The 72089-nt window shown below is 45.9% G+C and overlaps 1 protein-coding gene and 3 pseudogenes across 2 annotated transcripts; 3 read left to right on the plus strand and 1 right to left on the minus strand.

Annotated features, from left to right (window-relative positions):
- The first annotated feature begins 24649 nt into the window (after positions 1 to 24649).
- Positions 24650 to 27067, plus strand: LOC147964986 (uncharacterized; annotated as a pseudogene).
- A 2478-nt stretch (positions 27068 to 29545) lies between these two features.
- LOC125513058 (chaperone protein ClpC1, chloroplastic) lies at positions 29546 to 49768 on the minus strand. 2 transcript variants are annotated; one of them, XM_048678105.2, is made up of 10 exons: positions 49615 to 49768; positions 48427 to 49018; positions 47936 to 48051; positions 47687 to 47809; positions 47431 to 47616; positions 46988 to 47203; positions 43554 to 43771; positions 42741 to 42816; positions 42574 to 42663; positions 29546 to 31112 (listed from the first exon to the last, which is right to left on the minus strand). In XM_048678105.2, exons 2-10 carry the CDS (start codon positions 48971 to 48973, stop codon positions 29934 to 29936), a joined length of 2751 nt encoding a protein of 916 aa, XP_048534062.1. In that variant the 5' UTR covers positions 48974 to 49018; positions 49615 to 49768; the 3' UTR covers positions 29546 to 29933. The 2 variants fall into 2 exon arrangements, with proteins under 2 accessions (XP_048534062.1, XP_048534063.1); XM_048678106.2 differs by having other exon boundaries at positions 48427 to 49029; positions 49615 to 49749.
- LOC147964987 (uncharacterized) lies at positions 37666 to 38808 on the plus strand (annotated as a pseudogene).
- Positions 43778 to 46977, plus strand: LOC147964988 (uncharacterized; annotated as a pseudogene).
- Positions 49769 to 72089: the final 22321 nt, after the last annotated feature.

Here is a 72089-nt window from a genome sequence, read left to right on the forward strand (position 1 = left end):
GTAATTTTACTTCAATACCATCTTGATCCTATTGATCAAGCCATTGTTCCTCATGAGCACATGATGAATCAAGAACTCTAGTTTGCTTCTCTTTTGATTACTCAATGTTGTGGGAAAGTCTATCAGCATCGGATTGCTCTTCCCAAAACAAAACACATACATTGCAAGGAATAGAAAGAGTTATGTTAGTTTTAGAATCCTCACATTTTGTATCAGCTAATTCTCATAGTTCCTTTGGTGTATCCCTTGAACTCCCATTTGTGGTGGGACTCTCAATGTCACTTCTAGCGGAATCACACCGTTCGATCTCAGATCCAAGGGCTGCCAGCAGCCCGTATCATGGTCACGCCTACCACAACCGTCGCCTCGGTCGCACGGTCGTGCCCTTGGAGAACACGGTGCATTAGGCTATCCGATGTTGGCATGTCAAACATAGTCATCACTTAGTCACTCATACAATAAGGTTGGCTATAAGAGTATTTTTTTTTACTTCTCTGTATCTCTTTATTCGTAGTATTTATTGCATTTGCCAAGGAGTGACCTCTTCCAATGAAATAGTAGTCTAAAGTCATTAAAAGCATGCACACCCCACATCTCTTATTGGTTGATATGTCAAGAAATAAGAAACGATGTATGCACCTCGCCTAAGTGTTTTGGGGTTATTTGGTCTTCGTAAGATGACTTGCACACCTAGACGGAGGGAGTAATTAACTTGCCACATCAGACTTTATGCCTATGTGGCAGGCTTAGCACCTATACGAGCAAGTACAATAGTGGGCTATAAGCCCGCTTATATTGCATATGTGGAGGAAAGAGGCAAGGAAAAAGTGGAGGAGTGGGCTCTCATGCAAGAGCTAGCCTCTACGTGGTGGAGCATTGGGAGAGGCATCTGTATACCATGGAGGTGGTCAGGAATCGGGAGAATCACGCCGGCCGTAGCGCCGCAGTTAAAATGATAAAATGGCAAGTCAAATCACGGGGCCCCACATGTCCAGCAGTAACTCGCTGTCAAATCACACAGCCCTATGTTTGCAGCATCCTAGTCCCTCATCTTCTCGCGTCTCTGTCGAACCGACTAGGCGGAACTGCCCCGCCCTCGACTTTTAAATAGTACAGTATACTAATTTTGTATCCATGGATTGCACCATGGAGCAAAGCCTCAAGAAAACGGCGGTACACATGTACGGAGTATATAGCACACCTTCGCATTCGTGTCCACCCCAGACGGTCGGTCGGTCTGGCACGCCGCTCTCCGAATGGAACGCGCATCATATTGCGTTTGCACACACATGTGGGACCGCAATCGAGAACCGACCATAGGCACACTCGCCGGCCCCGCAAGTCTGGTGAGTTAATAGAAGAGAGAGACAAGCGATAGTACTAGAGAAGTGTTGTATAGACGTTGGTGCCTGGACGATCCCTGCATGAGATGGAAGATCAGTTCGTCCATGCATGTGACCAGACTCCAGCAGACACGCCTGGATTGGCTATCGTCTACATATCATGCAGGTTGTGTTGTACAGGGCTGTAACTCCGATGAGAAATCTAAAAAAGGTTTCTTGTCATCTCGCAATATTAGGTGTCATGTGCTTCGGATCACTGCGAGGGTTAAACAACGACAAATGAGTTCCTCCAAGGCGTTGGTCATTGGGGGACACATGCACGAAGACTACTCGGCTGCCATCTAGGTCAAGCCGTCTATGTTAATTAGGACATCTATCGATGGGCCCCTTTTCTACGAGTTTATCTTTAATTTGAGCTTTGAACCTCATCTAGTTTGTACGCTGAGATTCATGTTGTCTCCTTTGGGCGGTGAGGTTATGGTTTCTTGTCACGTGGCATTTTTTCGTGTTATATGTTATAATCTGGTGCTTCAGATCAAAATGACGACAAATACACCTCTGGGGCACGTGCATGAAGACTTCTCGATAGTCATTGACGAGGTCAAGCCAGCTCCGGTAGACAAAAGAAAACTAGTACTCCACTATATAGGCAGGAGCCACCGCGCTTGCTTGCTAGTGTTTCTCTCTTCACACTATCTCGTCCTCTCCAGATCTAAACACGACAGCAGTGGCCACACACTCACTCTCTCTATGCTCACTGCTGGTCACAGATCCAGCCGGATCCTCTCCGCCGGGGAAGGTGAGAAGGTGCAACTTTCACGCGGTCGTCCTCGGCGACGGCTCTTACCCACTGTCGGCGCGTCCCTGTCACGTGCCTTGCCGTTCTCTCCCAAGCACCGCTGGCTAGGGAGGTCCTCCGAGCCCTTCTTCCTCGCTGCTGTAGTGTGGGCAGATCCGGCCTCCCGCCGCCAACCTAGCGACATCCCAGCGACCCTCAGGTATAACTTCCTTCTAAACCGGCCTTGCTCTACATCCCGAGCTCCTAACGTTGCTGCATTTGTATCTTTTACTATTTCCCAGGCCCCCTTGTAGATAGGATCGATCGGTTGTTCAAAAGCCACCTAAATTTTGACTGTTAAGAGGGAAAAGTAGTTCATGCACTCAAATTTAGTACTACTTGGTTCAAACAAGGAAGAAAGGGGGTGGGGGTGGGGGAAGATCTGTTACCTGAATCTAGGACTTGGTCGAAAGAGGAAATAATGGGGGCGAAAAGTAGCAGAGACTGGCTATCCAAATGGTCTCTTGGTCTAATAGGGAAATAAAGGGAAACGCAGTACAAACTCAATATAAACCCGATCTATTGGTTGAAAAAGGAAAGAAAGTGGGGACTGGGGGACAAGTCAACAGAGTAAGTCCAGCACTAGATTTGCTAGCCTCACGCGGTATAAGGTGGCTATACCGAACAAAAATGGGACCAAACCAGATATCATGGTCTGATGTTTGTTGCCACGAGCCACTCTTATGTAATGCCACTGGTAAAATGTAGCAGTCGCACTGTTAAAAATAAGGACACGTTAAACCAATGTTGTTTTCAATGTAATGCCTCCAGTAATATGAATCAATGGCACTTTTTTTCATATCCTGCTAGATTTCCCATTAAGATAAGTTGCTTCTTTTCATTCAAAATGCAACTGTCCTGGTCCACCTACTCTCCCGTGCCCAAATACCGACTTTGTAACAGCTGTTAATGTAATGTTGCTGGTAAAATGAAGCAATGGCACCATTAAAGTAATGTCGTATTTAACAGTTGTCATAGTTAATCCTAATGTCCACACTAATATCTAGCAATGTTGCTGCTTTAGAAATTGCTACTGTCCTTGTAGGATTGCCATTCAGATAAGGAACATGCTTCTTTTCATTTGATGTATGTTTCACACTTGTTTGTCACCCTCCTTTCCACCTTTTTTGCGTAAACAGAGACATACATTTCACGCTTGATCTTAGTTGGACTGCACAAATGATATCCAAATTATAGTTGAACATTCCATGAGCTTCACAACCAACCTTGATGTTGCTCAATTTTATTGCAACTAATGAAGAAGAAGCTCTGTGGGTCTCGTTTTCTGATGGAAATGGAACCGGGGGCTGAAGCCATTTTCTTAAAAAAAATGAAGAAGAAACTGCTAGCTCATGGGACATTGCTTCATTTTAGGTGAACTACACCAAAAGGTTCCATGAATTGAATCATCCATGTTGGTGACTGGTGTCATCCCTTCTACGATGGCGTTGACTGCAGATAAGGTTCCCATCACGAGGTATGTGGATTTTTGGTCTGGCCGTTTGCCAAAGATCCTGCATGTTGAGTCTGCTCTTGTGCTACTGTTTTGGCACTGCCATGATAAAGCAGTAATGTTATTATTTTGCACCTTAATCTAGTGGCACTATTAATTTGAGGCAATGTTTTGGCACCGCTAGTGCCACTGATTTTTTTTATATATTGAAAGAGGGGGTTTCCTCCGATTTCATTAAACAGACCCTACCATAGAGAACCATTATCCGAAAACATCTCAGTGTGAACAGGCAGTTATGCAACTACTACTAGACCGGACTGAGTACTAGCAGGAGACAAGTTCGCCACATAAGCTAGGTAGGTAGGGGGACGCACCAGCTCGACCATGTTTGGATTACAACCCAAATGCTACCACAGAAACATCAGGGGGGGAGATAGAGTCATCTTCAGCATCCTAGTCTAAGCACCCCCAGCCTCTGTCCTTGCAACGCACGGTAAACCTCATTTGCCACCTGCTCGACCCTAGTGCCACTAATAAAATGAAGTAATAATACAGTTAAAATAGAGCGAGTGTCCTCTCTATCATTTCATTTCCAATGTATATAAAGAAAGTGCTTCTCTTTGTTAGTATATGTTTCATCAACTAGTCCCATTGTTAATGTTTAAGCGTTTTTGCAAACTGGGGTGCTTAATTTTAGTTGATCTGCACAAAAATAGAGATTGGAATGTCTCAAGGCGCCTCCTTGTACTACCATTGTACACTGATGTTCATCACTGGCAGAAGGTGTATCGGGGAGACTTGGGTCGATTTCCAGTATGAGGTGTACCGTATGAGGCATCGCAGGGCCCATCTCGCCCTCGCAGCATGGCATACTATGATACTATCACAATATTTTCTTCTATTTATTAGTGTATGTTTCATCAACTAGTGCCACTATAATGTAATCACGCTTTTTCATTATCTATGCAAACAGGGTTATTCAGCTGCTTTTTGGTGGAACTGCACAAATTTACGGATGGAACCGGCATATATGCAGAGTGCGAGGTGCCAAGTAAGAATTACCGACACCAACCCTGCTCCATCTAAGCATTGGCATCCACCACCACCAGTTGGATGTGTGGCGCTCACTGTGGATGGATCTTTCTCGACAGCAAATCCTCTAACCAAATACTAGTAGCTTATATTGGCAGTTTTCTAGGGAGTACTCTTTTCTGAAAGAAGCACCAATCTAGTTTTCTTTATTTGTAAACAGTGTCACAACTTCGACCCAAAGGTCCAGAGCTATTTTAAGGTGATTGGCGTAATACTCGGAGACTGATTTTAAGCATGATTTTTATTAGCTGTCACACTGATTGTAAGCATGATTTTTATTAGCTGTCACACTGATTGTAAGCATGAGCAGATGGAAGATTAGGTTAGTGTGAAGCTTACCTTAAACCCTACTGACGCCGTTGAAACGAGGCGAGCGTCGAGGGAACCGTGGAGAACGGTGGGGAAGGGGCATCGTGCCATCCGGCCTCCTCTTGCGGTGGTAGAACGAATACTCATGTGGCTCCAGCTGGCTCTGCACCCTCACGAACGGCACACCGTACTCCACTACAAAAAAAGACACATCCGTGGCATTTTGGGCCGAACGAAAAAAAATTATGTTATACATATGACACTTCTATGAAGATAATTGTGACAAAACCCGGTATCATCATAGATGTGGTGGGCTCCTACTTCTATGACAAAAAATCATGACAGAAAATGGGATTTTCGTCCTGGGCGGGCCGGAGACGCAGCTGCATGACATTCTTTGAGCCGTCCATGACGGAAAAAACCATGGTAGAAGCGAGGGGGAGGAAAATTTTGGGGAGTTCCCGGATACGGTGGGAGGTCGGGGGCCGAGCGATGCGCGTTTCTCTCATACACGTACGCGCGTGTGTGCGAGGCGTTGGCTCTAACTGAACCCGAGCGAGGCGTTGGGCTCTAACTGAACCCGAGCGATTGCACTGCAGGCTACGTGTTACTGAACCCGAGCGATCGATCGATGGCTGTTAACTGAACCCGATCGAGTGATTCCTTCGCTACTGTTGCTAACTGAAGCCGATCGATTGGATGAACAGTGAGCGTTGCGGGGGGGTTGGATGAACAGTGAGCGGTGGTGTTGCCTCTAGATGAACAGGACCCCGTGGTGTGGAGGGCTGGATGAATAGTAGACTGTGGAGGGGCGCCCGTGGAGGGGTGGTTGAACAGGAGCCCGTGGAGGCTGGAGGAGGCAACGTTAGCCCGTGGAGGCTGGAGGAGGTCGACGGTGGAGATGAACAGTATCCCGTGGAGTCCTGTTTTGCGGTACGCCACACCCCTCCCGATGAACAGGACCCCCGTTTCGACCGTAGGAGGTCCGTTTTGCGGTACGCCACACCCCTCCCGATGAACAGGACCCCCGTTTCGACCATAGGAGGTCCGTTTCGTCAGTTTTGCGGTACGCCACACCCCTCCTGATCAACAGGACCCCCGTTTCGACCGTAGGAGGTCCGTTTCCTCTGTTTTGCGGTACGCCACACCCCTCCAGATCAACAGGACCCCGTTCCGAACGTAGGAGGTCTGTTTCCTCCGTTGTGCGGTATGCCAAGCCCCGTTTCCATCGCATGTTCCGTCCAAGCCCTCCCGATGAACACGACCACGCATTCTGTTCCGACCCAGCCGGTTGGCTCCCACGCGTTCCGTTGCCTCCCGATGAACACGACGCATTACGTTGCCTCCCCATGAACACGACACATTTTGTTGCCTCCCCATGAACACGACACATTCCGTTGCCTCCCCATGAACACGACAACGACATTGTTTCTCCGTTCCGACCCAGCCATGTACACAAGCCCTGGTTGTACGTATGCGCGAGTAGGCGTTCGACGCCCCGCCCGTATGTACACATATGTGGTCGTATTTTCTTTCTTGCACCCTGGCCGCTGTACGTACGTGTACATGCTACATGCGCGCCTCTACTATGACACGTACGCGCCTCTACTACGACACGTGTGCGCCTCTACATCCACCAGTATATGTGTACATACACGTTCGCGACCAGAATGACAACGCTACGTACGCTTCGACGAGGTGGGTCCCGACTGTCAGGCACTTCCTTGCTTGCGAAGATGTAGCTGGTGGGTCCCAGCAGTCAGGGGGCGAATCGTTTTTTTTTTGCCCGGACGCACTTCCTTGCGTGCGAAGATGTAGCTGGTGGGTCCCAGCAGTCAGGGGGAAACATTTTTTCGCAAAATACAGTGGCCCGTCCGGTGGGTCCCAGCTGTCAGGTGGAGGAATCATTATTTTCCGTGTAATAAGGAGGCACTTCCTTGCTGTGGCCATGGACCCAGCTGTCATCCTCTCCACGTACTGTCCACGTCCGATGGAAGTCGTTCCTTGACCACGTTGACCACGCCGTGCCGAGAGCACCAGGGCGGTGGACGACGGCGAGGCCTAGGAAGGGGACGACGGGGAGCCGGGGAAGACGCGGCAGTGGAAGCCCGCGCGGAGAGGAGTACGAGGGTTCACTGGTTCGGCTGCGGTGTGAGGCTGCCGTCGCCGCAGGGCCTGGCCAGCGGTGGGAATAGTAGGGGGCGGTGAGGCCTCCGCGGCAGCACAGCCAGCCACGGGAGGCAGGAGCATGCGGCACGACGGGCACTGCTTTGGGCGGCTGGAGCAAGAAGACCAGAGGTTGAAGAAGCACTACGACTGTTGGATGGACATCGTACGGTCACTGGAGCTAGAATCATTCATATTGACTAAAGTTGACAAAGGCCCCCGTCCCAGTCAACTTAGTAGGCCCACAAGTCAGCCTCCCACCATGGTGGGTCCCAGCTAGCAGGGGGAGTATTCATTTTTTGTGCGTAATAAGGAGGCACTTCCGGTGGGTCTGAGCTCACAGCGGGGGGAACGTTTTTTCGCGAAATACGCTGGCCCGTCCGGTGGGTCCCAGCAGTCACGGGGAAACTTTTTTTTTTGCAAAATAAGGTGGCCCGTCCGATGGGTCCCTACTGTCAGGTGGAGGAATAATTATTTTGCGCGTAATAAGGAGGCACTTCCTTGCGGCTGCCTGGACCCAGCTGTCAGCCTCTCCACGTACAGTACTCTTCCGATGGAAGTCGGTCGTTGACCACGTTGACCACGCCGCATCGAGAGCACTAGGGCGGTGGTCTGGACGACGGCGAGGCCTAGGAAGGGGACGACGCGGAGCCGGGGAAGACGCAACAGTGGAAGCCCGCACGGAGAGGAGTACAAGGGTTCACTGGTTCGGCTGCGGTGTGAGGTTGCCGTCGCTGCAGAATAACAGGGGGTGTGGGTGAGTAGAGGGATGGCCTGGCCAGCGGTGGGAGTAGTACGGGGCGGTGAGGCCTCCGCGGCATCACAGCCGGCCACGGGAGGCAGGAGCACGCGACACGACCGGCGCTGCTTTGGGCAGCTGGAGCAAGAAGACCAGAGGTTGAAGAAGCACTACGGTCGTTGGATGGACATCGTACGATCACTGCAACTAGAATCGTTTATATTGACTAAGTTGACAAAGCCCTTGGTACACGTCAACTTAGTAGGCCCATAGCTCGGATTTGGCAGAGAACATATAGCCCATTTGCGATTGGTAAGAATGTACAACCTATTTTTTAATTCTAATGGAATTTACTACAGCCCATTTATAGTTTGTTAAAAGTACAACCCAACTTCTAGCTAGGACAACGATTAATAATTTCAAACAACCGCTCAAAACAGAATTCAAAAAAAATTCCCACATTTTGATGGGATCCGAAATATTTTTATCCAAAATTTCTAGTCAGGTTAAATATAATTTCAAAATAAAGTTGTATTACGTTAAAATCCAACAAAATATTGCGCGCGCAACAAGTAATGAAATTAAAATTTTCAAATTCCAAAAATAATATATTTTTCAAACTAATTACGTGTTTGGTGCATAGTAACTATCTAGTTATTATAATTACATCCCATTTATTATTTCTTAAAGTCCATTTTCTTGTTAAGCCTAATGCATACCTCCTAGGAAAGTTTGCATCCCAGCGGGGCGGAGAATAACAAGTTGACCCGGATATTGTGTACAACTGTCGGCCCAGTTGCGTTGTTGATGTAGAAAAAAAAGGCCTGTGTAGTACAGTACAACCTAACATGGTTACTCAGCCCACATTCAGCGATACCGGAAAGGCCCAAACAAGGCTTCTGTACAACTTTTTGAAGTCACTGAGCTCAATTAATAACTTAAGAAAAAAGTTAGATTATAGTGGAACCTAATTAAAAGTTGTCATGAGCAAATAAATAATTCAACGGGTCCCACTTGTGCGTGTGCGCGTGCGTGTGCGTGTGTGTGTGAGAGAGAGAGAGAGACCCATCGGTCGATGCTCGTAAATACATCTTTCAGCCATATGCATTGCTGATGCTCAGTAAAAACTTATATAGTTGACATAATCATATAGAACATCATAGCACACTGAACTTGCATACAAAAATTTCACGCAGGCAGCACAATCAGGATGGAAGCAGTGGATCGCTACGGGAAGGGCTATGTTGAAACCAACGAAGTCGTACATAACGGTTCATCGTCTTTATCAATGACAAGGAAATATCTTGAATGTTGTGCAAAGAAAACAGACAGACAACACAATAAGTTCTGCTAGCACATTAAGTTGACGTACAGCCCTTTCTAAAAAAGGTTCAGGTACAAAATTAGAACAGGTCACAATCAAATGTACTGGCATATCAGTGCTTCACGCCCATAGCTCGGATTTAACTAGTATCTGACAAGATTCAGTTGTTACCTCAAATTAGAGCACATCCAGGCAGCCAGCCCTGCCTCTTCTCCCAAACAAGCAGTGGCCTCCGCCGCGTGATGGAGTAGGCCATGTGCCATCCATCGTTCCAAGCAACACAGGGAAAGTCTGACGTTGACTCCTGTAATGGACGTCATCGATGGACCCTGGCACCAGCGGCGGCGGCAGGACTTCGATTGATGGATTGACCACTTCTTCGACATGCACGAACACTCGATACAGGTACATCCCCAACATGGTCCGCGGAGGCCTTGGTGGCGACGAATAGTACAACCCCGGTTCCTGCACCGGTATCTCAACACCAATCACCTTCGGTATGGTGGACGGCTTCTTCATCCATGCCATAACCATCAGAGCCCAGCTGTCTGGAGGAACAAACATACTTAAGAGCTCACCTCCAAGGTCGTTGATAAGCTTGTTCATGCACTCGTTGTTCCAAGCACGTCGAGGCATGCCGTGGAAGGTAAGCTTTGTTAAAAACTCAAGCTCAGAGGGCACCGAGCCCCATCCTGGGTGCCACCGATCAAAGCTCACCAGCGCGCCATCGCAGAACAAACGCCGGGAAGATGAAGAAATCAGCCGGTGGCAGACAGACTTCGATGAGCAAGTCACTTATTTGGATGCCGTGTGCAATGCCAAGAGCTTTGACAAGGTCGTCCGGTGAGACGGGAGGCCGGTCGCTGTTGATGGTTACCATCAGCACTTTGTCAGGAAACTGGTCGTCAAGCGCCGCCATGCCACTGTTGAGCGACAGCACGCAGCAACCGAAGGCCGGACGGACCTCAGGATCTCCGGCTCGGAGATCCGCATTGACCGGCGACATGATAGTGCGCTTGAATACAGGGAGTACAGGAGGGGGATTTGGGGGAACTGGAGTAGGAATCAAGATTCCAGAGGTGGGGGAGGGCGGGAGACTGGGGATGAAAAGGTACCATGAATTTTGAGCACGCGCCAATACGCTCTCGGCGCGCAAGCGCACGAAAATACCGGTGGCGCCCACATGTCGGCCTAAGAGTCCTTATTCTTTCTTTTTTGGAGAGCCCGGCCTTTTTTCAGGATCTTTTGAGAGCCCGGCCTGAGAATCATAATTAACCTGTTTGGCATTGCATTACTACTCGGCCCATATTCAACGACACCTCACTGGCCCAAACAAGTGTACATCGTCGAAAAGACACTGAGCTCAAATTATATAACTTGAAAAAAGGAGATATACTCTGAACACTGGAGAATGGTGATGCCCTCATTTAGCCCACCAGTAGTTCGAGACAATAAACAGTTCAAAACAACGATATATACAACATTCAAACACTGACTAGTGACTACTACTGACATAAACAGCAAGACATGATAGTTCATAAGAAGTCTTGCTACACCACCAAAACGCACCCATGTGCAGCGCTCAGACTCTCATGATCCAGACGAGAATGACATTCTAAACAGAAGCAACTATTACATAGTAAGAGTGACATAGACGAGGATGACCAAATGACAAGGAATATGCATAACAAAAGAAAGAACTACCCATCCAGAACCAGCAGCAAAGACAAGAAAGTCATTCGAAGAGATGATCCAACACCATCATAATTTGCAGCCCCGCTTCAGGGACCAGTGATCCAGAGACACCAGTACTCCACCCTTTCGATGCAACAGCCCAATTACCTATCAACCTGAAGGCTTGAACCACATCACTGCATGTCGTAATTGAGACATCCAAGGATCAAAGTTAATCCGTATGCCTTTGTCATTCTCACCTTCTTTTGGCTGCAGGCTGTATCGTTGACAATCAGGGGAGTTTGCTCCCGAACTCCTAGGGCTCGTCGTGTAGACACAGTTTTCCATAGCAAACAGAGACTCTCTGCCATCAAGGTCCTTGCCAACGGTGATCTCGTGGTTAATCGGATAATTGAGTCCGAGTAACAGAGAGTGTGAACCAAGGCTGTTTACCCGCCTCCAACTAAAAAATCCTAAAGGCCCCAACAAGCTGGTATCCTGCTCATAGACGTAACAGCCACTGTCCGGATACTCATGTATTACACGGTGCTTGTATACAGTGGGGTTTTTGCAATATAACTTTTCCGGCTCATGTGTCCGAATGATCATCAGTCTTTTGCCGTCGTCTGATCGAGCGAGGAACTAGTTGTGCTTCCCTGTTTTCGGCAAAGGTGGTGTGATTACAAAGGGCAGTAACTGTAGGGACACTACATCATATCAAAAATGACAGGCATTGTTAATGTAAGATCAGCATTGTTCAGAATATGAGTAGGATAATGCAAGAAACAGCATTGATATGTCCCTGTTGGAACCGGGAGGAAAATACAGGGAAATGTATACTGGGTTCGAAAATATAGAAGTGACATGCATGGTTATACTCATGTTATCTCGCAATCGATTCTTCACAGGAAACTACCATGTCATGCATGTTATGTAATCATGTTCTGTCCTCACAAACAAATTCTTCAAGGTAACTAACAGACCATGCATTGTTATATACTCGTGTTCTGTGGGCAAAAATTTTGTGAGGATATTATTCTAGCCATTGATTGCTGAAGGGCGTATATAGGTATGTACAGATGGTAAGCATTGCAGGATTTCACTACTTCCAAATATAGAGTTCTCCATATGCACATTTACTTCCCTAATGTATGGTTAGATGAAACCAACAGTGCGGTGCATGTTTCTACATCATGAAAATGAGGAAACTAACATGGCCATTGATACACACTCATATTTAGTAGTAGTATATAGATTACTGTAAAATAAGGATAATAGCCATATATTCCTAACCGTTTGATTATTCAGGGTACAAGTTGGTTGTAATGACATGGTCACAATCGCATGAATTAACTCATTCCAAATATAGCTGATTTACGGCGTCTCTAATACATTGCCATAGTTCTAATCAAATTCTGCTCAAACAGGGATATGCCAATCATCACAAAAAGTTCAAACAGTGTCATGGCGTCATCATTAACATGAGAAGAAAAAAACTTACACGCGCCGTCCCAGCAATACGTGGTGCCATCTGCTTTGTCGATCGCGTAGATGATGCCATTGTGTTCAAGAGCATCACAGAAGTGTGTATCAGCTTTGACGATGATCCACTGCGAGCTGAGTTGTCTCCAGCTAAAGAAGGCACTGGCGTAAAGATAGGCGAGTCCGCGGTCGAACAAGGCAATTAGCTTGAAGTCTGCGTAATTCGCATGTCGTGTGGGCACTTGGCAGATTACAATCTTCTCCGTCCAACTGACGTAGTAATCTAGATGACTAGGACCGCGATGGTAATACTCTATATAATCCAACGGAGGAAGGATAATCTCATGGGAGGTCTGGAAGTTCACCAGCACCAACTTTTTACCGTCTTCTCTGAAGGCAGCCATCCAGTGGGAGTTCATGCCGACCCATTACATACCTGCCAAGAAGTTTTGGGCGATGGTGATCGGATCGATGTCGAGGGAAATGATGTACGGCGACCCACTACATACCTGCAAAGAAGTTTCGGCTAATGGAGATCGGATTGAAGTCGAGGGGCATCATGCATGCCTTCGTATCATGGTGAGCCAATCTCGCAAGACCAGATAGCAGCAAGCAGGGTGTCTTGAAAAGCTTAGGCCTCACTTCGACGATGGCAGTGTGCATGTCCCTCGAGCATGCAGCCAGTCGCAGGGCACTCAAAATATCCATACACGAACAACAGAGGTCGAGGATGTCACTAGGGAGATTGCTCCAATCGCAGCTCATATGGATTCTGCGCGGTTCGCGTTCGGCCGTGGTGGAGTTTGGAAGGGGGCTTGATATACGGGGGAGAAGGATGTCGGTGCTGGAGCAGCTAGCGAGGGAATAGTGGTACTGGGGGAGGCGAGTGAGGCGACGGTACACGGGGGCACAGTGAGATGGAGACGGAGACGGCGACGGAGAAGGAGATGGAGATGGAGTGGTGCTATGGGAGCAGAGAGGGAGATGAGGCGAGGCACCAATGTGATGTACAGCGGCGGTGACAGACTGCACTGTGCACAGGGTGAGGCTGACTTTGGTAACCCGAACACGCCGCCTGGACTAGTGTCAGGCGCAGGGTGTTGTCACTTCACTGTGAGGACCGGATGAATAGTATTTTGGCCATCAAGTGTACCACAGTTGTACTACTACTACTACTCCAGTATTGTATAGCGGAAATAGGTCTCCCGTGCTAGCATGCCTGTTCAGGTATCATCCATATTGCGAGCAGAACCAAATTCTCGTGCATGCCCAATCAACGCCCTACCGCGATGCATGCAGTGGTCGTTCTGGTGCATCAAGGACGGCATGCAGATCGTTCCACACTGGAGAAGAGGAAAAATGGAAAGGTAGAACATGGCAGCAGAGGAAGAGAATGCTGGCTAACGAGGCTGGGAGGGGATCGAGCAGGAAGTTAATGCTCCACGCCTAAAGGTTTTGGGAAAACCTGATTTTCATAAGGTGACTTATACTCACCTAAACGGAGGGAGTATTCCTTAACCAGAGAATGTTGTGTCTCCCACTCACACGCTCAAAAAAAACTACGACACATTTTTTTATCTGTTTGCATAGGTCCCACCTATCAGGAAGGATGGGCACGTACACGAACAGGTACGACTCATCAGTCTACCCGCATAGCCTTTTCATTTAGTCTACCTAGCCGTCGAATCAACTGCCTGCACGCCACTTCTCCCATTTACTTCTCCATCGAGAACCGATTCTCCTCGGCTTCTTCACCTCCCCTTCGTCTTCATTTGCATCCAAACCCCACTGCGTTCACATTGTTTTAACCTCTTTAAATAATCATCTACTACTTCAGTTAGACTAGCCATCTAATCCTAATTCTCCAAACCATAGCCCTCCATTCCAGTGGTTCCAAATCGCGAAATGCACATAGTTGCCACCGTCACCGTCCACCCAAGGGTTGTTCGGCAGTGGATCAACAATGTATCCAACTCCCTCGAAAAGGTAGAGATGAGGGTCATCGGACTCGACGCAAAGTACACGGAGCGTGCCCCTGGGAAGATCCAGCGCGTCGCCGTCCTTCAGCTATGCCTCGAAGATGATGTTTTGGTGTACCACATCATACACTCGCCCTCCATACTAGGTGAGATTCACGGTTTCTTGTCTCGGGAGGACGTATACTTCTGTGGGGCAGCCATCGAAGGGGACAAACAGAAGCTGGAGCCGTACAACCTTGATTTGAAAAGCATCGCTGACCTACAAACCAGAATCAAAATTCCTGTAGAAGATTGTGATAAATAGACACCATCCCTATTCGACGTAGCTAATTTTGTGCTCGGTACAAATCTTCAGAAGGGTGACGAGACGGTGGCATTAAGGTCGTCTGGATGGGAGAATTATCCCTTGACGTACGAGAAGATAAAATATGCTGCCCTCGATGCCCATGTGAGTTTCGAGATAGCTGGAAGGTCCAAAGAGCTTGTTGCGAAGCCGTCTCCCACGGAGAATGAGAACAAGAAGAAGAAGGCTGCACCAGCAGGAGGGCATTATGGATGGATGAACTATTTCCTCTCTTGTAAAAAAAATTATTCCCTCTCAGTGTATATTGATATAGATGGACTATTTCGATGGTGTGCATGTCTTTGGAACAGAGTAGTAGCGTGGTATTAGTCTTGTTGCACCGAAGAGGTTAGCTTTGGGGATCCCTTGGGAACCCACGTGCTGGCTTTGTCCTTCTAGCACCAAAGAGGAAACTGCCCTCGCCTGCGCCCGCTGGCGGCCTCCTGGCTTTGGTCGTCATGGCTCACGTCATAGCGCCTTGTGAGGTGGGTGCGAGCCTAGAGATGTCCGCTCCTCGGGAGGCAGCCTCGAGAGGTCGCTCCTTAGGAGGTCTTGATGTAGTTTGCCTCATGAGGTGGGGGCCCTCACAAGGGTCTTGCTCGTGAAGTCTCGATGTTGGGCCGCGCTGGGCCATTGGTGAAGCCACGCGTTGGGCCGTAGGCAGACGGGTCTGGGTACCCTGGTCCCAGAACCCCGACAGTAGCCCCCGGGCACACGGCGCACTCGGCCTTGCTTAGGAGCGAAGGCGAAGAAGGAAGGGCAAAGCGACGTGGACCCCAACCGCCTGCGGGCCAGGCTTAACACGTGGCGCATGATGGGGCATGGATGCCCCCACTTCCCCACGACGCCTCGGCAACCGCTCCGGCTGAACAAAAGCCTAGTGCATGTCGTGGGGCCATCATTGATCTCCTTGTTCCCCCGTCTCCCGGCTCCTTCTTGAGCAAGATTTCCACTTTCCTCACTGCGGACGAATCGGTCTCTCCTCCTGTAGCTCCATGGCCCCTTCAAGAAAGAAGAGCGTGGCGGCGACGGAGTCTCGAGCGGGGCCCGAGCCAGCCCTGGGCCGATCAAGATTGCTCAATCACAAGGGGCTCGAGAAGATTCTCCTGATGATTGCATCGAGCTCTAACGAATGGAAAGGGGCAAGGGTCTGGCCTGCTTATCGTCCCTGAGCAGAACTGGAGGCCACCACAGTCGCCTTCCACTTGCCTGCGATCTTCTCCGGCTTGCTCCCCCCATTCTCCGACTTCTTCAACGCCGTGCTCATGCACTACCAGGTGCACGCACTGCATCTAGACCCAAATTCCATCCTCCTTATCTCGGCCTTCGCCTTCCTATGCGGGGCCTTTGTGGTGTAAGTTGATAACCCACAAGTATAGGGGATCGCAACAGTTTTCGAGGATAGAGTATTCAACCCAAATTTATTGATTCGACACAAGGGAAGCCAAAGAATATTCTCAAGTATTAGCAGTTGAGTTGTTAATTCAACCACACCTGAAAGACTTAATATCTGCAGCAAAGTATTTAGTAGCAAAGTAGTATGGAAGTAACGATAACGGTGGCAAAACTAACAGTAGTAGTTTTGTAGCAATCGTAACAGTGGCAACGGAAGAGTAACTAAGCAAAGATCAATATGTGAAAAGCTCATAGGCAATGGATCAATGATGGATAATTATGTCGGATGTGATTCCTCATGCAACAGTTATAACATAGGGTGACACAGAACTAGCTTCAGTTCATCAATGTAATGTAGGCATGTATTCCGAATATAGTCATACGTGCGTATGGAAAAGAATTTGCATGACATCTTTTGTCCTACCCTCCCGTGGCAGCGGGGTCCTATTGGAAACTAAGGGATATTAAGGCCTCCTTTTAATAGAGTACCAGACCAAAGCATTAACACTTAGTGAATACATGAACTCTTCAAATTACGGTCATCACCGGGAGTGGTCTCGATTATTGTCACTTCGGGGTTACCGGATCATAACACATAGTAGGTGACTATTGACTTGCAAGATATGATCAAGAACTCACATATATTCATGAAAACATAATAGATTCAGATCTGAAATCATGGCACTCGGGCCCTAGTGACTAGAATTAAGCATAGCAAAGTCATAGCAACATCAGTCTTAGAACATAATGGATACTAGGGATCAAACCCTAACAAAAATAACTCGATTACATGGTAAATCTCATCCAACCCGTCACTGTCCAGCAAGCCTGCGATGGGATTACTCATGCACGGCGGTGAGCATCATGAATTTGGTGATGAAGGAAGGTTGATGATGACGATGGCGGCGGATTCCCCTCTGCGGAGCCCCAAACGAACTCCAGATCAGCCCTCCCGATGAAGATTAGGGCTTGGCGGCGGCTCCGTATCATAAAACGCGATGAATCCTTCTCTCTGATTTTTTTCTCCCCGAACATGAATAAGTTGGAGTTGACGTCGGTGGAGTCTCAAGGGGCCCACGAGGCAGGGGGCGCGCCCTGCACCCTCGTGGACAGGGTGTGGACCCCTGATGTTGATTCTTTCGCCAGTATTTTTTATTAATTCGAAAACGTGGCTTTGTGAATTTTCAAGTCATTCCGAGAACTTTTATTTCTGCACAAAAATAACACCATGGTAATTCTGCTGAAAACAGTGTCAGTCCGGGTTAGTTCCATTCAAATCATGCAAGTTAGAGTCCAAAAAAGGTCAAAAGTGTTTGGAAAAGTAGATACATTGGAGACGTATCAGCTCCCCCAAGATTAAACCTTTGCTTGTCCTCAAGCAATTCAGTTGACAAACTGAAAGTGATAAAGAAAAAAAATTACAAACTCTATTTGATCTTGTTGTTGGAAATATGTAAAGCCAGCATTCAAGTTTTCAGCAAAGATTATGAACTAACCATATTCACAATAACATTTAGGTCTCATGTTTACTCATATCAATGGCATAATCAACTAGCGAGCAATAATAATTAATCTCGGATGACAACACTTTCTCAAAACAATTATAACATGATATAACAAGATGGTATCTCGTTAGCCCTTTCTGAGACCGCAAAACATAAATGCAGAGCACCCCTGAAGATCAAGGACTGACTAGACATTGTAATTCATGGTAAAAGAGATCCAGTCACAGTCATACTCAATGTGAATTAATAGCAATGCATGCGAATGACAGTGGTGCTCTCCAACTGGTGCTTTTTAATAAAAGGATGATGACTCAACATAAAAGTAAATAGATAAGCCCTTCGCAGAGGGAAGCAGGGATTTGCAGAGGTGCCAGAGCTCTAGTTTTGAACCATGTTCAAGAATTCATCTGATTAACCAGTTAACTTGCCGATTAATCCCTACTCATAGGGTCCCCGAGTAGCCGATTACCCGATAAATCATCTGATTAATTGATTAACTTGCCGATTAGCCTATTAATCCCCTACTCACCAGCCGACCGAGCAGCTACCAGTTAACGATTTCCTCAACAATGGTTTTGAAACAGAGATAAATAATATTTTGAGTGGTATACTTTCATTGTCAACAAAACAACCAAGAGATCTCGATATCTTCCATGCTACACACATTATAGGCGGTTCCCAAACAGAATGGTAAAGTTTATACTCCCCCGCCACCAACAAACATCAATCCATGAATTGTCCAAAACAACGGGTGCCTCCAACTAACAACAATCCTGGGGAGTTTTGTTTGCAGTTATTTTGATTTGAGCATGGGACTGGGCATCCCGGTTACCAGCCATTTTCTCGTGAGTGATGAGCGGAGTCCACTCATCGTGAGAATAACCCACCAAGCATGGAAGATATAGATAGCCCTAGTTGATACATGAGCTATTCGAGCATACAAAACAGAATTTCATTTGAAAGTTTAGAGTTTGGCACATACAAATTTACTTGGAACGGCAGGTAGATACCGCTTATAGGAAGGTATGGTGGACTCATGAGGAATAACTTTGGAGTTTATGGAAGTGGATGCACAAGCAGTATTCCCGCTTAGTACAAATGAAGGCTAGAAAGACTGGGAAGCGACCAACTAGAGAGCGACAACAGACATGAACATGCATTAAGATTGATCAACAATGAGTGCAAGCATGAGTAGGATATAAATCACCATGAACATAAATATCGTGAAGGCTATGTTGATTTTGTTTCAACTACATGCATGAACATGTGCCAAGTCAAGCCACTCAAATTTCGTTCAAAGAAGGATACCACCCTATCATACCACATGATAACCATTTTAATAGAATGTGGGGACGCAAGGTAAACCATTATAAACTCCTAGCTAATTAAGCATGGCATGGGCAACTGTAATCTATAATTGTCATTGCAAACATGTTTCATTCATAATAGGCTGAATCAGGAACGATGAACTAATCATATTTATAAGAACAAGATAGGTCGAGTTCATACCAGCTTTTCTCATCTCAATCAGTCCATCATATATCGTCACTATTGCCTTTCACTCGCACGACCGAACGGTGTGGATAATAATAGTGCACGTGCATTGGACTAAGCTGGAATCTACAAGTATTTAATACAAGGGAGAATACAAGGTAATATGGGCTCTTGGTTAAATCAACAATAATGCATATGAGAGCCACTCAACATTTTCATCATGGTCTTCTCCTCTCGACCCCCAAAGGATAAGAAAAGAAATAAAACTATTTACACGGGAAAGCTCCCAACAAGCAAAAGAAGAATGAGAAATATTTTTGGATTTTCTTTTAATTACTACTACTACAGGCATGGAAAGTAAACTAGCTAAAAGCTACAACTAATTTTTTTGGTTTTTCTTAAGGTTTTTCAAAGACACAAGAAGAAGGCTTAGAAAATAAAATAAACTAGCATGGGTAGTATAATGAAAAAATATGAGCATCGACAACTGGCATGAGTGTGTGAACATGAATGTAATGTCGGTGTGAACATGAATGTAATGTATGAGCACCGACAACTGGCAGGGGGCGCGCCCCAGGGGGGTGAGCGCTCCCTGCACCCTCGTGGCCCAATGGTGGGGCCCTTGGTGTGTTCTGAGTGCCAATAATTCTTAAATATTCTACAAAAAATCATATTTCAATTTCAGGACATTTGGAGAACTTTTATTTTTGAAGTATTTTTATTGCAAGGATAATTCAAAAAACAGACAGAAAATATTGTTTTTGCTTTATTTAATCTAAATAACAGAATGTGAAAGGATGGTACAGAGAGTTGTGCTTTCTAACTTCATCCATCTCATGCTCATCAAAAGGAATCCACTAACAAGGTTGATCAAGTCTTGTTAACAAACTCTTTCCGAATCGCATGAAACCGGAAATTTTTCGAATAACACTAGGTTACCTCAACGGGGATATGCATGTCCCCACAATAAGAATATCATATTTTCTTCTTGACAGTAGGAAGAGGGAATTCAAAACCTCTAATAGTAATCGTTGAAATTTTTCCAATAGAATTAATATTATGGATTTGAGGTTGTTTCCTCGGAAAGTGTACCATGTGCTCATTACCATTAACATGAAAAGTGGCATTGTCTTCGTTGCAATCAATAACATCCCCTGCAGTATTCAAAAAGGGTCTACCAAGGATAATCGACATATTATCGTCCTTGAGAATATTAAGAATAACAAAGCCCGTTAAAATAGTAATGTTTGCAACCACAACAGGCACATTCTCATAGATACAAACAGGTATAGCAGTTGATTTATCAGTCATTTGCAAAGATATTTCAGTAGGTGTCAACTTATTCAAATCAAGTCTACGATATAAAGAGAGAGGATACCACTAACGCCGGCTCCAAGATCACATAAAGCAGTTTTAACATAGTTTCTTTCAATGGAGCATGGTATAGTTGGTACTCCTGGATCTCTTAGTTTCTTAGGTATTCCACCTTTAAAAGTATAATTGGGAAGCATGGTGAAAATTTCAGCTTCCAGTATCTTTCTTTTATTTGTAGCAATATCTTTCATATACTTAGCACAAGGATTCATTTTAAGCGTATCAGTCAAACGCATACGCAAAAGATAGGTCTAATCATTTCAGCAAAGTGCTCAAAATCCTCATCATCCTTTTTCTTGGATGGTTTGGGAGGAAAGGCATGGGTTTTTGAACCCATGGTTCTCTTTCTTTACCGTGCTTCCTAGCAACAAAGTCTTTCTTATCATAACGTTGATTCTTTGATTGTGGGTTATCAATATCAACAGCAGGTTCAATATCTACATCATTGTTATTGCTAGGTTGAGCATCAACATGAACATCATCATTAACATTATCACTAAGTTCATGTTCATTACCAGATTGTGTTTCAGCATCAGAAATAGAAATATTATTGGGATTCTCAGATGTGTCAACAACAGGTTCACTAGAAGCATGCAAAGTCCTATCATTTTTCTTTTTCTTCTTAGAAGGAGTAGGTGCGTCAACATTAGTTCTCTGAGAATCTTGCACGACTCTCTTAGGGTGTCCCTCGGGATACAAAGGTTCCTGAGTCATTTTACCCTCTCTAGTCACAACTCTAACAGCATTATCATTTTAATTATTATTTAATTCATTAAGCAAATCATCTTGTGCTTTAAGCACTTGTTCTACCTGAGTGGTAACCATAGAAGCATGTTTACTAATAAGTTTAAGGTCATTTTTAACTATAGACATATAATCACTCAAGTGTTCAATCATATAAGCATTACGTTTCAATTTTGTACCAACATAAGCATTGAAGTTTTCTTATTTAACAATAAAATTATCAAACTCATCCAAGCATTGGCTAGCAGACTTATTACGAGGAATATCACTTTCATCAAATATATAGAGAGAGAATTTATCTTTACTACCTGTGTCAGATTATTAAGACCATGTATTTCTTCAACAGGTAGTAAATTCTTAACATCTTCAGCTTTAGTGCCCTTTTCTTTCATAGATTTCTTTGCCTCTTGCATATCTTCAGGATTGAGAAATAGAATACCCCTTTTCTTCGGAGTTGGCTTAGGAGTTGGTTCAGCAAGTGTCCAATCATTATCATTACTCAATATATTATACAATAACAATTCAGCTTACTCAACAGTCCTTTCCCTGAAAACACAATCATCACAACTATCCAGGTGGTCTCCAAAAGCATCGGTTAGTCCATTATAAAAGATAAAGTATTTCATTTTTCTTGAGAAGATGATCAGGCAAAGCATTAAGTAATCGGAGAAGCCTCCCCTAAGCTTGTGGGAGACTCTCTTCTTCAATTTGCACAAAATTATATATTTTCCTTAATGCAGCTTGTTTCTTATGAGCAGGGAAATATTTAGCAGAGAAGTAATAAATCATATCCTGGAGACCATGCACACAACTAGGAGCAAGAGAATTAAACCATGTTTTAGCATCACCCTTTAATGAGAACGGAAATAACTTAAGGATATAATAGTAACGTTTTTTTCCTCATGCATGAATAGGGTGGCTATATCATTCAATTTAGTAAGATGTGCCACAACAGTTTCAGATTCATAGCCATAAAAAGGATCAGATTTAACCAAAGTAATTAACTCAGGATCGACGGAGAAATCATAATCCTTATCAGAAATACAGGTAGGTGAAGTAGCAAAAGCAGGGTCATATTTCATTCTAGCATTCAAAGACTTTTCTTTCAGCTTAGCTAACAGTTTCTTAAGATCATATCTATCTTTGCAAGCAAAAAGGTCTCTAGCAGTTTTCTTCATCCATAACATAAACCTCAGGCACATCAGGCAATTCATATCTAGAGGAAGAATCTTCATCATCACTTTCATCAAAATTATCTGTTTCAATAATTTCATTCTCCCTAACCCTAGCAAGTTGTTCATTCAGAAATTCACCTAATGGCACAGTATTATCAAGCATAGAAGTAGTTTCATCATAAGCATCATGCATAGCAGAAGTGGCATCATCAATGAGACATATCAGAATCAATAGCAGTAGTAGGTGTCACAAGTTTACTCAAAATAGAAGGAGAATCAAGTGCAGAGCTAGATGACAGTTTCTTACCTCCCCTCGTAGTTGAGGGAAAAATCTTGGTTCTTTCATCTTTCAAGTTCCTCATAGTGATCAACAGATATAAATTCCAAGTGACTCAAAGAATAGAGTTATGCTCCCCGACAACGGCGCCAGAGAGTAGTCTTGATAACCTACAAGTATAGGGGATCGCAACAGTTTTCGAGGGTAGAGTATTCAACCCAAATTTTTTGATTCGACACAAGGGGAGCCAAAGAATACTCTTAATTATTAGCAGTTGAGTTGTCAATTCAACCACACTTGAAAGACTTAATATCTGTAGCAAAAAATTTAGTAGCAAAGTAGTATGAAAGTAACGGTAACGGTGGCAAAAGTAACAGTAGTAGTTTTTGTTGCAATCGTAACAGTGGCAACGGAAAAGTAACTAAGCAAAGATCAATATGTGAAAAACTCGTAGGGAATGGATCAATGATGGATAATTATGTCGGATGTGATTCCTCCTGCAACAGTTATAACATAGGATGACACAGAACTAGCTCCAGTTCATCAAGTAATGTAGGCATGTATTCCGAATATAGTCATACGTGCTTATGGAAAAGAATTGGCATGACATCTTTTGTCCTACCCTCCCGTGGCAGCGGGGTCCTATTGGAAACTAAGGGATATTAAGGCCTCCTTTTAATAGAATACCGGACCAAAGCATTAACACTTAGTGAATACATGAACTCCTCAAATTACGGTCATCACCGGGAATGGTCCCGATTATTGTCACTTCGGGGTTACCGTATCATAACACATAGTAGGTGACTATTGACTTGCAAGATAGGATCAAGAACTCACATATATTCATGAAAACATAATAGGTTCAGATCTGAAATCATGGCGCTCGGGCCCTAGTGACTAGCATTAAGCATAGCAAAGTCATAGCAACATCAATCTTAGAACATAATGGATATTAGGGATCAAACCCTAACAAAATTAACTCGATTACATGGTAAATCTCATCCAACCCATCACCGTCTAGCAAGCCTATGATGGGATTACTCACGCATGGCGGTGAGCATCATGAAATTGGTGATGGAGAAAGGTTGATGATGACGATGGCGACGGATTGCCCTCTGCAGAGCCCCGAACGGACTCCGGATCAGCCCTCCCGATGAAGATTAGGGCCTGGCGGCGGCTCCGTATCGTAAAACGCGATGAATTCTTCTCTCTGATTTGTTTTCTCTCCGAACGTGAATATATAGAGTTGAAGTTGACGTCGGTGGAGTCTCAAGGGGCCCACGAGGCAGGGGCGCGCCCTAGGGGGGCGCCCTGCACCCTCGTGGACAGGGTGTGGGCCCCCTGATGCTGATTCTTTCGCTAGTATTTTTTTATTAATTCCAAAACGTGTCTCCGTGGATTTTTAGGTCATTCCGAGAATTTTTATTTCTGCACAAAAATAACACCATGGTAATTCTGCTGAAAACAGCGTCAGTCCGGGTTAGTTTCATTCAAATCATGCAAGTTAGAGTCCAAAACAAGGTCAAAAATGTTTGGAAAAGTAGATACGTTGGAGACGTATCATAACTCCCTTAGTGGATCTGCTCCACCACTTCTTCTTCTTGTGGTCGACCGCCGCTGACCAATGCTCCGGATGTGTGTCGCTCCAAGCCGTGGCCTCGAAGGCGGGTGATGGCATCGACATGGGGATCAATCATGAAGCCGAGGGCTTCTAGTGGCAGTGGGTGTATGTGGACGCGGCTCAATCCAGCCCTCTTCTGTAGATCCCCACATCTCTGGCGGTGGTAAGCTCCAAATGGGCACACGAGAGGCTCACTGACCCGAGGCTGAAGCAGGTCATGGAGAGGATGGCAGGCTTGAGGGAGGCAGGAGTGACGAGGACGATGGTGGTGAAGGAATTTCTCCGTCGGCGCATCACTCCTCTTCTATGCCATTCTCGCCCCATGTGGGCCTTGACCGGTTCAGAAGATATGATGCGCCTCCGGTCAGGCCACCTGTCCCCCGATATGTTGGACGAGATATCCCGAGTTCTGACTGGTCGAGTGCCAGGCAAGCTCCACGAGAAAGGGCATCCCCTGTACAACTACACCAACAGGGTGGCCCTCGCGGAGAGGATGTCGCGCTTTGACCAGTGGGGGTTGGTCCCCGAGGACCAGGTGGGGCCTCGAAACAACCCCTTCTTGGCAATTCCAGGCCCTAAGGGCTCCGCGGTTAGAGCGCCATTGGTGACGGCGGAGGGGCGTGCCGAACCACCCACTACGTAGCGGCCCGCCCATGTGCTTACGAACGACGGTGGCGTCGTCCCGCCCAAGGGCGCGGCCACCGCCTCAAACATGGGGAGCCACGCGTCGAACTCAAGGGTGCCAACTCCGGGCCTCGTCCCTCTCGGAGCAGGGAGCGGCCGGAAGACTGTGTCGGCTCGCCATCGCAGGCCCTAAAGAGGAGGAAGTGGGTCGCCACGGACGAGTAAGTGCCCTGCTCTCCCTGATTCTTGCCTGGCAAGCTTCTCCAAGTTCTTTCTTCTCAGGTCTTCTTCAGGCGGAGAAGCGAGGGTGCCCCCGCCGCCTCCTCCCAGGGATGCGGGGCAAGCGGCGACAGCGCGTTCCTTAGGCCTTGCAGCCGAGTCCATGCGTGCGGTGACGGTTGCAACTTCCTTGAGGCGACCTCTAGCGGGCCTCCACGCTGTATCCCCGGCGCCCTCCATCGAGACCGGCGTCAAGCTTGCAAGGGCGATGCCACAACTCATCCCGTCGACTCCTGCCGGTGGCCGAATCCACTGCGGGTCGACGGCCCCCACGGGTTGGGTGTCGAGCCTGCACAAGGCTACGCCCCGGGTAGGGGAATCATATAGGGGATCAGCCTGCCCCCGGTCCCCGGCGAGCACGCCGGACCTTCCCGTGCCTCCACCGTGGACGGGAGCACGGGAGAGGCCCAGGCCGGGCGTTGGAGCTTGCAAGCACCCGTGGCGTCGTCAGGCACAACCTTCTCCGGGACGCGAGGGGCGCACTAAACCGGCTCGAAACGGAGCTTCACGACGTCGACTCGTGTCTTGAGGCCAAGCACTTGCGCCTGGCACACGGGTGGCACCAGCTTGAAGTCGTCGTCAGCCTTAGTCACCTGCAGCACGAGTCTGCTCGCTCGAAGGACGAGATGTCCTCCGTCATAGCAAAAGAGGCCCGCAACCGCGCCTTCGAGGAGGCCGAGGTCGTGAAAATCCGTGAGCGTGAGTTCCTGGACTCAATCGTCGTCCTGGAGCGGAAGGGTCGTCGGTGCGAGAATTGAGGCTCCACGCTCTTGAAGATGCATTGGCGCTAGTGGCGTCCGAGCAAAGCCTGAAGCACGAGCGGCTAAAGGTGATGGAGCGGCAAGTAATAGCTGCCGAAGCTTCACTTGCCCAGCGCGAAGGAGAGGTTAGTGCCTCCTTGGCCTCCTCGGAGGCGATGGTTCAAGCGAAGATCGAAGAGGGGACCGCGAGGGCCCGTCGGGCGCTTGTCAAGGACCACCACCAGAAGCTCAAGCTTCAGGAGACCCATTTCTGCGCTCGTCGTGGAGAATTAAAGGACGAGATCGTTAGCCTCAAGAAGAAGCTAGCCGAGGCAGACAAGCTCTAGAAGACCGCACTGGACGCCCAAGCCGCGGCCGAAGCCGAGTTGGCATCCCTTTATCAGCAAGTGGGGGATGTCACTTCCCTCATGGAGCGGGCAGCTGACGAGGCGAACCAGGCTCGGGGGTTGCAGCACACACGCTCCGAGATGTTCTAAGACCTCGAGCGGAGGGCTCGCCGTGCCCTGAACTCCATCTGTAAGGAGAGCGTCGCCAGCCCGCTCATGCCCGATGACGCAAGCTACGTCGCCTTCTTCACTAGGATCGTGGAGCGGGTCGAGGGAGGTGCGAAGAAGGTGGGCAAGCTCGTGGAAGAGGAAATCTGCGACCTCCTTGCGCAGGCGTCGATGCGCATCTTTGGTCATCTCCTTCGTTCCGACCCCGACTTCAACTTCGAGGCCGTGATAGCCCCCGTGCCTAGGGTGATTCCCGACGCCCTGGGGGAGAGGGTGGAGGACCATGTGGATGTTCTGATTGCATGGTTTGCCCCTGACAGCCATGAAGACCAGCACGAAGCAGAGGGGCATGGGACTGACGAAAGCGATGATGACGACATGTCTCCTTAGGCCGCCTTCCTTCTGTTTACCTGTTGACACTTGTGTATGGCCCCACGGGGATGTAAAGGGTGTTGACGGAAACTCCTTAATGATGTACCGAACCGTATTTGTGCCTTCCTAGGCTGCTTTTCCTTTATGCTTATTCTGTGTTCATAGCCCCGAGCAAGGGTTGATCGTCACTAGTATGTCGGGTTGCGATGCCCGGGCAAGGCCAAGAGATGAGCACCCCTGAGGAGAGAGGCTGAGGGCAACACGCGCCTGCTGGCTCGCTCATGAGCGCCGCATGAGGGCTTAGATACCAGAGTCCTGGTGAGGTGGTGTGCACAGGGGTAGACCCGTGGCCGTTGCTGCCTAGGTCCTTAATGCCACTGGGGCTGGCCGAAGCGCAAGCACCATGGCAAGCCCCCGCTCGCGGGACGCTCAGGAGGGGGATATTGGGCAGTCGTTGCTACTTTTTTGGAAGAAATCCAAGAAAGGAAACACCGCAAGGATAAAACACCAACCCTTCTCTGAGCAAATACACAAAAACTTCGAGCTTTATTCAGGGAAATCACAAACTCGGTTTACAAGCAAAAAAGGGAAAAGTTGTCGTGTCTGGCGCCTACACTCGTCTTCCCACCAGCACGGAGCATGGGGCCTCCACTTGGGCCTGGGCATAGTCGTTGTTCAACCGTCCGCCAGCACGGAGCATGGGGCTTCCAGTTGGGCGTGGGTGGGAGTTCCCACGAGGTCGTGGAACGGTGCACCGGAAGACTCCGAGGTGTGTACAGACCACCTCATTATTATGTGAGAGTGTCACGGGTAGAACTTGCGGAGGTGATGGATGTTTCAGTCGTTCTGCACGGGGACCCCGTCCTCCGTCTCCAGGTGCGCGGTGCCTGGCCTGGAGACGTGGGCAACCCTGAACGGGCTTTCCCACATGGGCGAGAGCTTATGAAGGCCCTCCCTGAAGAGGACCCGCCTCAGGACGAGGTCTCCAAACTCAAGAGTCTGAGGGCGGATGTTGCGGCTATGGTAACGCCGCAAGGCCTGCTGGTACCTCGCGGCGCGGAGGGAGGCCTGACGGTGGGCCTCCTTGCCGAGCACAAGATCAGTTCCCCGCGAGGCACCATGGCGTGCCTCGTCAAATGCCAAGACTCGTGGGGAACCATGCTTGATCTCAGAAGGGAGGATGGCCTCCGCCCCTAATGTCGCTTGAACTACGTCGGTATTTCTCCAAAAAGGAAGGCAAGATGCAACACAGCTACGGTAAGTATTTTCCTCAGTTATGAAATCAAGGTATCAATTCAGTGGGAGAACCAAGCAACAGTATATAAATGGTACCTGCCCACAAAGAACAAATACTTACAACCCGACGCGTAAGAGGGGTTGCCAATCCCTTTACGGTAAAAAGATAGATAGATTTATGGTAGATTAGATAAATAACTCTTGATAAAACGTGAAATAAAATAAGTAATAAAAAAGTGCAGCAATGTATTTTTAGGTTTTTAAAATAATAAATAGGTCCTTTACATAGGAAAGTAGGAATTTATAGAGGTGCCAGAGCTTAAAGCTTAAATTGGGAGATAAAACTTTTTAAGAGGCATATTTTTCCCGTCAAGGAAAAATGACCGAGAAATTCCCAATACTTTCCATACTAGATATATCATAGATGGTTCCTAAACAGAAAATATAAATTTATTTCTTTTTCCATCATTCTTTCACAATCCATGGGTTAGCCGTATCCACGAGTGTTTCTCATACCAACACTTTTCAAGAAATTTATTGTTTAACAACATAGAATAAAAAATTCATTTCTAGGCTAGTCATCCCTATTACCATCATACTCTCGTGCAATGACAAGTGAATAAGCACTCATACTGAGAATAACACATCTAGCATGAAAAATATTGCCCAACTCCTACCACTTCATAAGCGATACGAGCACACAAAAAGGAAATTTTATTTAAAAAATTAGAGATGCACATACAAAGCTTAGAACGACACGAAAATACCGCATATAGGTAGGTATGACGGACTCATATGACAAAACTGAGTTTAAAGATTTTGAATGCACTAGTATTTCTACTTAGTATAAGTGGAGGCTAGCAAATAGATTAAGAAGCAACCAACCAAAAAACGAAAAATTAAATAAACAAGCATTAAGCATAATTAACACAGAATAATGCACCACAAGTAGTATTTTCATCATGGCAATTCTAGTATTTTGACCATGAAAATTATTTTTGTATGAACCACGACAAATTGTAGTGCATGCATCGTGGTAAATTTCAGTAATTCATCATAGCAATTTTAGTTTCTGTTACATGGAAAATTTGAGTCATCGACCTTGCATTTTTAAAGTAATTGACAACAGATTTCTTTTTAGTTGTGAACCATGTCAAAATTATTTCATGGATCATGACAAATTTTAGTAATTCACCATCACAAGTTTAGTTTCTTAATTCCCTTTTCTATAACATGTCAAAATTTATTTTAAATGTAGAATAAAAAATTAATTGAAACATATCATAACAACTTTGATGGCATAACACCATGAAATTTATGTGCAATGAACATGGCAACTTTCAACCCCAAAAAATCATCAAAGCATATCGATATGAAATCTAGTTTCAAAGATCTGTCGCGACGAATTTAATGTTAAAAATGGTTTTTCAATCGGACTTTTCATTTAAAAGATAAAAAAATAAAAACCCAAAAGATTCCCATTGATATCATTAGTTTTGTCATTCCAAAAGATTTTTACTGACACCATCAGTTTCGGTCATTTATACATGCATGCGGTGACATGACATAATGTATACTAACGGGGCGGGCGTTTGGTCCGGGGGTCCTCGTGCCACATGTGTGGCAGATATCAGCATCCCAAAAATAAAGCCTCCAGATTCCTTTCAAAAGCAAAAACAGAAAATCTAGGCCTGCCGGTGAGCTACACGGAATCTTCTAGTGCCTCGCTTGCAAGCAATATCAAACGAGACAACACCACCTAATGAAAGAGAATTGGTGTTAGCTCCACGCCACAGCTTGTGCTGAAACAATGGATTCCGTAATCATGTGATCCGTATGATTAGGTGCTCAAAATAGGTGTCAGCGGCTCCAGGACACCGCTGCCACCATTGAGAACTATAACTTTGCCTTCTGAATCAACATCTACAATAGCGGAATCACCTTCTTTGACCTCGCCAGCCAGCATCTTTTCTGCCAGGCTGTCTTCCAACAGCCTCATGATAGCGCGCCGCAGTGGCCTGGCACCGTAGCTTGGGTTGTAGCCGTCATCCACCACCCTATCTCTGAATCTTTCAGTCACTTGAAGGTCGATTTCCTTTACCTTCAGCCTGTCAAACACTTCTTTCAGCATAATGTCTGCAATTTCCTTCACCTCCAGCTTTGTCAGCTGGCGGAAAACAATCATCTCATCCAATCTGTTCAAGAACTCAGGCCGGAAGTACTGCTTTAGCTCCTCAGTCACCAGGCTCTTAATCCTGTTGTAGCTGGTGTCCTTCTCATCATAGTCAAGGTCAAATCCGATCTTGCGGCCTCCCTTCTCAATGACACTGCTTCCAACATTAGATGTCATGATCAACAGCGTATTCTTGAAATCAACAGTCCGCCCCTTGCTGTCAGTCAATCTTCCATCTTCCAGTATTTGAAGCATCATGTTGAAGACGTCTGGATGTGCCTTTTCGATCTCATCAAAGAGAACTACTGTGTAAGGGCGACGACGAACTGCTTCAGTTAATTGACCACCCTCAGTATAGCCAACATATCCGGGTGGCGACCCAATTAGTTTCGAAACAGTATGTCTCTCCATGAACTCACTCATATCAAGCCTGATCATGGCTTCCTCAGAGCCAAAGTAGTACGATGCCAAAGCTTTAGCAAGTTCTGATTTACCAACACCGGTTGGTCCAGAGAATATAAAACTAGCAATAGGTCTGTTTGGGTTCTTGAGGCCAACACGGGCTCGACGGATTGCACGGCTAATAGCTTTCACAGCCTCGTCCTGGCCAATGATACGTTGATGCAGTGTTGCCTCCATCTTCAGGAGACGGTCAGATTCATCAGCGGAAACCTTCTCGACAGGTATTCCAGTCCAAGAGGAGACAATATGCTGGATATCTGCCTCCGTGACCAAAGGACCAACTTCACCAGACTCGCTCTCTGCCTTAACCATTTCCTTGCTCTTGTCAATGATGGCCGTAATCTGTGCCTTCAGTTCCATTTCTCTGTCTCTTAGTTCCCCAGCCTGTCAAACAATAAGTTGGTAGGGAAAGATCAAAGGCAATACCAGGGAGTGGTACACTTCAGTGCTGCAATAGCAGAGGAAAAAAATATGACCAATCTGGGAGGGTTTCCATGCACAATATTACTACTCTCATTCCAAAATAAATGATCTTCACTTTGCACAACCACCAACATGCAACTTTGACTCTTTTTGTATATGAATATGTCGATAAACATTAAGAAATTATATTGTGAAACTATTTTGCAGGAAATCTAACGATACAAATTGCACCTAAGCAACCTCAATAGATTTTATTAGTTGTTTAAGAATAGACTGATAGAGAAAATTTTGACTGCACACTTTCAAAAGCCTCGTGGATGGGCTCTTGGCCAGCACAATGGTGTCTCCCCACCGGCACAAGTTTCGAACCCTGTGGATGAGATTTAACCACATTGGTTAATTTCATGAGAACATGTATCTCAAACCTTCTCTTAATTAGCGCATCTCCAACTAGACCCCCTATTCCGCCCCATTTGTCCCGGGGGACAGCCCAAACACTGCCCGGATAGAAAAATGCAACCCTGCCGGAGCCCCCATACCCAGCCCATATGTTTGGGCTGTTCGGCACACCTCAAACCGCCTAGACGCGTCCGCCACGTCAGACCCGACAGGGCGGACCCACCCCAAATCACCCAAATTGACCGCCCTCTCCCTTGCGTCAGCCCTCCCTTTCCTGCATCTGCACCGTCGTCCTCTCCGATCTTGTTCCACGTCCGCGCCACCGACCTCCTCCGTCCTAGTCGCCCAACGCCCGCTCCACCGTCCGCCCGCTGACATGGACGATGGGATGACCGAGTCTGTGGAGGTCCCGACCATTGGAAATAAAGCAAAGACCATCACCCGCAAGGACCAGCCTATCCGGCAGTGGGCCTGCAAGAAGGCCGAGAAGCAGGCTGCAGCGGAGGATGTCCTCGACTTAGAGTTCATCGCATCACGTCCGTCTGCCACGCCCATGCCCTCGGGCACTCCCGCGTCGTACGGTATTCTGGCTCCGCAATGGGCGGGCATCCCGGATGACTTCACGCGACAGAACCCGACTTACGAGTTGGCATGGCACATGCCCATGGACTATTCAACGATATGTCACAACCAAACCCATAGGTAATTTGTGCACATTTGCATTATTGGACCAATTTTAGGATCGTAGTTTCTTGCGGGGCAGGTTTAGGAGTCTGTGATGGGCGATCAAGAGCGGCCAAAAGATGGGCGATCAAAATTCGCCTTTCTTTTGATATTGGGCAATCATCGGGCACACAAAAAAAGACCAAGACAAGAGAAAATGCATACTTAACCCATGAAGATATCTTGTTGTGTAAAGTTTGGTTGGCCACAAGCATGGATCCTATATGTGGAACTAAGCAAAATGGCTCGAAGTATTGGGGAAAAAAATCACGCACGGTACCATGAACACAAGCACTACATGGAACCGCATCCAATCCATACCGACCACAATAAGAGCTCTCTCCAACATAGACGGACCGCCATCCAAGAGTCTGTGAGCAAGTTTTGCGATGTCTTTGCTCAAGTGGTGAATAGGAACCAAAGTGGCATTGGAGTCAAGGCCATATAAGCTGTGTTTGCCCATTTTTCTTGTTTGCTTCATTTCTTGAATCACTAGAGATACTAAGCTCCTTAGGAACGGGGCTCCCTGGTAAATCGAGGTTGTGGTGGGCATTGCATGGGCCCTTTTGACAGGGGTGATTCAAGTTGGCTGGATGGTTGGGCCTATTCATCGGCAATTTGTGCCTGGCATGTTGCTCCTGCGACCGGTCCAACTGAGAGAAAGAGAAAGTGCATGCACGTCTCCCCTTTCCTCTTCCTCCTCTCGCCCCTTTCCCCTGGTCTTCGCCGCCGCCACCCCACTGCTACACCGCCGCTTCCTCCCCACATCCAGGTCATTTGCCCCCACCTCCATCACTCTCTATCCCATTATGCACATCCTTCTATTGCCATCAGTGACGGCAATCCTGGTGAAGCTGAGCCACAATGCCCTGCTTCTAGAGAGTCCGCCATCAAGGATGGTGTGGACCTTGTCAGGGAGCACCATTGCTCGTGCCTCCTCACGCTCATGCTAATTTTGCGGGCTCCATCAGCCGAAAAGGGAGGAGAAGGAAGAGAGGTACAAGGTTCTTGGATGTGCAAAGGGAGAGGATAGTGTTTGACCAGGAGAGGGTTCAGGGTAGGATGATCATCGAGACAGAGGACGAAGATGGAGAAGACGAAGAAATTGGAGGAAATGAAGCTTGAGAAGGCCAAGGCATGAGACCATTGAGCGTGAGAGAGAAGATAAGGCTCGCAAGGATCAAGGAGGAGTTGAGGATCATGTTAGCCGACTGTAGCCTCATGGATGACCATGCCAAGGAGTGGTTCACCAACCAAAAGAAGGAGATCAACGAGTGCAATAAAGGTGATTGATTCATTCGTGTGTCGCCTATTTATGAATTGTTGGATTTTATTTGTCGTGGATTATTTTGGCTTGGGTTGAATTGCTAAATTCTATGATTGCTGAATTGGTTGTATGTTATATTGATCAAATGATCTATGTGCATGCCTTTGTATGGATTTGAGGTTTTGGATGTGAGGGTGGGGTTGCCCGGGCAGACAAATGGGGGTCTGTCGGCTATATTACAAAAATCCAAGGCGCATAGTCGATCATCCGAGGACCAAGCAATTACATGAGACACGACACTGATATGGCTACATCCCCGAGGCTTGACTATGGGCGCTACTCCCCGTGACACCGTCACAATACCGCACACTGGGCACCCAGGCGCCGGCACACACCGCTAGCTACCTTTGCATGTCTGTGCTATTATGTTGGCATAGGTTACATCGTGTGTCTACCCCCACTATATGAGAGGCCTAGGATACAGGTGTCCTACTAGGACATGACTCCATACCATGTAAACACAATACAACTCAGAGTCCAACTGTAACCTACATTGTACACAATATTTGACACAACTCTAACAAACTCCACCTTGGCGAATATTCTTCACCACCAAGAATTCGTCAATGCGTCAAACTTTCATGTACATTGGACTTGAGCTTATCCCGTGAGTACAGCTGCTACTCCAAAGACCCCATGACTCCACCTGCAACTTGTAGTCCCTTCTTTTCTTGACCATAGTCAACGCTCGAGCGAAATCAAGTTCTACTTTACTCTAGTTTGCGCTCCCAACTTCCAGAGTGTCTGTTCAACACCATAACACACTGATCACTGACCTGCGTGAAAGTGAACAACTCACATATTGGGTGTCACGCATAAGAGTTACCTGAACTCAACATCATCGCTCTTCCTTGACCGCTTGTCTGAAACTTGAAGGAATTTCACAGCTGGTTGTAGTCATCCCGAGTCAAATTCGCAATTGTCTCACCACATGTATGACCACCAGAGCCCTGGCCCGTCTCCATGTCCCATGCATACAGCAAGCCTTGCCGCTATTACCGCGTCGAGCCTCTGCTGTATTGGTCGAGTATCAAGGGTCGCGAACCCACACCACTCAACCCCCACTGCAGAGTACCACCAATCATCATCGACCGATGACGAGTTCCACGCTTCCAACAGACCACTAGGCTCCAGTCCGAACTACGTGCCTCTCGCTTTTTTCCCGGCTGAAATAGGCTTCGATTCTCTGGATCCTTACACCGTAGCCCCTCAATTCAGCTTCACCTTCAACAAGACTCCATGGTAGATGATCACTCCACCCTCACGCCCCCGTCGACTTCAAACTCTCATGTGCACCGTCTTGAATCAACCTCACACCATAGTCTTGTCGAAACAATACAAGCCCTCAAGCCTGTGCCACGTGTTTCCACACCCCAGAAGTCGGTCACCATCGGCATCACGCTCTTATGTCATCGTTGCTGATCCCACTACCATCTTCTGTTCCGACCGACATCCAAGATGATCCGTCAGACTATCAAGCCCGACCTAGCTGAACTTGTCCGGCTGCATGATATGCTCGAGACTCCACAAGCCTTATACGCACATCACCAATCTGCCATTGTCATGGTAAAACCTCGTGTGCAATTAGCAACACTTCCAAATGAAATTTTCACTTTCCTGGTAGTCTCCTCCATGGGTGCACCAAGCCTTTGCCCATACCCCCCAAAGTACTCTTTATTTATTGTGTTGTTGTCCATGCTACGTCAATACCATATATAATGCAGATTTTTTTTGTCCAAACAAATCTCTCGGTCTTGATTCCTTCGGCTCCCTACTCATAGCACAACGCAACAACCAACGAAGGCGCATAGCACCCTTGCACAACGCACGTGCACGCCTGCACACGACAAATCACAAACTGCCAGTGCCATCGTGACCACACAGTTGCTCCACTCGCATGCGACCGCATGCCTCACGCCAGCCCGTGCCTTGGGCCGACCATCTGCCATCAGCCTGCGTTGCTGCTCCTGCCTCGGCCGCTATCGGACCTGCAGCGCGCGCTACACCATGGGCTGGGCCTTCGCGCCTCGCACGCTGTTGCCGCTCCTGGTTTCGGTCGGATCGATCCATCTGATCTGACCACTGCTTGCGCGATACGTCGCATCGCCGCCAAGAACTTCTACCTGCTTCCAATTGCTTCTTCCACTCTCGTCGAGAACCACGCCATAGCCGGCTGCGTCTCAAACTCGATACTTCCTCTTAGATCAACAATCCGCAGACTCCGCGCAACCTTGCTCTGATACCACTTGTTAGAATAAATCCAAGGCGCATAGTCGATCATCCAAGGACCAAGCAATCACACGAGGCACGACACCGATATGGCTACATCCCCAGGGCTTGACTATATATGAGAGGCCTAGGATACAAGTGTCCTACTAGGGCACGACTCCATTCCCTGTAAACACAATACAACTTAAGAGTCCAACTGTAACCTACATTGTACACAATATTCGACACAAATCTAACAGGCTCCTGCCCGCAGACGCGTCCACGAACATATAGGGGATCAAATTAGGCAGAGTGTGGTTAGAGTGCTCTTAGAAGTCATAGGGGCTCCTCCCCCTCGTGGTCTCATTCTAAAAGCATCAACTGCTTGAAATAGAGGTATAGTAACTCGAGTTGTCAATTGGTGAGACAATGTGTGTGGATATGATCTACACACGTAAGCACAAGATTCCGATGTATGCATGCTTCATGCATAAACCCATCTAAGATCCCACCTGATAGTGAGCTTAAGTCGGATGGGTGCATGTATTATTTAAATTTTGATATTGAGGATCGTCCAGTTGAAATGGAGGCAGATGATGGTGAGCCTGATGGCTTACCTTTGGATCCTAGGAAGGACAATGATCAGCACAACATTGATAATGCTGGGAAGGATGGCAATTTTGGTGCCAAGGGCCCTCCTGGTATACTCCTGGCCTTTTTTCCATGCACTCGATGTATTCGGCATTAATGGATATACAGGCCAGGTTTAGGTCTAGAAGTTTATGGCGTCTTAAATTACCGTTGAAGATAAAAGTATTACTTTGGTTTCTCTGCCAAGAAATTATACTAAGGATAATATAGTCAAACAGATGTGGCAAGGGGATACTCGTTATAGCTTCTGTTATGAACAAGAAACCATTCAACGTCTCTTTTTCTATTGTTGTTTGGCACGTATCGCATGGCATGCTTTGTTTTTTAGCCTTTAATATCACCCCACCCCATAGTATTTTGCATATTTTTGGGGGTTGATAAATCTTTAAGATCTCTTATTCTAGTTGAGGCAGCAGCAGTGTTTTGGCCCATCTGGCTATGCAGAAATGATGTCGTCTTCTACAAGAAAAAAGTGCATTCCTTCATGCAGGTGCTACTCTCATGTACCAGTTGGCTGCGGTTATCAGCGTTATTACAGAAGGCATAACACAAGGTGCTGATGGAGCTTGGTGCAAAGAAGCTTGAGTAGATACTGTTAGAGTTATAATATAAGTCATGTACCCCTTTGTATTTATCCCGTTGTATAAGGGGTTTCCTGCATATGTTCCACACCTGTACATGTATATATATATCGGCCTATGGCCTCATTGGAATACAAGTTGCTTATTCCTAACATGGTATTAGAGCTAGGTCAATTTTTTTTTGCACGCTGCAACTCGTGCTATTGATCTCTTCTGGCTTATCTCGTTCCCGATCGAAGCTCCTCTCGATCTCCCGGAGTCTCCCGATCGGATCGATCTCGTCCGGCTCCTCGATCTCCCGATCGGATCGCTCCCCAGCCGGCCCGATCGTCCTCGTCCTGCTCCTCGATCTCCAGTCGGTCCTCATCCCGCTCCTCGTTCTCCCGATCGGATCGATCTCCAGCCGGCCTCACTCCCCAGCCGGCCCGACCGTCCTCGTCTCGCTCGCAGTGGCAGGATCGATCCCAGCCGGCCCCAATCGACGCAGGCCCAATCGACACAGATCCCAGCCGGCCTGATCTCCTGCTCCCGGCCCCAATCAACGCAGCTCCCGCCGGCCCTTGCCCCTGCGGTTCTTCAGCCGCCGACTGCCAGCTGCCCCTTGATCGATCACTGCTAAAAAAAAATGTCTGCTGCATCGGGCTATGTTGCTGTCCCTCGCTGTCCGGTGATCTTTTATGGTACTAACTACATCGAGTTTACTGGCTTCATGCGCATTCACATGCGTGGCATCCGTCTTTGGGGTGTTCTTTCTGGCGAGGTCTGCTGTCCGCCACGTCCAGTTCCTCCGGTGGCCCCTACTCCGCCAACTCCATCGGTTCTTCCTACGGATGCTAATCAGGCCGCCAAGGATGCAGCTAAGGTTGCTGATGAGGCTGCTGATCGTGCTTATGATGAGAGGGTTTTGGCTTATGAGGAGGCTCTTCAGACGTATCATGGTGCTCTGTCTGTTTACACCCAGTGGCTTGATGATGATGCTCGTGCTGCAGCTGTTCTCACTGCTAGTGTTCTGCCTCAGTTTGCTTCTGAATTTCTGGGTCTTTCTACTGTCTTTGAGATGTGGACCTGTCTTCGTGAGCGCTATCAGCCCTCTGGTGATGCCTTATACCTCTCTGTGATCCGTCAGGAGCATGCTCTTCAGCAGGGTGACTCTACTGTTGATGACTTCTATGCACAGAGTTCTGCTATCTGGCGCCAGCTTGATTCTCTTCATAGTGCTGGGTGTCGTACCTGCCCCTGTTGCCAGGCTGTCCAAGCCAATTTGGAGTTTCATCGCGTCTATGAGTTCTTGTCTCGGCTCCGTAAGGAGTTTGAGCCCCGGCGTGCTCAGTTGTTTGCTCGTGGCCGTATTTCTCTCATGGAGGCGCTTTCTGAGATTCGTGCTGAGGAGACTCGCTTACGTGGTGCTGGTTTGCTGGAGGTTCCCTCTGTGCTCGCTACTCGTGCTCCTACGCCACTTGCTCCACCGACCCCTTCTCGCTCGAGTGCTCCGCCGCTCTTGCCCACTCCTTCTGGAGGCTCAGGTCGCCCCCGTCCACATTGCGCCTATTGCAACAATGATGGTCATCTTGAGTCTCAGTGCTACACGAAGAAGAAACACCTGCGCAAGGCTCGATCATCATCTTCCGGGACTTCGTCATCTACCTCGACAGCTTCAGCCATTGCTTTGACTGAGCAGGATATTCTGAGACTTAAGCGTCTGCTCGCGGCTTCAGGTTCTTCCTCGACGGGTACTGCCGGTTCTGTGACTGATGCTTCCCGCACTGAGCAATCACCTTCTACACAGTCAGGTACATCCCCCTGGGTTCTGGACTCTGGAGCTTCTTTTCATATGTCTTCTCATTCTTCCACTTTGTCCTCTCTTCGATCACTGGATTCTCCTATTTATGTCTTCACTGCTGATGGTACTCCACTTTCTGTTGCTAGTAGAGGCAATCTTACTACTCCTTATTCTGTTCCTGATGTTGCTCATGTTCCTCGACTTACCATGAATTTGTTTTCTGCTGGTCAACTTACGGATTCTGGTTGTCGCGTCATCCTTGACGTTGACTCTTGTTCTGTCCAGGACCGTCACACGCACACTCTGGTTGGGGCTGGCCCTCGCCGCCGTGATTCTCAGGGTCTTTGGGAGTTGGACTGGCTTCATGTTCCTTCTGCTGCCACCACCATCGCCAGTTCTTCCGCTTCTGTCGCCTCCGTCACTGGTTCCTTCCAGCAGTGGCATCATCGACTTGGTCATCTGTGTGGTTCTCGGTTGTCTTCTTTAGTTCGTCGAGGCCTTCTGGGGTCTGTCTCAGGAGATGTCTCTTTAGAGTGTCAGGGTTGTCATCTTGGCAAGCAGATTCAGTTACCATATTCACATAGTGAGTCAGTGTCTAAGCGTCCTTTCGATTTAGTCCATTCTGATGTATGGGGTCCGGCCCCTTTCGCTTCGAAAGGTGGTCATAAATACTATATTATTTTCATAGATGATTTCTCTCGTTACACATGGCTTTATTTCATGACTTCTCGTTCTGAGGTGTTGTCTATTTATAAGCGTTTTGCTGCCATGGTTCATACTCAGTTCTCTTCACCCATTCGTGTTTTTCGTGCTGACTCCGCTGGCGAGTATATCTCTAAAATGTTGCGTGGTGTTCTTGCTGAGCACGGGACTCTCTCTCAATTCTCTTGTCCTGGTGCTCATGCTCAGAATGGTGTGGCTGAGCGAAAGCATCGACATCTTCTTGAGACGGCTCGTGCATTGATGATTGCTGCCTCTCTCCCGCCTCATTTTTGGGCTGAGGCCGTCTCCACATCCACCTATCTTATCAATATACAGCCTTCCGCTGCTCTACAGGGTGGTGTTCCTTTCGAGCAACTTTTTGATCGTTCTCCCGATTATTCGATGCTTCGCTCGTTTGGTTGTGTTTGCTATGTTCTTCTTGCCCCTCGCGAACGCACCAAACTGACCGCTCAGTCTGTTGAATGTGTCTTCTTAGGCTACAGTGATGAGCATAAGGGCTATCGTTGTTGGGATCCTATTGGTCGTCGGATGCGTATCTCTCGAGATGTGACTTTTGAAGAGTCTCGTCCCTTTCTACCCACGCCCATCTTCCTCGACTTTTTCAGTGCAGGATATCTCTTTCCTCACTTTTCCTGACTCACCTATCACTCCCGCCGAGACTGTACCTCTCCGTTCCACTTCCTCTCCTTCTCCACATCTAGTTGATTTGCAGCCACCATCATCCCCGGTCTCCTCGCCTCGCATGTCACCGGGTTCTCCACCTTCATCTCCGGTGACTTCCTCCCCTGTCTCCTCTCCCAGCCTGTCACCGGATTCTACACCTTCATCTCCGGTGACTTCTTCGTCGTCACCCCCTGATTCCACCTTGCCGATTCCTCCTATTATTCCATCTTTTCCTCAGCATTACACTCGTCGTCCACGACCAGTTGATGCCTCTGTGGATGGGTCGCCATCTTCCTCTCAGCCTACTTATGGCTTGCGTTCTCGTCCTCGTCCGCCTGTTGATCGCTTTGGATTTCCCACCGCTGGTGCTGCTGTTCTTGAGCCGACTTCTTACCGTCAGGCTGTTGTTCATCCTGAATGGCAGTTTGCGATGGCAGAGGAGATTGCTGCTCTTGAACGCACTGGTACCTGGGATCTTGTTTCTCTTCCTCCCGGAGTCCGTCCGATCACTTGTAAGTGGGTCTACAAGGTTAAGACTCGCTCCGATGGTTCTCTTGAGCGTCACAAAGCTCGTCTTGTGGCTCGTGGTTTTCAGCAGGAGCATGGTCGTGACGAGACTTTTGCTCCTGTGGCTCATATGACCACTGTTCGTACACTTCTTGCCGTTGCCTCTGCACGCCACTGGTCTATATCTCAGCTTGATGTTAAGAATGCCTTTCTTAATGGTGAGCTGCGTGAGGAGGTGTACATGCAGCCACCACCTGGGTATTCTGTTCCTGATGGCATGGTATGTCGTCTTCGTCGCTCTCTCTATGGCCTTAAGCAAGCCCCCCACGCCTGATTTGAGCGCTTTGCCTCTGTGATCACTGCTGCTGGTTTTTTAGCCAGTGCTCATGATCCAGCATTGTTTATTCACCTTTCTCCTCGTGGACGGACTCTTCTTCTTCTTTATGTTGATGACATGATCATCACGGGGAATGACCCCGAGTATATTGCCTTTGTAAAGGCCCGTCTTAGTGAGCAGTTTCTTATGTCTGATCTTGGACCTCTTCGCTACTTTCTTGGGATTGAAGTCTCTTCTACCTCTGATGGCTTTTTTATCTCCCAGGAAAAGTATATCCAGGATCTTCTTGCTCGTGCTGCTCTTACTGACGAGCGTGTTGTTGAGACTCCTATGGAGCTCAATGTTCACCTCCGTGCTACTGATGGTGATCCTCTCCCTGATCCGACGCGTTATCATCATCTTGTTGGCAGTCTTGTCTATCTAGCTGTCACTCGTCCGGACATCTCTTATCCGGTTCATATTTTGAGTCAGTTTGTCTCTGCCCCCACCTCGGTTCACTATAGTCATCTCCTTCGTGCTCTTCGATATCTTCGAGGCACGATCTCTCACTGTCTATTCTTTCCTCGCTCCAGTTCTTTACAGCTCCAGGCCTATTCGGATGCTACGTGGGCTAGTGATCCTTCCGATCGCCGTTCACTTTCTGCTTACTGTGTTTTTCTTGGTGGTTCTCTCATTGCCTGGAAGACGAAGAAACAGCTTGCAGTTTCCCGTTCGAGTGCCGAGGCTGAGTTGCGAGCAATGACTCTTTTGACGGCAGAGGTGACTTGGTTACGATGGTTACTTCAGGATTTTGGTGTTTCTGTCACTACACCGACTCTGCTTTTATCTGACAGTACAAGTGCTATCAGCATTGCACGCGATCCTGTGAAGCATGAGCTCACCAAGCATATTGGTGTTGATGTGTTCTATGTGCGCGCTGCTGTGCAGGATCAGGTTATTGCTCTTCAGTATGTGCCTTCCGCGTTACAGTTGGCGGATTTCCTGACGAAGGCTCAGACTAGAGCACAACATGGCTTTTATCTCTCCAAACTCAGTGTTGTTCATCCACCATGAGTTTGAGGGGGGGTGTTAGAGTTATAATATAAGTCATGTACCCCTTTGTATTTATCCCGTTGTATAAGGGGTTTCCTGCATATGTTCCACACCTGTACATGTATATATATATCGGCCTATGGCCTCATTGGAATACAAGTTGCTTATTCCTAACAGATACCAGGGCATTTATGTCCTGGTTTGGATACCATGCCACTGATAGGCCTCTTCATGTTTAGGATAGTTTTGATTGGTATGAGGTGTAGTTATTCCATGTTTTTGATTTTGCCCTCCTTTTGGCGAGATCAAGTTTTTTATTTCTGATAAACATTGTACTAATAAGGTTGGCTATATGCATCTAAGGATGCAGTGGCCAGGGGCAATAAAAGCTTCAAAAAAAATTCTAAAAAAAAGTAACACGAGTTGCTACTAATACATGCATTCTTTAAAAGACAGCACATTAGCTCAGAGCACATTTGCAAGAAAGGTACCTTCTCAAAATCTTGGCCACGTACTGCCTCGTTCTTATCCTTGGTAACCTGGCGGAGTTCTTTGTCCAATTCTTTGGCTTCATCAGGGAGCTGCGACACATTTTCATACTTAGATAAAAAAGCATCACCGTATGTAAACTGGGTAACAATAAGCTGTGTACTGATACCTGAGCATGCCTCAATCTGACGCGTGATCCAGCTTCATCAATCAGGTCGATAGCTTTGTCAGGCAGGAAACGATCACTGTATGACAATAATAAAACTTTACACACTTATCAAAAATTAGAATGTTTGTAGCTACTGTGTAGAGCTCTAGTTCTACCCAAAGACAACATATATCTAAGTTTGTAACAACGAAACTACAAATCTCATCGTAATCACTAGGCTGAACCTAATATCGGCCTCAATATCCACCTCGCACTAACATTATTTCTTTTCTGCATCGGGAATTAACTAGATGACATGGAGAAGCCAGCACACATAAATGAACATCTGCAGTGCCTAAGTTAGTTTGTCGCTTATTATTAAGATTAATATTTTCAATTCTATCTAGCAACTGCTCATGGATATCAGAACAACTAAGAAATAGCACAATAATTAACAAATTAAATGAGTTGGTTGATGTTTGGTTAGGTGCTGACTGCAATACACCTTTCTCCACAATTATGATACACAACATTGTTCTACTGACTTCCATTCTCTGAACTTCTTAATTTTCACCATCTTAAGTTATGGATAAACTAACAGAACAAGCCTGGCTTTAAAATTTGTAGAAATTAACACTGAAAAAATTACTAAGACATCTTGTGATTGGCCAAAAAATTGGTGTAGAATTAAATTTTTCTAAATGTTCAGGAACCATTGACGTTAAACAGAACATGTGCAACTTCAAATCAAGCTACCGCAAGACTGGACAAACTTCAACTCTGCAAACATTTTAAGAACTCATAGGACAAACCAGATCTTATACTAGTGCAAACCTGATATACTGGTATGACAATTTCGCAGCAGCAACAAGAGCATCATCTGTATATTGCAGCTTATGGTGAAGCTCATATCTCTCACGAAGACCTCTCAAAATTTGTATCGTTTCATCAACAGTCGGTTCTGGAACCTTGACTGGCTGAAATCTTCTCTCCAGTGCCGGATCTTTCTCAATATGCTTTCTGTACTCGTCCAGCGTTGTGGCACCAATACACTGACGAAAGAAAATATCAAGTCATCAACCATATGGAAAACATAGATATGTGAAGTGTTGAACTGGTATGGGCCTTGTGGCCCAATCCACTCTGGTCCAGAAGGACTAAGCCATGTAGGGGGAAGGCTGACCTAGATAAGGAGGAGCCAGATGCTGTCTGCTATGGTGCGCGGCTACAGACACGAGTGAGGCACTTCTCGCGACTCAACATGGTATCAGACCTAGGCAGCGGGGCCCGATGGGAGTGCGGCAACGGCGGGGCTCATCTCGGCGAGGACTCCTTCTCCCCATTATTCCCTCCTTTCTCCCTCTCAAGGCTGTGCGGCAGCTCGCCTCTCGCAGTTGGAGTGCGCCCGCGGCTGTGTGCGAGCGAGGGAGGCAAGGAGGCGGCGTGCTGAGCTGCATGGGTGAGCACGCGGGGGTGGCTGGTGTCGCGCTGCTGGAGCTGCTGCTGTTGTTGCTGTGTGCAGCTGCTAGCCAGGGGGAGGGGACCGTGCAGCTGGAGTGCTATGCTGCTTCGTGCTGTTGGAGGCTGTTTGCAGAGGAGAAGAAGGCCGTGGAGGCTGCTTGTTCCTGCTGCTGTTTGCAGAGAAGGCTGCGACTGGGCTGCTCTGCTGCTGCTACTGAGTGTTTGGTGCGGAGCACCCCATGGACTCTACACCAACACCGCAAGCGCGAAGTGAACCGATGACTAGAGCATGCGCACGTGCTATTGAAAACAAGGTTAACTCCTCTTGAAACTACCCTTCATTTCGTATGAGACATGCCTACTACCTCAAGCGGAGACCCTATGCATACTCAGGTACCAAGGAAGCAACCAAAGCCATTGCGGAAAAGGAGCACCGAGAAGAAGAGAAGGAGAAGGATCCTTAAGAACCCAGTACTACCGGGCACCACCCTGGTACTACCGGCCCCATGGTACTTCCAGGCCTACTACTGGCCTCGACGACCCCTGCGGTGCCAAGCTACTGTTTTGGGCCGGCACTTCACCGGCACCAGCCCGGAACTACCGGCTCCGACACCAGAACTACAGGCCTGGACGGCACCAGTGCCCAGGTGCCAGTACTTCCGGCCCTACTCTGGCCGTGCAAACTTCAGGCCACACAGAACTACCGACCATGACCCCAGAACTACCGGCCACCAAACCGGTACTACTGGCCTGCCTGCGCGCAGTGAGTTGGGCCACGGCCTATGTACCCCTCTCTACCTCCCTAGACTATATATTCCATGCCTAGATTTCGAATTAGAGTTAGCAAAGTATATTAGACAAAACAAAGATGGCCCTGCTCATCTACCTCTCCAATTGGAGAAGAATCCCAAGGGATTATCAACACCGCCCTTGTGGGGAAGATCCATCTTGGATTCAAGCCCCCATCTCCCTAGTGGATTGAGAAGAACCTACCCTTGTTACCTTCCCTTTGTTGTGATTGGATCTTGAAACTTGTGTGGTTTGCTTTGAGAGTCGATGTATGATTTGGATCTTGCCTTGGTGTTTATCCTTGTGTTCCTTAAGTTCTTCTCTTCCACGTCCAAATTGTGTAAGATTGGGCCACCTAGGGCTTTCCCCTACATCAGTGTTGCTGTTGTTGATCCTCCCAAGTGACGATGGGTGAACCAAAAGGCCTTACTGAGATTCTCGAGCAATTCTCTCGGTTCCTCGCGGGCTCGAACTCTAGGGCCATCCTTACTTGACAGGAAGTGGCTCAGAAGATCGAGCTGTCGCCCACTGACATCAAGCCAGAGGGTGCTACCAACTGGTCTTCGCGAGGCAATGCTGGTTGTGGAGCAGAAAGACCTTGATGAATATTTGTTGGGCACTGTTGAAGAACCAGGAGACAAGACTAATGTGGAGGGAAAGAAGTGGAAGACCATCAACTCTTTTCTTATTGGGTGGTTGTTGAACTCAGTGGTGCCCTCCATTGGACGCTATGTGGAGGGACTATCCACATCTGTTGAGATACGGAAGATTCTGTCCACCCAGTACTCTGGCAAGGGCAATGTCATGCTCATTGCTCAGGCTGAGAGGAAGATTAGTCGGATGCGCCAAGGTGACATGTTAGTGATGGCATATGTGGCAGAGTTGCAGGCTTTGTGGGCAGACCAGGATAACTGTGATCCTCTGGAACTCTATGATGCGGCTACAATCGAGTCAGGGCACAAGTGGATGGCACGCAGGCGTGTGCTGAAACTTTTGGATGGCCTCAAAGGTTGTTTGGCAGGAAAGCATACCTACTATACCAAACTCTCCTGTGCCTACTATTGATGAGGCTATTGCAGCGATGACTCAAGAAGAGGTGCGGCTTTCTCTTGAACAAGCAGACGTGAAGGTTGTGCCTACTTCGATGTTTGTAGTCACTGAGCGCATGGAGTGGAGAGATCCCAGGGGCTGAGATACTTGAAGGGCACACCGGGTAAAGGGTTGTGGTTTGCGAAGAGTGAACATCTTGAGGTGGATGGCTATAGTGACTCTGATTGGGCTTAATTGTCAAGATGATAGAAGATCAACTTCTGGCTACTGTGGGTTTATGGGAGGAAACAGACTGTTGTGTCTAGATCAACAGCAGAAGCTGAGTATAGAGCCTTATCTCAAGGGTTGAGTGAGATGCTCTGGGTGAAGCACCTACTGGGCAAGTTGAAACTTCTGAGGACGGGACCATTGAGGGTGTGGTGTGACAATCAGTCAGCTATACGCATTGCTGTTCAACATGATAGGACAAAACATGTGAAAATTGATCACTTCTTCATTAAGGAGAAACTTGATGTTGGGATCATCAGCCTTACTCATGTCAGCTCTGGGCAGCAGTTTGCAGATTGCTTGAAGGGACCGGGAACAAAGGACCGTAACTTGGCATGTGACAAGATGGGGATGATAGATGTCTACCACCCATCTTGAAGGGGAGCGTTGAGCCAGTATGAGCCTTGGCCTGGCCCAGCTCCACTCTGGTCCATACGGCCCAAGCCCATATGGGGGGAGGCTGATAAGGAAGAGCCAGACGCTGTCTGGTCTGGTGCGCCGTTACGCACACGAGAGAGGTACTTCTCGCGACTCAACATGAAGCAATTATATCTATCGTGGTTGACTGTCAACTTAAATACAAGTTGCATAAATATATCAAGTCACCTACTGGACACGGGTTTTCACGACATCTAATGCACAGAACCAAAAGAAGGGAGCAAGATAAACAGAAACGGCTTACAACTTTTTCTTGTCATTACCTGCAATTCACCTCTTGCAAGAGCAGGTTTCAAGATGTTGGCTGCATCGATTGCACCCTCAGCTGCACCAGCTCCAATCAAAGTGTGCACTTCATCAATGAAGAGAATGATATCATCACTTTGCTTAATTTCCTCCATAAGCTTCTTCAGCCTTTCTTCAAACTCTCCACGATACTTGGTGCCAGCAACAAGCAGCCCCATGTCAAGTGTAATAACCTAGGTAGTCAAAACAACACAAAATAATTAATATCTTGGAAGAGCACTAAAGATATACTATATGGAAACATATGTTTTTAATGCATCATCCACTAGCAATGTTGGCCTCGAGAATACCTGTCAGGTAAGGAGCATGATGCTTTTTGGGCAGAAAACTTAAATCCAACAACGGGCCAGCTTATGTAGACAGCAGAAGAAAAATACGCAACTAAGAGTTTTACACTAACCTTTTTTCCTTCAATTGTTTCTGGAACATCCCCGTTGGTAATACGCTGTGCAAGTCCCTCTGCAATAGCAGTCTTGCCAACACCTGGCTCTCCAATTAGGCAAGGGTTGTTCTTTGTTCGCCTGCCTAATATTTGGGTGACACGCTCAATTTGGTCCTGCCTGCCAACAACTGGATCTAGTTTACCCTGCAAAACATAACAGATTCACATCCAATGTAATGCAGCAAAGAAGCGCAGCAATGGGAAATGAAATTACCTCTTCAGCTAGCTTCGTCAAATTAGTACCATATTCTTCAAGTGTGGGCATTTTTTGACCACTGCTTCCACCACCAACACCAGCACCAACAGCTTCTGTGCTTTCACCAACCATTCTTATGACCTGCATAGCAAGTCATTTATTATGTCTTATATAGTGCAACTTGAAAAATGTGAACTGTAAGGCAAAGGTAAGAATATTGTCTGTGTACGGAAACATGTGAACTGAAAGGCGAAGAAAGAGGATTGCCTGTGTGCGGATGTTGTTTGGATCAGCGCCGAGACTTTCTAGCACTCGGGCAGCCACACCTTCACCTTCACGAAGCAAGCCCAGCAGCAAGTGTTCAGATCCTATGTAATTATGACCTGACCATTGAAGTACCATGGGTAGGTTAACTATCAAATCTACACTGAGAACAGATACATAAGGGACAGATTGTCAATATATGGGCATATGCATTCAGCCCATTACTTCCGTAGGCCCAAAAGCCCATTAAATACACGTACGCCCTTCCATCATGACCTTAAATTATACCATGAGCAACTTTTTCGAGTACAAACTGTATAATTTTTGTGGCACATAATCTACATTCATTGGTCAGACTGATGGTCAAAAATTAACACTGACATACATGGGCGCCATGTAAATTAGGACAGAGGGAGCAGCATGACCTTAAATTGTCTGCATAAAGCATGAGAAATAATATGAGCTGAAGTTGATGGGTCTTAAAATGTCAATACCAAGTTGACGAGCTTCTTCAAGCGACAGCTCCAACACACGCTTTGCACGGGGTGTGAAAGGAATCTCAACGGCCACAAAACCACTGCCTCGCCCAATGATCTTCTCAACTTCTACACGAGCATCCTTAAGATTGATGCCCATTGACTTAAGAACCTTAGCTGCAATACCTGTACCCTCCCCAATAAGGCCAAGCAGGATCTGCTCTGTCCCAACAAAATTGTGGCCTAGACGTCTCGCTTCCTCTTGAGCAAGCATAATCACCTTGATTGCTTTCTCTGTGAAGCGCTCAAACATGGCACGGACAACCATTCTAGACCCCTTCCCTCTTGGACGTGCAAGCTGACTTGCCACAATAGAGCCGAAATCATGCCTGACCACAGATTTCGTATCAAGAAAGTTTGCCCTCCTCAGTCCTTGAAAACCTCCAAGGGTAATGGTTTGTGTCTCCATACTACGGAACGATGTCGCCCTGGCACGCCCACGGACCTGAGCGCAGCTGTTATATACAGTAGGAACAATTGCTGACTGGACCAGAGCCCCCTCCATGCCTGTATGTCTAAAGGAAACTTGAAGCTACCCTTCTACCAAGACCTGAAAATGTACTGCTGAAAATGGTGAGCATAGACAAAATGCCATGATGGTCGTCGGTGCAGCTAAGACAGACACTTTATTTATTGGATAACAGCAAGTAAACGGCACCCCGCAAGGCAAGAAGGTCTGATACGTATCCCAAGCCACTCTAAAGCAAGCCGAAACTGAATCAGCAGCAGAATTGCATATATATAGAAGAAAAACATCGCAGTTTCTCCCACGGATATCAATGAAATTTAGTTTTATACAAGCACTAGGGATAATGATGCACTTCAAATCCACTGACAAAATCGTTCCCAAACCCTAATACCGAAGACTAGCACAGCACAGCCAAGGTGCCCAATAGCCAATCCAATCCCAACCTCAAGGGCAATAGGCCGCCCTACCATTACAAGCATAAGCTGGCGAGCTAAATGGAGCTCCTACTAGTACAGAAATGACGAAAATAGTTGGTGCAGAACCAAAATACCAGGAAGGAAATTCGAGGAAAAGAGAGAAAGAAAAACAATAACTCTTATGGGAAACATCGACTGCGAATCGCCAGAGCACGCCAAGGGACAAGATACGGAGAAGCAATGAGTTGAGCGATCTGATACCTTGCGTACGAGGAGGGGCAAACCATGGGAGGGAGGGGGGCGGCTTCGGGAGGAAGAAGAGAAAGGATATGAAGTTTATACACGGGGCGGGGACAAGTATGGATAAGAGGAGTCGGCTGCGTTACGTCACTCGCCGCTGGCATTCCCTTTCCTAGATGCTCCGCGCGAACCCTCTCAGGTTTTTTTTTTTTTGAGACAAGCGAACCCTCTCAGGTACGAGAGCTCCTCGCCAGCGCCTTCAGCCCCCGCTAGCGAACCCAGCGCCCGCTGCGTGCTTGCATGGGCTTGGCCCAGCAACGCGCGCTGGCTCCCGCTCGCTAGCCGCCCACTCGATCGCTCGATCGCTGGTACACACAGCACGCTCGATCGCTTTTTTTTTCTCTTCCCCAGAATTGCTACATTATGTCATGATTTCTCTTAGGAAAAAACCAACAGGTTTTCTACAGTACATACTCTGGTTTTTAGGAAAAAGTTCATTGAATTCGAAAAAAAGTTCACCGAATTTGCAAAAAAGTTCATCAATTTTGGAAAAAAAAATGTTGAATACGAAAAGAAGTTCATCAAATTTGAAAAAAGTTCATCGAATATGAAAAAAGTTCATCGATTTTGAAGAAAAGTTTATCAGATTTGAAAAAGGTTCATCGAATTCGAAAAAAAGTTCATCGGATTCAAAAAAAGTTCATCAATTTTGAAAAAAAAAGTCGAATATGAAAAAAGTTCATCGAATTTGAAAAAAGTTCATCAAATTTAAAAAAATTCATCTAATATGAAAAAAAGGTTCATCGGATTTGAAAAAAGTTCATCGAATTTGGAAAAAAGCTCATTGGATTCAAAAAAAGTTCATCGAAGTTAAAAAAAGTTCGTCAGATTTGAAAAAAAATGTTCATCGATTATGGAAAAAGTTCATTGAATTTGTAAACAAAAAGTTTGTCCATTTTCCGGAAAAAAGTGAAGAAATATTTTTTCTCGAATTTAAACAAAGGAAAAAAGAAAATGCGAAGAAAGAAAGTGTAGAAAAGATGTATATTATCACATCAAGTTTGGTGGCGATGGTTGTTGAGTCGTCTCACGTATTGTTAGGTGGGGGGTTTGATTCTCTATCGAGAGCGGTCTTTTTTGCGCTATAAAAATCTATAGCGAACGTTTGTGATGGGCCGGCCTGTTAGTAGCGAACGAAGGGAGGGAGTGTGCGCCCGATTGTAGAAATAGTTGTATCGGGCGCAGCGGGCGCCGAATAGGAGTTGTTCCTGCAATCGGGCGCACACCCCCGCTTCCTTCCTTCGCTACTAAAGGGCCGGCCCACCTTACCTTTTGTACTATATGCTTTCATAGCCAAAAAGTGCGCTTGAGGTAGAATCGAACCAGCGACCTCCTGCATCAAAGGGGGCCGCGACAACCAAGGCGCCACCGAACCCACTGCGGCAACACACATCGTTTCTTTCCTTCCTTGTGTCTCCTTTCATTTCTCCATTTCCATTTTCCCTTTTTTTTAAACTCGAGAAAATTTCTTTCTTCATGTTTTTTTTTCTGCAAATGGATGAACTTTTTTTCAAATTCGATTAACTCTTTTCATATTCGATGAACTTTTTTCAAATTCGATGAACTTTTTTCATATTCAATGAACTTTTTTCAAATCGATGAACTTTTTTCCAAATTTGATGAATTTTTTTCCATATTAAATGAATTTTTTTCAAATTCGATGAACTTTTTTTCAAATTCGATAAACTTTTTTTTGAATTCAATGAACTTTTTTCAAATTCGATGAACTTTTTTCAAATTTGATGGATTTTTTTTCAAATTTGATGAAACTTTTTTCGAATTCGATGAACTTTTTTTATATTTTGATGGATTCTTTTCAAATTTGATGAACTTTTTCCTAAGAACAAGAGTATGTACTGTAGCAACCCGATTGTTTTTTCCTAAGAAAGTCATGACATAATGTAGCAACTTTTGGGAAAAGAAAAAAACAAGCGAGCGTGCGTGAGCCAGCGATCGAGTGGGCGGCTAGCGAGCGAGCGGCAGCCAACGCGAGCCAGCGCGTTGCTGGGCCAGGCCCATGCAAACGACGCAGTGGGCGTTGGGTTCGCTAGCGGGCGCTGAAGGCGCCAAGGAGGAGCTCTCATAGGATTTGGCCTCAGGTACTTCGTCAGATTTCGTGTAGGCTCAAAAATGTTCGACCATACTGCACCTCAGGGCGAACGCCTCAAATTTATGTGTTTTTATTTTAGAAAAAAGGCTGGCACCCGACTTTAAATTAATGAAGTTCTTAGAGCAACTCCAAAGGGCTGACCCCGTCCGCCTGCATCCGTTTTGGTCGGCGCGGACAAAAGTGGTGGCCCAACGTGCCGACCCAAACCCAAATCACGTACGCGTCGCATACGCACCGACGCATTTGCGGCCCAAATTTGCGCCCCAAATGCGTCGGCGCGGACGTCGAACGGACGCTTCGTGCGCTTTCTCGCTATCCGCCGCGTCCCCACATGGCGACCGTCCAACTACCCACTGCCCTCGCGGTCAGCTTAATTTATGACCACAACTACCCACTGCCCACGCGGTCAGCTTAATTTATGACCACGGGCCCACGCGTCAGTGACGGCGCTCGTCCTTTTTTAAGCCGACCGTGCGGCGGGGCCGTCATCATCCAAACTCGCCGTCCACATCTGCCAACCTTTGCTCCCTCGCCGCCGGCAAACCCTAGCCACCACAACCACAGCGAGATGGGCCTCTTCTCCGGCGCCAGCGGCAACAAGGCCAAGGGCAAGGCCCCTGCCACCCCTTTCCCCTTAGAGTTCCTCCCGCCTCCATCGGCGCCGGCGCCTCACCGGTAGAGGCAGCGTGTGAACGTGCCAGTGCACCAGGCGGAGTGGCACTGGCAGCACCGCCAGCCTCTGCCATATCCCGACGTGACGCTGTCGCACGACTGGCATCTAGATCCAGATAGGATCCCAGTGTCGGCGGCGCCGCGGACGGCTCGGGCTCACGCGGAGGAGGTGCGGCGACGGCGGGCGCTGCTGACGCCGGAGCAGCGTCGTGACCCCGCCTACGCAACCGACTCACCCAATTGGGCGAGGTGGTTCGCCTTCGAGTATGAGGAGGCGAGGCGACGGGGGCATGCGCGAGGTCGACTGGAGGTCGCCGCCACTAGCGCTCGTCGTCCGCGAGGAGGACCAGGCGGCGGAGGACGCCTACCAGGCCTAGCGCCGTCAAAATGGGTTCAGGCCAGCGTTGGGCGCACGCACCGACCCAAATGCGGAAGCGGACATCCGTGTCTGTCTGGCCGACCCAAACGGATAAAAAGCGGACAAAATTGTTGTCCGTTGGGGTCGGCCCGTTGAAGTTGCTCTTACAACCAATCAACGGTACAAAACAACACAGAAGAAGAAAGCAAAGAAAAGAGCCTCGGCAAGATACATGCATGTCCAGAGGCAGCAACAAAGCTAAAAAATAAGACGGGAGACACTGGAGCCTTCATACATGCTCGAAAGACCAATCCTGCGAATGGAGACGACTCGAGAAAGAGATCAGCTGACAGAGAGGGTTATGACAATGCCATCGCCTGGGCGCCCAGCAGACTAGCGCCATCCTGTTCCATCGCCAGAAGGAGCCCCCAGCTCCTCGCACCAGCTCGAGAGGCGCCGCACCGTCGGACGATGGAATGTTCACCGCCCTAAAAAGCGGATGGGGACCAGGGCCAGGACACCAAGGGAGGTCTTCTTGCACAACCGTCTCGTTGAACCTAGCTCTGCACGAGAGCACCACCGTCGAGGCAAGGACCCGACACACGATGAGAAGAAGCTGTTGTTCACAAAACTCCCAACAACCAGCAACCTAGGACCCTGCTCACAACATGGAGCCTCCAATGAGGACGTGACGCCACAACGCCGCCAACATCCAGTCTGGAACCAGCCAGACTAATGGTTTTCACCCAGAGTGATAGAGGTAAAGGTGTCTCGTCTTTCGATGAGATGGTGGCTATCGTTTTAGAGGAAGTCGACTTTGACGATCTGACTACGAACGTGCGAGGACGTCGCGCCTTAGCAATCGCTAAACCAACTCCGAGGGGTTATTGACCACGCCGGAGTACGATCAACCTGACCACGAGGGCATGTTTCCTGCGAGCAAACGAAGAACAAGTAAGAAACTGAGATTGCAATCTGGATATTGCGAATATAAGATGAAAGCTTTATTGATCAAGGTGGGGTTCTGTGACGTCTTGGTCTGGTCGCTGGACACAAACGAAGTACGCGATGTTGCAGCTATGGCGAACTTTTAATCTAAACAAAACCCAAAGTCTAAACGACACCCTAAGGGCTGTATATATGGAGGAAGAGGGGGGGGGGGATTTCGTGGCCCTTGGAGAAGGGGTCCGAAACCAACCCTAACTCTTGTTTCCCCACACATAGGGACTCTAAAAACAGCCTATACTTAAGTATTTCGAAAATACATGGGCCTGGCCCAATAATAAGGTGATGCAGCACTTAAAATAGCCTCTGGACAAAATTTATGAAGTGGCATCTTGTATATTTTGTCCAAGGCTTCATGCACTCCTTATGGTGGCTTCAAAGTCTTGAAATCATCACCTGTAACTTCGTTCTTGATCCCCTTGCGCATGCCATCATCTCCATGCTTGAACTTGCTCCAAGGTTCATCTTTCTTGTCCAAGCTAGGCCCTTCATTTATAAGCAAAATAAATGTATCCAATTCAGGCAGCATCATATTCTCATGAACATTAGAATCGTTACCAAGAAACGAAAGTACCTGATAATTCAATTGGCATGCGCGAGCTCTAGTAATTGGTCCAGTATGTATAGTAGCAGGGGTTGTGGGTGTAACAATGGTATTGATGTCCTCATCATCCTCCCCTTCTTGAAATGAAGTGGTCCTCGACGAAAGTTCATCGTCCTCACCCAAATAAGGTTTCAAATCTGCAATGTTAAAAGTGTGACTAACCCCAAAATCTGCAGGCAGCTCAAGTTTATATGCATTATCATTTATTTTCTCCAACACCTTACAAGGACCATCAGCACGTGGCATTAGCTTTGATTTGCGCAAATTAGGAAATCTATCCTTACGCAAATGTAACCAAACAAGATCTCCAGGTGCAAACACAACATGTTTTCTACCCTTATCTCCAGCAAGTTTATATTTAACATTCATACGCTCAATGTTTTCCTTAGTTAACTCATGCATTTTTAAAATCAATTCAGCATGTTCTTTAGCATCAAAATTAACCTTCTCCAAAGATGGAAGAGGCAACAAATCAATAGGTGCACGAGGTAGGAAACCATACACAATTTCAAAAGGGCACATCTTAGTTGTAGAATGCAATGAACGATTATAAGCAAATTCAATATGAGGCAAGCATTCTTCCCACATTTTCTTGTTATTCTTAAAAACAGGCCTGAGCATAGTAGACAATATTTTATTGACTACTTCAGTTTGTCCATCAGTTTGGGGGTGACAAGTAGTACTAAAAAGCAGTTTAGTCCCCAACTTAGCCCATAAACATCTCCAAAAGTGGCTAAGAAATTTAGTATCATGATCTAAAATAATAGTATTTGGCACACCATGCAAGCGAATAATTTCACGAAAGAACAAATCAGCAACATTAACAGCATCATCGCTTTTATGACATGGTATAAAGTGTGCCATTTTCGAGAACCTATCCACGACAACAAATATGCTATCCCTCCCCTTCTTTGTTCGAGGTAAACCTAAAACAAAGTCCATAGATATATCCTCCCAAGGAACACTAGGTACAGGCGAAGGCATATATAAACCATGAGGATTGAGTCGTGACTTAGCTTTTTGACATGTAGTGCAGCGAGCAACAAAACGCTCAACATCCCGTCTCATCTTTGGCCAAAAGAAATGTGTAGCAAGTATATCCTCCATCTTCTTGACGCCAATGTGTCCCATTAATCCTCCTCCATGCGCCTCCTGCAACAACAAAAGACGAACGGAGCTAGCTGGAATGCATAGCTTGTTAGCACGAAACACAAATCCATCGTTAAGAACGAACTTGTTCCAAGTTCTCCCTTCCTTACATTTCTGCAATACATCTTTAAATTCAGCATCATGCACATATTGATCTTTGATGGTCTCCAAACCAAATATTTTAAAGTCAAGTTGTGAAAGCATAGTATAACGACGAGACAATGCATCAGCAATAACATTTTCTTTACCCTTCTTGTGTTTAATGACATAAGGGAAAGTCTCAATGAATTCAACCCATTTAGCATGTCTATGGTTCAGTTTTGCTTGACTTTTAATGTGTCTCAAAGATTCAGGATCAGAATGTATAACAAATTCCTTGGGCCATAAATAATGTTGCCATGTTTCAAAGGTTCGAACAAGAGCATATAATTCTTTATCATACGTAGAATAGTTCAGACTAGGCCCACTCAATTTTTCAGAAAAGTATGCAACAGGTTTGCCATCTTGTAATAACACACCTCCTAATCCAATTCCACTAGCATCACAGTCAAGCTCAAAAGTCTTATTAAAATCAGGAAGTTGGAGTGAAGGAGCATGTGTCAACTTATCTTTCAATACCGTGAAGGCTTCTTTCTGTGCGGTACCCCAAACAAAAGGCACATCCTTCTTTGTAAGCTCGTTGAGAGGTGCAGCCATGGTGCAGAAATCTCTCACAAAACGCCTATAGAATCCAGTGAGGCCAAGGAAACTCCTCACTTGTGTGACCGTTTTGGGCTGCGGCCAACTCTCAATAGCTTCAATCTTGGCTTTATCAACTTCAATTCCCCGTGGAGTAACAACATAGACAAGAAAAGATACTCGGTCGGTGCAAAAGGTGCACTTTCCAAGGTTACCAAACAAACGTGCATCACGTAGAGCAAGAAAAACAGCACGTAAATGTTCCAAATGTTCCTCCAAAGATTTGCTATAAATCAATATGTCATCAAAGTAAACTACCACAAATTGTCCAATAAAAGCACGTAAAACTTTGTTCATTAACCTCATGAAAGTACTAGGTGCATTAGTTAACCCAAAAGGCATGACTAACCACTCATATAATCCAAACTTAGTTTTAAATGCTATTTTCCATTCATCTCCCAATTTCATACGAATTTGATGGTATCCACTACGCAAATCAACTTTGGAGAATATTGTAGAGCCACTCAATTCATCAAGCATATCATATAGCCTAGGAATAGGATGACGATAACGAATAGTAATATTATTAATGCCTCTACAATCAACCCACATACGCGACGTACCATCCTTTTCAGCACTATAATGATAGGAACAGCACAAGGACTAAGGGATTCGCGTATATAACCTTTGTCGAGCAATTCTTGTACTTGACACATAAACTTCTTCGTCTCCTCTGGATTGGTACGGTATGGTGCACGGTTGGGTAATGATGCACCGGGAATTAAGTCAATTTGATGCTCAATTCCTCTAATAGGTGGTAATCCCGGTGGCATGTCTTGTGGAAAGACGTCAGCGAACTCCTGCAAAATGTTAGTGACAGCAGGAGGCAAAGAGGAAGGCACGTCCTCGAATGAAAATAATGCCTCTTTGCACACAAAAGCATAGCAAACAAATTTGCTAAAATCTAGATTATCAATATCAGATTTGGTGGCAAGGAAACATGCACTTTTCAATTTAATTTCAGAAACAACACTAGATGGTTTATTATTAGGCTTCACTTGTTGCTCAAATTCTTTTGCCACAATCTGATTTTCACTCTTATTTTTCTCCTGTTTTGCTTTATTAGCTCTATTAATATCATCTTTCAAAATGGAATCAGGAGTCATAGGAAGCAAAGTAATATTTTTATCCTTATGAACAAAAGTATACTGATTGTTTCTACCATGGTGTACAGAATTTTTATCAAATTGCCATGGTCTACCAAGTAATAAGGAACATGCTTGCATAGGTACCACATCACAATCAACATAATCAGCATATGTAGAGACACTAAAATGCACATGAACAGTACGTGTTACCTTAACCTTGCCGCTATTGTTGAACCATTGGATGTAGTAAGAATGTGGATGTGGTCTTGTGGTGAGAGATAGCTTCTCCACCATCTCCATGCTAGCCAAGTTATTGCAGCTCCCTCCATCTATGATGACGCGAACAGAACATTCCTTCACAACTCCCTTTGTATGGAACAAATTATGCCTCTGATTTTGCTCAGCTTGTGTAACCCGCACACTCAAAACACGTTGAGCAACTAAACATTCATACCTGTCAGCATCTTCAGCAGCCATGTATTGCGTCTCATGATCAGAATCCTCTCCACCGTGTTCTTTATGTGTAATAAGAGCCAGAGTCTCATCATCATAGTCACTAGCGGACCCATACCCATCATCCTCAGTAACAATCATCACACGCTGAGATTTGCATTCTCTCGCAAAATATCCTCTTCCCTTACAACGACAACAAATAATATCACTTGTGTGCCCTGTTGATGCCATGGAAGAAGAACTCTGTGCAGGCCCAGCAGGTGTGCTCTTGGCAGATAGTGGTGGTTGTGCTTGCTTTCTTGTATCACGGCTGGAGGTGGCACCTAATGGAGGTGCTGGTGCAGTGGAAATAGAGGATGCACGTGGTGTCCATGATGAAGATCGACCTGCAGAAAAGTTAGTTCGCGTCAATGCCTGTCGATCCTGCACTTCACGTTCAGCTTTACAAGCAAGATGGAATAAACTAGTGATATTAGTATACTCCTTATACTCTAGAATGGTTTGAATCTCTCTATTTAATCCACCCATAAAACGTGCAAGCATAGCTTCGTTCTCCTCAACAATACCACATCTAATCATGCCAGTTTGTAATTCCTGATAATATTCTTCTACAAAAAAATTCCTTGTCTTAAATGCTGCAATTTTTGAAGTAATTCATGTTGATAATATGGTGTACAGAGCCTGTGGTGAATGGGGTCACCCGCGATGACACCTCCAAGGAGGAAAACGGCACACAATGGCGTCGATATCACCGGCGCCAACATAGTCGGGCACAGCTTTCGCTCGGGACTCAACCCCCACCTAGATCCAATAGCCATGTCCGACTAAGGAAAGTTGCAGACAACGCCTGAAACAGGCCGTGTGGCAATGAAGACCACGCCGTGTTGCTCAAAAATAAGGTGGCACATCACCTATAATAAGTTATGGACGAATTTTATGAACGAGCATCTTATATATTTCGTCCATCTTCTTGTATGTCATCACAGTGGCTTCAAAGTGCGGAAATCTTCACTGGAAACTATGTTCTTGTGTCCCTTCGTGCATGCCTTCATCTCCATACTTGATCATGCTCCAATGTTCATCCTTCTAGTCCATGCTAGGCCCTTCAACTGTCATCAACACAAATGCATCCAAGGTAGGTAGCATCACATTCTCATGAACATTAGAAACATGGGATAATTGATTTTATGCCCCTAGTTGGGTCACACTCGGCAGGTTTACCACTAGTTTCCGAAAACACTTGTTCCTGCCCAAACCACTTTGCTCCTCTTATGCTTTTCCCCTTTGACCATTTGACCATCACTTTGAAAACTTCATAAAAAATTCATACTAACTAAGAATAATTCAAATAAGATATCAAAATGTTCAGAAAAGCATCACCTATATGTGCATGTCATTTGCATTCATGAAAAAAGTGTTGTCCAGTCCCCATCTCAGTTTTAGCTCATATGATCTTAGCATGAATAGTAAAATCTAAAAAAATCAAAAAAATCTAAAAAAAATTGGTTTCAAACTTTGACCAATGTTTTGAGTGCTTGCCAAGTTTCATAAGGGAATTACATTTGTGGAAGTCGTGGCAAAAAATGAAGCATTGATTTTTGTTTTTTGCCACGACTTCCACGAATGTCATTCCCTTATGAAACTTGGCAGGCACTCAAAACATTGGTCAAAGTTTGCCACCAATTTTTTTAGATTTTTTAGAATTATTTTAGATTTTACTATTCATGCTAAGATCATATGAGCTAAAACTGAGATGGGGACTGGCCAACACTTTTTTTTCATGAATGCAAATGACATGCACATATAGGTGATGCTTTTCTGAACATTTTGATATATTATTTGAATTTTTCTGAGTTAGTATGAATTTTTTATGAAGGTTTCAAAGTGATGGTCAAACGGTCAAAGGGCAAAAGCATAAGAGGAGCAAAGTGGTTTGGGTAGGAAGAAGTGTTTTCCAAAAGTAGGGGTAAACCTGCCGAGTGGGACACAACTAAGGGCACCAAATTAATTATCCCTAGAAACATTACCAAGAAATGAAAGTACCTGATAATTTAACTGGCGTGCGCGAGCTCTAGTAATTGGTCCAATAGGTATAGTAGCAGTGGTTATGGGTGTAACTATGGTCGCCATGTCCTCATCATCCTACTCTTCTTGAAAACAAAGTCGTCCTCAGCGTTGCTTAATTTGTAATGTGGCTATGTATATGTATATGTCATCCATTTTTACTAATCTCAGTTGTGGCACAAGTGACACGGTTATACAAGAGCATGATACGTCCATTTTGCATCATGTTTTCTTAGTGTTATTTATGATGTTTTTATCCATAATAATGCTTTTTGGAGTAATTCTAATGCATTTTTCTCTCATAATATGCAAAGGTATATACAAAAGAGGGAGAATTCCGGCAGCTGGAAATCTGGACGTGGAAAAGCTACGTCGGGCCACCTATTCTGCACAACTCCAAGCAAGCTGAAACTTCACAGAGAATTTTTATGGATTATTTGAGGAATATTGGAGCAAATAACTACCAGGGGGCCCCACCAGGTGGGCACAACCCACCTGGGCACGCCAGGGAGCCCAGGCGCGCCATGGGCGCGTTGTGCTCACCCAGGCCCACCTCCGGTGCCCATCTTCTGGTATATAAGTCATTTTGACCTAGAAAAAATAAGGACATGACTTTCGGGACGGAGCGCCTCCGTCTCGAGGCAGAACTTGGACAGGAGCATTTTTTCCCTCCGGCGGAGCGATTCCGCCGGGGGAACTTCCCTCCCGGAGGGGGAAATCATCATCATCATCATTACCAACAACTCTCCCATCTTGGGGAGGGCAATCTCCATCAGCATCTTCAATAGCACCATCTCATCTCAAACCCTAGTTCATCTCTTGTGTTCAATCTTGTTACCGGAACTATAGATTGGTGCTTGTGGGTGACTAGTAGTGTTGATTACATCTTGTAGTTGATTACTATATGGTTTTTTGGTGGAAGATTATATATTCAGATCCAATATTCTATTTAATACCCCTCTGATCTTGAGCATGTTTATCATTTGTGAGTAGTTACTTTTGTTCTTGAGGTCACGGGAGAAATCATGTTGCAAATAATCATTTGAACTTGATATGCGTTCGATATTTTGATAGTATGTGTGCTGTGATTCCCTTAGTGGTGTCATGTGAACGTCGACTACATGACACTTCACCATATTTGTGCCTAAGGGAATGCATTGTGGAGTAGCAATTAGATGATGGGTTAATCATAGTTGCGGATGCTTGCGGGAGGTTTCGTGGATTTGTCACGGCAGATGTCCTTGGTGTGAGGACTTAGTCGTGAGGCCAACGCATCTTGTGGTAGCTTGAGAGGGGTTGAGTGGGACGAGAGACGCGAGGTTTTACCCAGGTTCGGCCCCTCACGGTGGAGGTAAAAGCCTACATCCTGCTTCATTGATATTGATGATGATGATGATCACAGTTACAAGGGTGCTCTATCTCAAGAGCTATAGACTGTCTGTCTAATCCTAACCTATGAAACTTGTCGAACTTCTCCCTCTTGGAGTGCCCTGCCCCTCCTTATATATGTTAAAGGGGCAGCTTACATGACTAGTCCTATTAGGATTAGGATTACTCTATTACAAGTGGAGTCCTAGTATTGCTTCCTTTGTAGGAGAATATTCCTTATGCCTTTCATCTTAAGCCGGCCCACCATAATATGAGTCAGCCTTCCCATGAGCGGCCTTATGGGTTGTTGAGTCTTGTCATACATCTAACCTGCCTGCCCGGTTACCAATGAGTCGCCAGGCTTGGCCGGGGCATAGTGAGTGGAGAGATCCGGGCGGGTCACTTAGTGAGTTGCCAAGTCAGGGCGGGTCACCAGTGAGTCGCCAAGTCCGGCTGGGTCATACATCCGGTCGGGTCATACCGTGGGGTATATCCCCGACATTAGCCCCCAGTTTAATTTGGATTTATCCATGTTAAACTGATCTTGCAAAGTAAACACAAGAACAAATTTGACAGGTTGTGCTCCGGATTAAAAGTTTTTCTGAACCGGTACATGATCATCCTTAAGTCATTGTCATTTCCTTCTTCTGGAAAGTCCGGGTTAATAGACCAGCTTCATAACCAATTTGCTGACATTGATTTCTCACAGAAATATTGTGAAGAATAATTCATTTGATTCAGCTCCCAATGCTTAAGAAATATTGGTTTTGAAATAGTCATCTAATTTTCAGCCGGCTTGAAGATGTAGATCTTGCCAATTTATGATTACCAAAATTGTCGGGTTATAAACAGATAATGCCGAGTCATAATTGTTGCTGACGTTGGGTCATAATTATTGGTGACGTCGGGTCATAATTATTGGTGACGCCGGGTCATGTTTGTTGCAGACACCGGGTCAATCTGGTTTGCTCAAAACTGAGAATTTGAAGATATTTCTCCCTTATATCCATATTACCTGTAGCCCCCAAGTCTTGAGCAGAGCAAAGTGATGACTTAAGACTTGCTTCAATATAAATGTTGCAACCTTGAAGAAATCCAGGTTGTTCATCTCAATCACTAGTTAAAACTGAATATTCCACATATGTAGACCCTAAGTGCCAGGTTGTCATGCTTGCAGCAACCTGGGACTTGTAATTGCCTTATACTCATGAAAACTTCAACCAGTGTAGCCCCTAAGGGCCGGCTCAGTAAGATAATATTGAGCTGGGACTTTATGTCTACTTCATTTGAAAATAACATCATATGATGTAGCCTCCATCGTAGGGCTTGAACCCATGTCCATAAGGTTAAGAGCATTGTGCTTTACCAACTGAGCAATAGACCCTTCAATATAATGGATATAACTTGTGATAGAGGCAAAGGTGTCCCGTCTTTCGATGAGATAGTGGTTATCGTTTTAGAGGAAGTCGACTTTGACGATCCGACTACGAACGTGCGAGGACGTCGCGCCTTAGCAATCGCTAAACCAACTCCGAGGGGTTATTGACCACGCCGGAGCACGATCAACCTGACCACGAGGGCCTGTTTCCTGCGAGCAAACGAAGAACAAGCAAAAACTAAGATTGCAATCTGGATATTGCGAATATAAGATGAAAGCTTTATTGATCAAGGTGGGGTTCTGTGACGTCTTGGTCTGGTCGTTGGACACAAACGAAGTACGCGAAGTTGCAGCTATGGCGAAGTTTTAATTTAAACAAAACCCAAAGTCTAAACGACGCCCTAAGGGCTATATATATGGAGGAAGAGGGGGGAATTTCGTGGCCCTTGGAGGAGGGGTCCGAAACCAACCCTAACTCTTGTTTCCCCACACATACGGACTCTAAAAACAGCCTATACTTAAGTATTTCGAAAATACATGGGCCTGGCCCAATAATAAGGTGACGCAGCACCTAAAATAGCCTCTGGACGAAATTTATGAAGTGGCATCTTGTATATTTCGTCCAAAGCTTCATGCACTCCTTATGGTGGCTTCAAAGTCCTGAAATCATCACTTGTAACTCCGTTCTGGATCCCCTTGCGCATGCCATCATCTCCACGCTTGAACTTGTTCCAAGGTTCATCTTTCTTGTCCAAGCTAGGCCCTTCATTTGTAAGCAAGACAAATGTATCCAATTTAGGCAGCATCATATTCTCATGAACATTAGAATCGTTACCAAGAAATGAAAGTACCTGATAATTCAATTGGCGTGCGCAAGCTCTAGTAATTGGTCCAATATGTATAGCAGCAGGGGCTGTGGGTGTAACAATGGTATTGATGTCCTCATCATCCTCCCCTTCTTGAAATGAAGTCGTCCTCGACGAAAGTTCATCGTCCTCACCCAAATAAGGCTTCAAATCTGCAATGTTAAAATTGGGACTAACCCCAAAATCTGCAGGCAGCTCAAGTTTAGATGCATTATCTTTTATTTTCTCTAACACCTTACAAGGACCGTCAACACATGGCATTAGCTTTGATTTGCACAAATTAGGAAATCTATCCTTACGCAAATGTAACCAAACAAGATCTCTAGGTGAAAACACAACATGTTTTCTACCCTTATCTCCAACAAGTTTATATTTAGCATTCATACGCTCAATGTTTTCCTTAGTTAACTCATACATTTTTAAAATCAATTCAGCGCATTCTTTAGCATCAAAATTAACCTTCTTCGAGGATGGAAGAGGCAACAAATCAATAGGTGCACGAGGTAGGAAACCATACACAATTTCAAAAGGGCACATCTTAGTAGTAGAATGCAATGAACGATTATAAGCAAATTCAATATGAGGCAAACATTCTTCCCACATTTTCTTGTTATTCTTCAAAACAACCCTAAGCATAGTAGACAATGTTCTATTGACTACTTCAGTTTGTCCATCAGTTTGGGGGTGACAAGTAATACTAAAAAGCAGCTTAGTCCCCAACTTAGCCCATAAACATCTCCAAAAGTGGCTAAGAAATTTAGTATCACGATCAGAAACAATAGTATTTGGCACACCATGCAAGCGAATAATTTCATGAAAGAACAAATCAGCAACATTAACAGCATCATCGCTTTTATGACATGGTATAAAGTGTGCCATTTTCGAGAATCTATCCACGACAACAAATATGCTATCCCTCCCCTTATTTGTTCGAGGTAAACCTAAAACAAAGTCCATAGATATATCATCCCAAGGAACACTAGGTACAGGCAAAGGCATATATAAACCATGAGGATTGAGTCGTGACTTAGCTTTTTGACATGTAGTGCAGCGAGCAACAAAACGCTCAACATCCCGTCTCATCTTTGGCCAAAAGAAATGTGTAGCAAGTATATCCTCCGTCTTCTCGACGCCAAAGTGTCCCATTAATGCTCCTCCATGCGCCTCCTGCAACAACAAAAGATGAACAAAGCTAGTTGGAATGCATAGCTTATTAGCACGAAACACAAATCCTTCGTTAAGAACGAACTTGTTCCAAGTTCTCCCTTCCTTACAATTCTGCAATACATCTTTAAATTCAGCATCATGCACATATTGATCTTTGATGGTCTCCAAACCAAATATTTTAAAGTCAAGTTGTGAAAGCATAGTATAACGACGAGACAATGCATCAGCAACAACATTTTCTTTACCCTTCTTGTGTTTAATGACATAAGGGAAAGTCTCAATGAATTCAACCCATTTAGCATGTCTACGGTTCAATTTTGCTTGACTTTTAATGTGTTTCAAAGATTCATGATCAGAATGTATAACAAATTCCTTGGGCCATAAATAATGTTGCCATGTTTCTAAGGTCCAAACAAGAGCATATAATTCTTTGTCATAAGTAGAATAGTTCAGACTAGGCCCACTCAATTTTTCAGAAAAGTATGCAACAGGTTTGCCATCTTGTAATAACACACCTCCTAATCCAATTCCACTAGCATCACAGTCAAGCTCAAAAGTCTTATTAAAATCAGGAAGTTGGAGTAAAGGAGCATGTGTCAACTTATCTTTCAATACCGTGAAGGCTTCTTCTTGTGCGGTACCCCAAACAAAAGGCACATCCTTCTTTGTAAGCTCGTTGAGAGGTGCAGCAATGGTGCAGAAATCTCTCACAAAACGCCTATCGAAACCAGCGAGGCCAAGGAAACTCCTCACTTGTGTGACCGTTTTGGGCTGCGGCCAACTCTCAATAGCTTCAATCTTGGCTTTATCAACTTCAATTCCCTGTGGAGTAACAACATAGCCAAGAAAAGATACTTGGTCGGTGCAAAAGGTTACCAAACAAATGTGCATCACGTAGAGCAATAAAAACAACACGTAAATGTTTCAAATGTTCCTCCAAAGATTTGCTATAAATCAATATGTCATCAAAGTAAACTACCACAAATCGTCCGATGAAAGCACGTAAAACTTCGTTCATTAACCTCATGAAAGTACTAGGTGCATTAGTTAACCCAAAAGGCATGACTAACCACTCATATAATCCAAACTTAGTTTTAAATGCTGTTTTCCATTCATCTCCCAATTTCATACGAATTTGATGGTATCCACTATGCAAATCAACTTTGGAGAATATTATAGAGCCACTCAATTCATCAAGCATATCATCTAGCCTAGGAATAGGATGACGATAACGAACAGTAATATTATTAATGCCTCTACAATCAACGCACATACGTGACGTACCATCCTTTTTCGGCACTAAAATGATAGGAACAACACAAGGACTAAGGGATTCGCGTATATAACCTTTGTCGAGCAGTTCTTATACTTGACGTATAATCTCCTTCGTCTCCTCTGGATTGGTACGGTATGGTGCACGGTTGGGTAATGATGCACTGGGAATTAAGTCAATTTGATGCTCAATCCCTCGAATAGGTGGTAATCCCGGTGGCACGTCTTGTGGAAAGACGTCAGCGAACTCCTGCAAAATGTTAGTGACAGCAGGAGGCAAAGAGGAAGGCACGTCCTCGAATCAAAATAATGCCTCTTTGCACACAAAAGCATAGCAAACATATTTGCTAAAATCTAAATCATCAATATCAGATTTGGTGGCAATTAAACATGCACTTTTCAATTTAATTTCAGAAGCAACACTAGATGGTTTATTATTAGGCTGCATTTGTTGCTCAAAGTCTTTTGCCACAATCTGATTTTCACTTTTATTTTTCTCCTATTTTGCTTTATTAGATCTATTAATATCATCTTTCAAAATGGAATCAGGAGTCATAGGAAGCAATGTAATACTTTTACCCTTATGAACAAGAGTATACTGATTGTTTCTACCATGGTGTACAGAATTTTTATCAAATTGCCATGGTGTACCAAGTAATAAGGAACATGCTTGCATAGGTACCACATCACAATCAACATAATCAGCATATGTAGAGATACTAAAATGCACACAAACAGTACGTGTTACCTTAACCTTGCCACTGGTGTTCATGATCTCGTACCTGAGGGTGAGCCCTACCATTGCCATTATTTGCATGTGGACGACCTAGTGGTTGCTGTGCTGGTGGTGGCACGTAGTTCTGATTTTAATCAACCTCATCCTCGTAATCTCCTGCAAAATCATCCTCCTCCGCATCAGCAACAGGAGCCACAGAAGTATCAACAGCAGCACCAACAGTTTGGCCAGGTGCAAGAGGGAGACGGCTCACTCGGCGGAGGGTTGTTTCGCGATGTGGAGGTAGTCGTCGTTGTTGTTGTAGAGGTGCGTTAGGTGTAGCCGGTGGTGGTGGTGGAAGACACGCGAGCAATTCATTAAACCTGTTATTGAGCTTTGTTTCGAACGTCTTCTCCATTCCATCTATCTTCTCCATGGCCTCTTCAAATCTGTTTAGCACATCTTGCACCTGTCCACTCATCATTTGCTGAAATTTATCATGCAACTCCTTATTCATCATGTTCTCCCAGTCAGTCTCGTCGGCTTGTGATCCTGCCATGGTTAGCAACAATAGAAACACACAAAAATATGATCCTACAGACTACTAACAAGAGGTGGTGGTGGTGTCACAAATCTGTCAAGCAAATCTCAAATTCTTACCAGTTCTTACCCAGCAGCAGGCGGTGATCGGCAACCGTCGTAGTCAAAACTCTCTGAAGCTTGGATAGAGCGATTACTAGGGAGAGTCAAACGCATGACTTAGATGTATGTGGAGCTGGGAAGACTTATAATATGGTAGCAAAAAGGGTCAGCAATAATCAATTCAGAGATGCAAAGTTGAATAAACGCTCAACGACGGTACCGTGCTGGTCCTAGGCTAGACCATGCTAGAGATGCGAGCCTAGAACACTAACAAAATCACGGCGCTGCACGTAAACAATGGAGGAGCACACTCTGAATATTTTTTCTTTTTTTCACTTTTTTCCTCTTTTTTTGCTCCGCAACAATTTTTTTTGAAAAGGTCTACAAATGGTCTAAAAACTGCCTAGTCAGAATTTTCCAGACTTAGTTTTTTTTGAGTTTGGAACTATTTTTCTTCCGCGGGTAGCACGTAATCTCGGGAGTCCTACTCTGTCACGACTCGGTGTATGGCGTGATCTGGAACTCGCAAACAAAGCAACAAATACTGGACTCGGACTAGGACTGGTGGCGGAGATGAATCTGGTGGAACTCAGACTGTGGTTGTATATGGCAGCGGCGATGTATATGGTGGGGTGGTGGTATATGGTAATGATGATGACGATGGTGCGGCGGCGGCGTGACAACCTGTGAACAGAACTCGAAACTCTAAGGGACTATACGCTAAGACCAGCAACTCGACACGACGATGCAACCGCAAATTCAACAAAGCAAAACTCTAAAAAGACTATGCAAAGGCTCAGATTGGTTCGGATATGATGACCTAACCCCAATTTTTTTTGGCTTTTTTGTGGACTATAGGTATGAAGAGCAGACTCGACCTAAACTATGAAAAACTGTAAAATCTCACCGAGCAACCTGGAAATCTGATACCACTTAATAGAGGCAAAGGTGTCCCGTCTTTCGATGAGATAGTGGCTATCGTTTTAGAGGAAGTCGACTTTAACGATCCGACTATGAACGTGCGAGGACGTCGCGCCTTAGCAATCGCTAAACCAACTCCGAGGGGTTATTGACCACGCTGGAGCACGATCAACCTGACCATGAGGGCCTGTTTCCTGCGAGCAAACGAAGAACAAGCAAGAAACTGAGGTTGCAATCTGGATATTGCGAATATAAGATGAAAGCTTTATTGATCAAGGTGGGGTTCTGTGACGTCTTGGTCTGGTCGTTGGGCACAAACAAAGTACGCGAAGTTGCAGCTATGGCGAACTTTTAATCTAAACAAAACCCAAAGTCTAAACGACGCCCTAAGGGCTGTATATATGGAGGAAGAGGGGGGAATTTCGTGGCCCTTGGAGGAGGGGTCCGAAACCAACCCTAACTCTTGTTTCCCCACACATACGGACTCTAAAAACAGCCTATACTTAAGTATTTCGAAAATACATGGGCCTGGCCCAATAATAAGGTGATGCAGCACCTAAAATAGCCTCTGGACGAAATTTATGAAGTGGCATCTTGTATATTTCATCCAAGGCTTCATGCACTCCTTATGGTGGCTTCAAAGTCCTGAAATCATCACTTGTAACTCCGTTCTGGATCCCCTTGCGCATGCCATCATGTCCACGCTTGAACTTGTTCCAAGGTTCATCTTTCTTGTCCAAGCTAGGCCCTTCATTTGTAAGCAAGACAAATGTATCCAATTTTGGCAGCATCATATTCTCATGAACATTAGAATCGGTACCAAGAAACGAAAGTACCTAATAATTCAATTGGCATGCGCGAGCTCTAGTAATTGGTCCAGTATGTATAGCAGTAGGGGTTGTGGGTGTAACAATGGTATTGATGTCCTCATCAACTTGTGTACCTTGAATTTTTAACAATAGCAATTAGTAGCCCCCAAGGGCCGGCTCATGTGATGAGTCGGGTCTTCAACGAGGCAAGTAAAAAATGACCTTGCATTAGCCCCCAAGTGTCATGGTGCATGCTTGCAACGACATGGGACTTCCATATTTGATATAATCATGATTTGAATAATGTAGCCCCCAAGTGTCGGGTCGTATGCCTGCAGCGACTCGGGACTATTCCTTCCATTGTAGAACAAATCATATCTATTGATAAAATGATAGCCATTACGCTGAAGCGACTTTGAAAGCCTCAATCATAATACTAGTTATTGATAACCATAATAAAAATCCAGCCATGTTGGCTATTCAAGATTTGAATAATATAATCCGGTATGAAAACCTCAACCATTCAATATCATCATGAAAATCCAGCCAAGTTGGCTATTATCATATACTGGAGACTTATAGTCCGAAGCCAGACCGGGTTATCAAACTCCAGATATGCTTAGGTATGATCCATAAGGATGAAGGCTTCATGGCCTGAATTGTATCAAGCCATATGTTAATATGGCGTAAATACATGACTCCAAAAAATGCTCAGAAAAAGACAATGAATCAAAATCGAGAAAACGAGGCTTTCATAGGCCGCCAAGCCTAAAGCTCCAAGGCTTTCATGGGCCGCCAAGCCACCGAGTTAACCTTTTACACTTTGTGAATCTGGCCTTACATGATCGCCGTTTTAACCTTGACAAGTTATATGTAAGATTGACTGTCAAGAGTTCGGCTTGTCATTCTAGGATTACCCGGGCGGAGTGGCAGTTTCTACAAAGCAGGAGAAGCCAGAAAATTTTGGTGAATACACTTGGTGTTCCAAGCCAGTTCACAAGGGTAGTAACGCTATGTTCTCTTTGGTGAATACACCTATGTTTGAACAGGAAGCCCCCACATGCTTTAGGACGTATAAGCCGGACCAAGAGGGATATTCACAGCTATGCTCAATGAGCAGGAAGACCCCAAATGGCTTGTGGCATTGAGCCGATCAAGAGGGATATTCACAAGTATGCTTCAAATATGAGTAGGAAGCCCCCAAGTGACCATAAGTGTGGCATTGAGCCGATCAAGAGGGATATTCACAACTATGCTTCAAATATGAGCAGGAAGCCCCCAAGTGATCATAAGTGTGGCATTGAGCCGATCAAGAGGGATATTCATAGCTATGCTTCAAATATGAGCAGGAAGCCCCCAAGTGATCAATAATATGATAAGCCAATAAGACAAGATACCCATGTTTGAACCGCGCATCATGGCAGCAAATTCTCTTTGGCAACTTTTAATTTTTCTGAGAACTTGAACTTGCGAGAGATGAAATCTTTTTGAGCCGGAATATAAACCAGATATTGAGAGCTTCAAAGCTTTGTGTGAGACAGATTTCCCTTGAGCCGGAATATAAACCGGATATTGAGAGCTTCAATGCTTTGTAGGAGACAGATTCCCTTGAGCCAGATTTTGAACCGGAATCCTTCTTGTTAAGCCGGAAATTTTCTGACGGCCTTTAGATTTTCGCCAATAGGGCAGTAGCCTCCAGGACCGGGTTATTTTTCTCTCCAATGACCCGGAGTTCTTGAATTTACCGAAACCGGCCAATTCTGTCGAGTCATATCATTTTAGCCCCCGAGTCTTAAGATGACTCGAGGAGTTGTCTTGAGATTCTCCATATTTGACCGTGATATAAACCAGCATATAGTTGAACAGCGGAACACTGTAATATGTTGAAGTTGGAGGCAAGATGGTGAGTGGATGACCTTCGCAATACTTGTTATATACTCCCAGTATGAGTCATTCAACAAACTCAGTGACATATCGATCACTTTTGCAATAGACAACTTGCCCTGCATTAAAGAATTTGCAAGACAGAGTATGATAGAGGCTAAGGTGTCCTGATGTTTCGATGAGATGGTGGCTATCGTTTTCTATGGGAGTCGACCTTGACGATCCGACTACGAACGTGCGAGACGTCGCGCCTTAGCAATCGCTAAACCAACTTCCGAGGGTTATTGACCACGCCGGAGCACGATCAACCTGACCACGAGGGTCTGTTTCCTGCGAGCAAACGAAGAACAAGCAAGAAACTGAGATTGCAATCGGGATATTGCGAATATAAGATGAAAGCTTTATTGATCAAGGTGGGGTTCTGTGACGTCTTGGTCTGGTCGTTGGACACAAACGAAGTACGCGAAGTTGCAGCTATGGCGAACTTTTAATCTAAACAAAACCCAAAGTCTAAACGACGCCCTAAGGGCTGTATATATGGAGGAAGAGGGGGGGAATTTCGTGGCCCTTGAGGGTGGGGTCCGAAACCAACCCTAACTCTTGTTTCCCCACACATACGGACTCTAAAAATAGCCTATACTTAAGTATTTCGAAATTACATGCGCCTGGCCCATTAGTAAGGTGATGCAGCACCTAGAATAGCCTATGGACGAATATTATGAAGTGGCATCTTGTATATTTCGTCCAAGGCTTCATGCACTCCTTATGGCGGCTTCAAAGTCCTGAAATCATCACTTGTAACTCCGTTCTTGATCCCCTTGCGCATGCCATCAACTCCATGCGTGTTCTTGCACCAATGTTCATCCTTCTCCAAGCTAGGCCCTTCATTTGTAAGCAAAACAAATGTATCCAATTTAGGCAGCATCATAATCTCATGAACATTAGAATCATTACCAAGAAACGAAAGTACCTGGTAATTTAATTGGCGTGCGCGAGCTCTAGTAATTGGTCCAGTATATGTAACAGTAGGGGCTGTGGGTGTAACAATGGTATTGATGTCCTCATCATCCTCCCCTTCTTGAAATGAAGTCGTCCTCGACGGAAGCGCATCTTCCTCACCCAAATAAGGCTTCAAATCTGCAATGTTAAAAGTGGGACTAACCCCAAAATCTA

Source organism: Triticum urartu, chromosome 6A (assembly GCF_056163025.1).
Source record: "Triticum urartu cultivar PI428250 chromosome 6A, HENAU_Tu73, whole genome shotgun sequence".
Taxonomy (NCBI): Eukaryota; Viridiplantae; Streptophyta; class Magnoliopsida; order Poales; family Poaceae; genus Triticum; species Triticum urartu.

What these genes read in the sequence shown, in the direction of transcription:
- LOC125513058 (XM_048678105.2), bottom strand. Translation starts at nt 48,973, where the DNA reads ATGGAGGGGGCTCTGGTCCAGTCAGCAATTGTTCCTACTGTATATAAC. An exon ending in TGAAGAAGCTCGTCAACTTG is followed by an intron (nt 48,052 to 48,426) that starts GTATTGACATTT and finishes TTCAATGGTCAG; the next exon opens with GTCATAATTACATAGGATCT. An exon ending in CAAACAACATCCGCACACAG is followed by an intron (nt 47,810 to 47,935) that starts GCAATCCTCTTT and finishes CTTGCTATGCAG; the next exon opens with GTCATAAGAATGGTTGGTGA.